At 36.1% G+C, this 72,089-nt stretch overlaps 2 protein-coding genes across 2 annotated transcripts; both read left to right on the top strand.

The window, feature by feature from the left end:
- The first annotated feature begins 27,935 nt into the window (after nucleotides 1-27,935).
- Nucleotides 27,936-34,682, top strand: LOC144452954 (small ribosomal subunit protein mS35-like). Its single transcript, XM_078144190.1, has 9 exons — nucleotides 27,936-28,066; nucleotides 28,762-28,832; nucleotides 29,244-29,411; nucleotides 29,706-29,766; nucleotides 31,122-31,261; nucleotides 31,635-31,744; nucleotides 33,145-33,214; nucleotides 33,550-33,658; nucleotides 34,203-34,682. Exons 2-9 carry the CDS (start codon nucleotides 28,770-28,772, stop codon nucleotides 34,367-34,369), a joined length of 888 nt encoding a protein of 295 aa, XP_078000316.1. The 5' UTR covers nucleotides 27,936-28,066; nucleotides 28,762-28,769; the 3' UTR covers nucleotides 34,370-34,682.
- A 5,152-nt stretch (nucleotides 34,683-39,834) lies between these two features.
- LOC144452595 (E3 ubiquitin-protein ligase MYLIP-like) lies at nucleotides 39,835-67,563 on the top strand. Its single transcript, XM_078143717.1, has 8 exons — nucleotides 39,835-40,110; nucleotides 55,089-55,279; nucleotides 61,025-61,186; nucleotides 63,287-63,505; nucleotides 64,134-64,317; nucleotides 65,177-65,365; nucleotides 66,193-66,372; nucleotides 66,721-67,563. Exons 1-8 carry the CDS (start codon nucleotides 40,024-40,026, stop codon nucleotides 66,988-66,990), a joined length of 1,482 nt encoding a protein of 493 aa, XP_077999843.1. The 5' UTR covers nucleotides 39,835-40,023; the 3' UTR covers nucleotides 66,991-67,563.
- The last annotated feature ends 4,526 nt before the right edge of the window (nucleotides 67,564-72,089 follow it).

The following is a 72,089-nucleotide window of genomic DNA, read 5'->3' as shown; positions in this document are numbered from 1 at the left end:
GGCGCCATTTTAGAGGCAGAACGCCGTCTCTTATCCGTAGCACCGAAATTATTCGAATATAGTTTTATAGCAGACTACATCTTTTGTCATCTAAAACTGGCGCCAAAAACTGAACAACTGAGGCGCCTTGCAAAGGAGAGCAGAAATTGACAATCTTAAGATGATTTTGACGAATACCAGATTTACAAGCGCACGACTGAATGGCTCAAAAAGTTGTGACGTCACTGACGCCATTACCAATCTTCAGACAGTCTGCGAACATAGTCCATTTTCCACTCAACTATTTATCAGATCATTTTTTTGTCGACAACCAGTAGTGCCTCGGAAATTGACGGCTTCCAAAATGAAAGACCATGGTCTTGTTTTGCATAATAATTTCAATGTTTACTCCGAAATGTAATAATTTTGATACAGTTTGAATAAATAGCCGTGTTAGTGTGTCAGTAACTAAATGCAGCCCTGTTCTGAAAAGATACTGCCCTTGAAAAAGGAGACTCCCCCCCCCCTCAAACAATTTTCATACTTTGAGCTCAATACTTGTACTTAGAATTGAACAATTATCTCTGAGCAGGCGCAGTTGCCAAGAAATCCAGATGATTCGTGTGTTCTCTCCCAGGGGTTCTCTCTTTGTGTATATTTAGACTAAAAATAATAGCATTTCGAGGTTTCTTTCAGAAATGATAATTTTCATTTACATTCCATTATTATGTTGTGAGAAATACCGTGAATACCGACATTGGTTACATTTGTAATTATTCCAGTTGCTATGGTAACCAATTCATGCTGGTGTGTATTTAATACCATGTATAGTATCAAAACTTTGCAACAATACTTTCATTTAATATTGATAAAGTGACTGCGCTACAAAAAGTTGTTTTTATCATCTATTTTGAGATGGTAATGTCTAATGATGTCGTCACGCCAAAGGAATCTGACCATACGACTGACATTCTAATTACACGGTTAGGGCAATAGTTCAACGAGACGGTGCCGTTCACATTTGTTTTGCAAAATTAACATCGGCCATATGGAATTCTACTTATGTTATTTTTTAGATCAAGCTAGTTGAGAGTGGTTTATCTTTCCAGCAGACATGTTTGGACATGCTTGCATCAGATTATATCCATCAAAAATATGTAGAGATATGGGAGAGTATGTAGGACTTAATTATCGACTGATCTTATCGAGGTTTAAGAGCAAACGAGTCGATATCGTCGATGGGTTGCTATGACTACGAGCGCGTCCCACTCTCTTGATCTTAAGTGTGTCAAATTTTAAGCATTTTGGCAAACAACGCTAGAAAATATACTACAAGGGGCAGCTGTCTGTTTCTCAAGCGTTTTTAATCCTTTTTATAAATCAACTATAAATACAATAATCTTTTTAGAAAAGATTACGAGGTATAGCTGGAGAACAGTTTGGTAGGTTGACTATTAAAACTTAGGAAAAAAAGTACAAAGTTGGTGGGGGGGGGGGGGTTGTTGTTACAGCGTCCATGTAATCAGAGTGTGGCGACGACCATATGATAAGCATGTGTATATTTCAAGTCGTTTTAATTTACATAACCGCATTTCGTGATTATTTGTGATTTTGACAGAACAAAGGAGGGACAAGTTATTTTTGTCCGCTCGAAATAATTCTATGGATACTGTCTAATTAGATAAGGATATGCAAATTACAAAAAGTGTCAATTTCGAGATTACATTGCGCAGAAGTATCAGTTTTGACACTGGGGTGAGTTGTTGACCTAAAACAGCCTGTAGTCTGTCAAATTGGGGACGTTAGAGATGACTAGAGTGAGAAATCGGTTATTAATATGAAAATATAGTATTCATATGAAATACCATTTGCACATGTAGTCAAGAGTTTATTTTTACTGAGACGTTTATCAACTGTCTACTCAGTATTAGAGCATTAAGATAAATGTCTCATAAAACTTACACAAGGTTAACATTTCATAGTAAACGACAACTTTCTCGTCAGAAAAATCTGAACAAAATTTTTGACTTTCTGAAAAAATTGATATATTTGGTATTTATTTTGGACAGGGATCGTATCGTTATTAATTGTGAATACATTAAAGTGACTTTTTTGTTGTTTTGACAGTAAAATCTGCTACAATGACATAAAAACAAAATCGTTGATTTCACACACACACACGCTCACAGGTCAGAGGTTAACTTGGATCAGCTTTTTATCTAACGATGGTCACGTGGACAGGGTGAAACTTAATCAGAAAGGTCTTGTATTTTCTGTGAGAAAATACGATTTTAGAAGTTTTTAAACATCTTTGACCTCTTAAATACCCAACAACAAAAATTTTCCCAAGAAAGGGCAAAATTGTTGTTTTCTCAAACTTTTGTTTTTCATCTTTGTTTTGAACCTAAAACATTTTGAAATGTGAGAAAATTTTCCACATTCTTTAATATTTCACTGAAAAATTAATTGAGATTAATATACATATCTGTGGTGATAAGGAGTTTCAAATAATATTCGGCATGGCAGAGAAATGGCAAAAAGCTTCTTTTAGCGGCCTTGACGACTACATGTTTTGTCTGACAGAACGCATTCCTAGACAACAGTGTGATCGCCAGGTCGCTAAAGCTGTCGTCAACTTTTGGAATGTTTTGTTGTGACGTTATTGTGACGTCACAAAGAAGAAAAGAAACAGTATCTATGCTAAGTAAAGACTGTCCACTTTTCTTTTAATCAAGTCAAGCTTTTATCCGAATAACGTTTCACAGTTGTGTACACTTCCATTCAATTAACTGTTTACGTGCTGTGTTTGTTCTCTGTTGCTTTGCACCCTGGCTGTACGAATGGGCGGAGCTACTAACGGCCGTCGCGTGTCCTCGTTTTCACGAAAGATTACGACCACAACCTGCGTCACCTCAAGAATGTTATGGTATGCCAACGATAGTTGGAGTCTTTGTCAAGTTCTCGTCCACTATTGTGGGAGACAAACAAAGAAAAATCAAGTGGCCTACATTTGGTATTTGAAAACTGTCAAAAAGAGCATCTAATTTAACATATCTGTTGGACATGCAAGGCTACATAAATAATGCGAGTAGACTTTTAAAATGAATTTCCCGTTCTTTCAAAGTCCGTTTCAGAGTTGTCAGATACACTTTATATGATGTCAAGAAATATCAAAAGCAAGGATGTGAGTTGAAGACTGGAAATTACAGATACCCAAAGAAATTTTACAAAAACAGCATCGTGATGATGATGATGATGATGATGATGATGATGATGATGATGATGATGATGATGATGATGATGATGATGATGATGATGATGATGATGATGATGATGATGATGATGATGATGATGATGATGATGATACAAAAGAAACGCCTTTCACTACCAAAGATTTGCACCTTCTAGCGAAAAAATTCGGAACAAATCTGAAAGCTTTCTGGGTAATTGAAACTTAGATAGGAATAACGAACAAAGAATAGCACAAACTCTAAAGTCGTATTGTAACAAAGAAAGTTTAAAACATTTATAAACTTAAGGCAAAATAAATCACAAAAACATAGGTTTTAATGGAACTACGTCACTTCTAAGATATATCGGTGGGTTTTATCGATGTACAGTGAAGGAAAATATAGACGACTGGCCATACGTTTTTTTTTAAAAATCCTCGCTACCCATTGTCCATTTACACACACACACACACACACACACACACACACACACACACACACACACACACACACACACACTCACGTCTATACACCTGTATGTGTCGAGATCAAAGTCACGAATAGCCAATAGACTATAGCTTTGTATACGTCTACCCTTTGTTGGTGACGTCATGTGACTGTCAAATTACGGTCCAGAGGAGCCAACAATATAACACGACTTTAACTGACAAGGACAACTTAAACTTTATTAAACCCTAGTTAAATGTTTTATTTGTTATAAAATGAAACCAGACCACTTGGTTGGTGATTTGGAATTGCCTTTCAAGGACGGCCAGGCTAGTATGAAGTATGAATTAGTGAACCGAACTTACAACAAATTATTAGTGTTTTTGGACATACATACATACATACATACATACATACATACATACATACATACATACATACATACATATATATATATATACACACACACACACATACATACATACATACATACATACATACATACATACATACATACATACATACATACATACATACATACATACATACATACATACATACATACATACATACATACATACATACATATATATATATATATACACACACACACACATACATACATACATACATACATACATACATACATACATACATACATACATACATACATACATACATACATACATACATACATACATACATACATACATACATACATACATACATACATACATACAGAGACAGAAATAACAAATTGGTCATAAATACCACAAAAGACACAAAACTCCATATTAAGAGTTTTATACCACTATTTACAGGCCGTCCTGCCGTCACGTTCTACATACTATTAACACTTCATTGGGATTGTTCATATATTTCAAGTCGCATTCCTTCGATGCCAGAGTAAAAAGTGCACCCCTGTGATGTTAAAAGGGCAAATAATAACCCAAGACACGTGGCATACCATTCACATTCACAAATTATTTTCATTTCAAGTAATGATCATCTCACTGTCAGACATATGTTACAAATATGGAGACTCCGAACTCAAATTCTTGAAAAAATATTGTAAATTTTGTCATTTTATGCAACTTTTTAGGATTTTTATCCTACACGACACTTTTAACGGTATTCTAGTCTAAAAGTAAAGTAAAACAAGTCGATAATTGAAGGTAGAACGAGAATTTGTTCAAATGATTTGAGCGGCAAAATGCGATTATGAGCTGGGGGTTCTCTTATTTGCATACTCCAGTCATGGTTTTGGTATGTGTTTTCTTATGCAGACATCTGTGGTACGTCTGTAAAGTTTGCACATAAATGAATCATTCAGTTGGAGCTCAATTGGCCCAAACAGTCGTGCGTGTACGTACGCCGTTTTCAGTGATTTACCATTAGAAAGACGAATTAGATTTCTTGTAGTGTATCAACGCATGCGCATTGACTTTGACATTTTAGCTTGACCACAATAACTACGATGACTCTGGGTTTGGATTTCGTAAATTTGGATCTGAGATGATTAAATAAACAACCAAACATATTTTGACTGCAAAAAAGTACTGTGTATTCATTTGTGGAGTTCTGTAGTACTGCATGGGTTATATCACCGACTCGCAATTTTTGCTTAGAATTGAACTTCTCCTACAAGTTCTAGGATAACATCATACCATGTACCTAATAACAAAAACACATTTTGAACGTATTCAACTTGGATTGCATATGATTATATAAACATGACATTGAAGACTGAAGGATCTAAAAAATTTTCGAAAATTTCATTCTTATTCTCAGTTCTGACTCGGAGCGTTCTGAAAACTAAACTTACTGCGATAGGTGCAATGAATGCACTCTAGGGGGCACTGTAACTTGAAGCCGTATCACAACTTTTTTCGCTCGATGAAAACAAATTTATTCCAAATGTTAACATTCTGACAGAAAATGGGACGTTTTTTCTCCGTCTCCTAGGTAACTATGTAATGACGTAACGTGTTCTTGAAAGCACTGTGGTATTTTCACTTTATCGTAAAGCGATTTACTCAGACTGCCTTCAAAAAGATAAATTGGGTTTTTTGTTTATTACAGACCTTGGTTTTTGTTAAAATTAATGCCACAATGGGAGGAATCTCTGCGTGGGGTTATTATCCGCCAATGCAAGATGTATGAGCCAAAGATGTAATCAGGGTGAAAGGTCATACGCATGACAGGTTCCGAGGTCTTCGTTGCTGGAGTAATTTCACCATGAATGGCGATTGTATTTTCCATCGCACTAGCTCTCCTCAGCATGTATGACAGATTATTTTCACCGCTGGGGGCACAGCGTGAGATCGGAGCACATTCAAAATACATTCCTGTGGCATACCCAAAATAGTTTGCATTCATTGCGCATGCGTAAAACTGGGATGCCAAAAAATTCATCACGGACACAGTGAAAGGCAATGTCAAACGAAAGGACTGCATTCCAAAAAACACTTCACCATGTTTAACATATTTTTTTTTCAGAAATTTCTACAAAGTGTTCGCAAAGGACGCGTGTTGAAAGGACGCATGGTATGTGGTATTTGACAGCGAAGTGCGTCTTTCGTTGCTATACTGTACTGGTGCGCCATTATACAATGACACCAGACAAAACAACCGACTTCATCACGCTCAATTCTTCGGGGTTTTTTGTATGTAGAAAACACTTAGATACCGGGAGTGAATCATTGAGATGTAAGTGACAGACAGTTTAGTCGTAGACATTGGAAGGATAACTGTCTATGGTTTATCCATCAAATGACTTACCTCCCAATCTTTTTGTATTTTTAGTCAATGAATATTTTTACCTCTAGACTTTTGGTCGCAAAATTCATCCAAAACGAACGTGACAAGTGTAAGTACTTCATACCCGTAAATGATACACCATGGACGTCAGAACTTACAATTTTATTTCCTCATTTTCATCTTTCATAAGTTACTAGTAGATGAACTGGGGGGGGGGGGGTAGGCATTTGGCGGCGCTGGTGAAATCTGAAAAAGTCATCGTCGCAAAACAAACGTTAAACTGCGGCACCGTCCAGAACGCGCCGTTGTTATTTCGCAGTAAGACGGAAGAAATAACAGCTCTGGTTTACGAGAATGGAAAAAGTGGCATACGAGTGAAATTTTCAAACGTTCTGGTTGTAATCTTATGACACTAAGTATGCAAATATTGGCAAAAAAAAACTGAATGTACACATTTACGGTTTTATCGATATCTGTCAAGTAAAACTGCAGAATGATTTACAGCAACGGTACAGCACACATCTTTTGTCCTGGTCCACCAGGAAATATTCTGGTTTGCGAGATTGCATTTCCTTGGTTTTGCTAATGCTTTTTACGACTCCGATCTTCAGTCTTAGAAGTTTTTTAACTGGAAACTTAAAGTCTAATTTCTTCTCTTTTAATTGTGTTCTTGATTTTTTGCCAACGTTTTTTTTTCAAAATGGACAATCAGTATCTATCCCTGTCAGGACGATTTTAATTAAAATATTAAAGTCGATTAAAATTTTCACTTTTTTTGAACTTTTTCATTCTTTCACGTTTTTTTAGACTGGAGTGATTGTGTTGTGTTGTGTAAACTAGTGTCAAGACAATCTGTCCTAAAAATAGTCACATGTTGAAAAAAAATGACAATGATGGATCGATCTGCGCATGCCCGTAGCGACCCCGGTCAGCAGGAGATGACTCGGATTTCCTGGACTGTTTTTTAAACAAAAGTGGACAGTTATTCTCAGCACTTACCCTTGACCTTTGATTGTCAGGTACAGTACTAATATGAAATTAAGCATTGGGGTACCAGATCACCAGTCTAACATTGGGATACCAGATAACCAGTCTAACATTGGGATACCAGATAACCAGTCTAACATTGGGTTACCAGATCACCAGTCTAGCATTGGGGTACCAGATCACCAGTCTAGCATTGGGGTACCAGATCACCAGTCTAGCATTGGGGTACCAGATCACCAGTCTAGCATTGGGGTACCAGATAACCAGTCTAGCATTGGGGTACCAGATAACCAGTTTAGCATTGGGGTACCAGATCACCAGTCTAACATTGGGGTACCAGATAACCAGTCTAACATTGGGGTACTAGATCACCAGTCTAGCATTGGGGTACCAGATCACCAGTCTAGCATTGGGGTACCAGATAACCAGTCTAGCATTGGGGTACCAGATAACCAGTCTAGCATTGGGGTACCAGATAACCAGTTTAGCATTGGGGTACCAGATCACCAGTCTAACATTGGGGTACCAGATAACCAGTCTAACATTGGGGTACTAGATCACCAGTCTAGCATTGGGGTACCAGATAACCAGTCTAGCATTGGGGTACCAGATAACCAGTCTAGCATTGGGGTACCAGATCACCAGTCTAACATTGGGGTACCAGATAACCAGTCTAACATTGGGGTACCAGATCACCAGTCTAGCATTGGGGTACCAGATAACCAGTCTAGCATTGGGGTACCAGATCACCAGTCTAGCATTGGGGTACCAGATCACCAGTCTAGCATTGGGGTACCAGATCACCAGTCTAGCATTGGGGTACCAGATCACCAGTCTAGCATTGGGGTACCAGATCACCAGTCTAACATTGGGGTACCAGATCACCAGTCTAGCATTGGGGTACCAGATAACCAGTCTAGCATTGGGGTACCAGATCACCAGTCTAGCATTGGGGTACCAGATAACCAGTCTAGCATTGGGGTACCAGATCACCAGTCTAGCATTGGGGTACCAGATCACCAGTCTAACATTGGGGTACCAGATCACCAGTCTAACATTGGGGTACCAGATCACCAGTCTAACATTGGGGTACCAGATCACCAGTCTAGCATTGGGGTACCAGATCACCAGTCTAGCATTGGGGTACCAGATCACCAGTCTAACACTGGGGTACCAGATAACCAGTCTAGCATTGGGGTACCAGATAACCAGTCTAGCATTGGGGTACCAGATAACCAGTCTAGCATTGGGGTACCAGATAACCAGTCTAACATTGGGGTACCAGATAACCAGTCTAGCATTGGGGTACCAGATAACCAGTCTAGCATTGGGGTACCAGATAACCAGTCTAGCATTGGGGTACCAGATCACCAGTCTAGCATTGGGGTACCAGATAACCAGTCTAGCATTGGGGTACCAGATAACCAGTCTAGCATTGGGGTACCAGATAACCAGTCTAATATTGGGGTACCAGATCACCAGTCTAGCATTGGGGTACCAGATAACCAGTCTAGCATTGGGGTACCAGATAACCAGTCTAATATTGGGGTACCAGATCACCAGTCTAGCATTGGGGTACCAGATAACCAGTCTAGCATTGGGGTACCAGATAACCAGTCTAGCATTGGGGTACCAGATAACCAGTCTAGCATTGGGGTACCAGATAACCAGTCTAGCATTGGGGTACCAGATAACCAGTCTAGCATTGGGGTACCAGATAACCAGTCTAGCATTGGGGTACCAGATAACCAGTCTAGCATTGGGGTACCAGATAACCAGTCTAGCATTAATGTGTGGATTGTGTTTTCAAAATTTTATTTCGTGATTTACATTTTTCGATGTGACCCCACGTGATATGACCCGACTTAACTGAAGTTCCCACTTTGTACATATGAATTTATCTACCCCATGTCTAGTCTTCATGGGGTCAGTTGTTTACATTGTATCTTCGTGGGGGGTCAGTTGTTTACATTGTAAATTGCTCAAATTTATCTCAAGCGCATAACATTTATAATATTGAAATATGAGTTAAGATCAAAATTTCTAAAAATGTTTTATTACTCCCTGATTTTTTGCGTTGGTGTGATTTAATTTCATATCATACGATTATTAAAACATTTTTGTAAATTTCATTTAAAAAATCGAAATGATATAATCTAAACAGATTGAAACACAAATTGAAACTTGTATTTGGTCTTCATAACACTAATACATAGATCATTGCTTAGTAAATTGGCAAAGTGAGTCGTCTGGACAGCTAAAATTAAAAAGAATTGATAAGAAATTCTAGATTGGTACAGTATCTCAAGACGGCACGTCTTTACATAACGTCCATGGTCATTCGACTGTCTTGAAACCTGACGTCACGAATCGAAAAAAAATGGTCTGATGAATGTAATTTAAAGTCACTACAACCTTTGACAACACATGACTAGATTACCGCGGAGCGAGCGTAAAATGTTCAGACTTCCAAACTTCGAATGAGCCGCTGAGTAGCAGAAAAAGTGACCCCGAGTCACTGTGAACGACTTTCTATTTTACAATGTAACAGAAGGTGACCCGCCGACGCCGTCAAATTGTCGTTGTATTTCAAGCGTCCTTGATGGCGACAGATGAAAAGAAACTCGTAATTATGAAAGTTTGCAAACAATACAACTTCTTTGCTAAATTGACTGCCTAAAGTATGTCGTCTCGTTCTACCAATTGTGACGAGTTGATGATGAAATGTTGGGCACGCTATGGCCTGACTTCGAATCATACGTGGCGTGGTGTGCATTGAGCCTAGATTGGGTGTTTAATACGCTGTTTCTGAGTTCTCAATAACACCTGTCAGTTGGCGCACGTGGTTGTCAATTTCAATACCACAAGGCGTATCCATTTCACTACGCGTCGTCAATTTCAACATATACTTGTCTTTTAATGTATTGTTTAAGAAAACTTTAGTCTATTAACATTGGTGTAGAGTTACCATACGACAAACGTTCTCTGGATAGGCAGTACATCGAACTATTAACTATGTTTGTTTTGCTGCAAATCTGTGATAACATAACTTGATAGATTAAATTCCGTGATTCAAATCGGATCATCAAATCATATATTTACTTATGTATCTATTTCATAGCCTAGTAGAGTCAAATCATTCGGAGATTTTGACTATCGCAGTGAGAGACGACACTCAAAATACCTACATGACTTGACTCTAGGTGAGGGGAGACGACACTCAAAATCCCACCAAGACTTGATCGGGTGACGGGAGACGACACTCAAAATCCCTACATGACTTGACTCTAGTTAAATCAATTTCCAGTCAAGTACTTTTTGTTTTGTGCTTTTGTCACATGTCACTGTGACGTCAGATATGGTCGGAACAGACAAGGTCAAGATGTGGTCGAAATCTTGTTTTTAAAATGGGAAAACCAGAGATGTGGTCAAGACCCAGTTTTTAAAAACGGGAAAGTGAGAAATGACAAAACCACAGAGATGTCAAAATTTCATATTTTAAAAGTAAAATACAGAGATGTGGTCAAAATTTGGTTTTTCAAATGAGAAAGTGTCAATGGGGATAAATCTTGTACTTAAAGCTAAGAAAGTAACAGATGTCGTCAAAATGTTCTTAAAGCTAAGAAAGTAGGAGCTGTCGTAATTTTCTTTTCAAAATAAGAAAGGGAGAGATGTGATTGGTAGACAGACGAAGGAGACGATAATGCATACATGATCTTCTACCTGGACAAAAATCTTACTAACATGACAATAATCTTACCAACATAGCTACACTTTCATTGTTTGAGATACCATTACCATAGTAACCTGTTTATGACATTCTCGCAAAGCACATTATTTCTTCCACGACACTGTGAAATAAGGAATCTCTTGACTTGGACGGTGCCGTATGAAAGTCTTGGATGGTGCCGTAAAAGAGGCTGTGGTTTACGACGAGGGTTTACGGCGCTAGCGTGTATTCCTTGAGATTAAACGGAAGATACCACTAATGCCGTAAACCGGCTATAACCATAGCAGACCATCGCCAAATCATACACATTGTAACAACATACACTTTTATATGCATTAGTATATAACAAAAATTCATGTACAATTTCTTTGTCTACCTAGTTGACGACGATTCGTTTGCTTTAACTATTGAAATGTCTCAACCACAGCGGTATGAAATCCTTCGATTCTTGTCCTGTTTTCACACACCAACTGTCTTAGTGCTAGTGGTTCTTTCAGAGGTATAAATTTGTAGAAAGAAAGAAAAGTGAAAAAAAAAACCAACAGAAAAGATGAAACTGACAAAAGAAAAAAAACCGGGTAACTAGAACAAAGCACATCTTTGACAAACACTCTGAATTTTGGTTTAACTGTTCACATTCTGCCACAAAGAAGCTAACCAGGGGTAGAATTCCGTGAAAAGAACAAAAAATAGAAAAGAACGCAAATGTGACAGGTAACTGTGTGCCTCTAATTAAGCACCATTCTAAGTTCACCACACGTTACAGAATTAGCTACATCTTGCACATAATGTACTTTACAAATTACAATATTTTAATTAACATTCAGAGTATAGAGATTTCTTACTTGATACTGACACCTGTTCCTGACAATGAAGTTGACAACACTTCTGTATTTCAATTGCTAATTAGACTAGTGCTTCATTAGAGTGGTTATTGGATCAAGACATTTACAAAATCTCCTAATTAGTCTTTCAGTGTGTACAGCTGTAACAGTTACATCAGTTTTTTTTTATGTGAGTTGTTAATTGCAAGACGGCTTGCTAAATTAGCCCCTTTTTGTGGTTACCGTTTGTGTAACAGTGTAAGCCCATAGTGTTTGTTTCAACCGTTATTGTAACTTAGTCGCCATTGTTTGCTTCTAGTGTTATTGTAACTGATTTTACTTTTGAACTTCATCATTAGAGCGTCAACAATGGAAAATACCCCAAAGCTATGCAGAAATTGATTTGTTCAGTGGATGTTGACCTCGTTGTCCTTTCAAAATTTGCTGAGATTCTCGAAAATCACAACACGAAAGTCTTAAAAAGTAGGACTTGATATAATAAGTACATTCCTATATGTATTAATAACCGTATCTTATATTTCGAGTAAAAAGTGAAAATGAAATGATAACTTGATAGTCACGGTGTCAATAAAGCATATCTCTGAAATGTACTATGACTAACAGCTTAACTGTTTACGTGGCATCATCGTGATCTAGGACAGTAAACTGACGAAGAAACATCACTAGGATAGTTTGGTCAAGTTTGAGTATGCACTTGTATTGGAAATGAATAGAAGAGGTGAGTGTAATGATTGTATTACAAATACTCGTTATGCAATTAAAATATATGAAAGAAAAAAAAGAAAGAAAGAAAGACAAAAAAAGAAAGAAAGAAAGAAAGAAAGAAAGAAAGAAAGAAAGAAAGAAAGAAAGAAAGACAGACAGACAGACAGACAGACAGACAGACAGACAGACAGACAGACAGACAGACAGACAGACAGACAGACAGACAGACAGAAAGAAAGAGGCAGGCAGGCTGAAAACAAAGTGACAAACAAACAAACAAACAAACAAAACACTTACGATTTCTGTCCACAATTCAACCAACAACCTGAACAATGCAGGTATGTATGCGATGTAACAAAGACGGTTATTTTTTTTAGGAATTTAGACACTTCATATCATTTCACCAACACATAAGAATGTATTCTTATGACGGGTAAAATGTTCCCTTATGTATTGCCATCACCAAAGTATGTTACCATGGTTACATGTCACGTGGACTTCAGGCCTGAATGCACATTGCTCATGTCAGGAGTTTTAAGATAGCTGTCAACCTGTTTTGAACTGTTGTGATCTGTGAAAATTGTTATTTTAATGTCATTTTTCTAAAATCTTTGATTTATCACTAACATTCCCTAGACATTAATATGTTGGTAAATCGGATCCCAGAATTATTCAATATACCAAGTACGGTACTCGTACTGATTCCCCCTCAGTGCCAATAAAATCTTCGCGTGGTGACTTGATTCAATACTTTCATTGTTTATTCGTCTGTTTACAGTTTTATCCATGACTAAATAAAGACAAAAACAAACAAACCAAGGTAGCTATTTGAAAAGATTATCACCCAATGAGAGTAGGAAAATAGAATAAGAAGGATATAAATAAAATGTTTATATTCCGTTGAGCTCTGTAAGATGCATGGTAGCAATGAGTTTTAGTGGCCGTAGTGTTTGGATTTCAACATTTATAGAGTTGATACACGGCCACAAGGCCTAATAAAAAAAATGTGTGGTTCCGATTATGCTCAATTTTAGAATAGGTGGGCTAGGTAGATTTTTTTTATTACTAGTTCAAGTTTTCCATTGTTTTCCAAATGGTCTCTGTGTTATTTATTTCTTCCTATCAGATGTACAGCCATTACAGATTGGAAGAAAAGTTTTAGAGTGTTTTTTTAAGTTGATGTCAGTTTCCGTATCCACTATTTCCTCCACACCTTTTGCGATTTTTTTTTCTCGAGTACCTAAAAAAAATTAGGGTCGGCAGTGAAAAACTGGGTGGGGTCGGATAACCGGAACCATACAATTTGTTTTATTAGGCCTAAATGAGATACTAGTAAACAAATTGAATAAGTGGACGAATTCGTTAAGACTGGTGAATAGTATACTGTTGTAGTTTACTTGTCGTCTGAGAATGAATGAACAGACAAATATCATTTGACATATAACAAGTACAAGTTGTATTTGATTTGTAATTGAGTGATCGATGTTCGGTCACTCCCTCAGACGGAGTGCTCACAATGTATTGTCGTGTCTAGAATGTAGTTTCCGATTTCATTGTTTTCGTCGCTAGCTCGGTCGGTCAACCAGTCAATCAATCTGTCTGTCTGTCTGTCTGTCTGTCTGTCTGTCTGTCTGTCTGTCTCTGTCTCTGTCTCTGTCTCTGTCCGTCTCTGTCTCTGTCTCTGTCTGTTTGCCTGTCTATCTCTGCCTGCCTGTCTGATCGTTTGTCTGTTCATCTCTATCTATCTATCTATCTATCTATCTATCTATCTATCTATCTATCTATCTATCTATCTATCTGTCTGTCTGTCTGTCTGTCTGTCTGTCTGTCTGTCTGTCTGTCTGTCTGTCTGGCTGGCTGGCTGGCTTGCTGGCTCTGTCTGGAATATCACTATATAGGACAAATAAACAGAGAAATCAACAAACCATACAATTATATCTTCCAATCAAACCACAACACAACACAACACAACACAACACAACACAACACAACACACAACACAACACAACACAATACAACACAACACAACACAACACAACACAACACAACACAATACGAAAAATTTGACTCGGCAAAGTTTAAGTCAAGTAGATAGTATGCATCCTTGAGCAAGGTTGACTATTGGCGTTGCTTTTCCAGCTGTTGAACCCGACACAAGCAATTACCCCTTTTTAAAAGAGCAACGCCAAGTAAATGAAAGTCAGTCAGTCTTACACGAGGGCCTTCCTATGCAATTGCTACATGCAGACATCATTTTTCGCTTGAATGCAGTTTATCAATAGACCTCATCAACCCAAGATAAGCTTTCATGATCCGGATAGGAGAAACCACAATAAAAACATCTTTTGAGTCAGTAACCCAAGTTAAGCATGATCAAGAAACTGAAAAGAAACCGTGTGTAACTTCATAAAATCGTTAACAACTATTAAAGACGTTTGAATGTGTATAACCTATACTGTAAGAAGGGGAGGGGTTTTGTTTATCGACTAGTTTTGTCTACTTTTTGTTCCATCAATGTTTTGTCAATTTGCAGCTCAGGACTTAATCGCCATTCGTTCACAGTCGCCATCTTTTGTAGAGAAAGAGAACGATATGATCACTATGGACTTGAAGGGGTTCTAAGATTATAGTTAAAATAGAGGCACGTCATTGTAATATTGATAAATTGATCACTTTGTTGTTGTTATTGGTGGTGGTGGTGGTGGTGGTGGTGGTGGTGGTGGTGGTGGTGGTGGTGGTGGTGGTGGTGGTGGTGATGATGATGATGGTGGTGGTAGTGGTGGTTGTGGTACTACTGGTAGTAGTGCTGGTGTTGGTTGATGTGTTGGTTGATGATGTGGTGGTTGATGTGGACATTGGTGTGGTGCTGGTGGTGATGCTGCCTCAGTGCTGTCGGCGACTGTGGTGGTGGTGGTTGATGTGGAGATTGATGTGATGGTTATGGTGGTGGTGATGTATTAAAATGTTCTGCAATTGTAATATTGTCGCAATTCAGCTGCTATGTACAATATAGATAAACCATAAATAATAATAAATTTATCTTGAAACCGCTTTTCGTGGAAATTTCCTTATCGTGTATACGTATATCAACTTGTGCGCCTACAACAAGTTAGAATATTGGCCATGGTTATCAGACAAGAAGCACGAGTTTGTTGGTTATTTGTTGATGACCAGCCAATTCAAAAAGTTGAACAACTGTTGAGCGTTAGAAAAAAAACCAGTCTGAACATATCAGATTTTATCTGACAACCCAATTATTTTGATAATTGTGAAATGTCATCTGAGCTCCTCTAGTCTTCCATCAATAACAACAGGTGTAGACAGCATGACAGATCCATGTAATACTGGTTTTCACTTCATGTATATTATTGTCACATTGGAAACCTTCAATTTACAGATTTGAAAGGCTTTAATTTAGCGCAGACTTCATCAACTGGGGTTTAATAGCGCCGAAGAGATACAAAGTTACTACTCTCATGTTAATAATTAACTTACAGTATTGTCATCAGCTTATGAGTTCACCAACGACACGCTTGGATGGCAAGACTTAGTGAAATTGACATCCACATGGTGTGTTCATTTCAATTGTTGTCTTGATGAGGGACGCAATGATGACCTCCTTCTTTATGGAAGATTTGTCTAGAGACTGAGGTTAGAGTAGGAGGAATAGTAAGGCTGTCCTTTACTAGTATAATGACAAGGGCCACCTACTAAAATGAATACGTCTGTAAATCTGTCTCTGTCACTCTGTATCTCAGTCTGTACTGTCTCTCTGTGGTCCTGTCGCTCTATCCACCTATCTATATATTTATCTATCTATCTATCTATCTATCTATCTATCTATCTATCTATCTATCTATCTATCTATCTATCTATCTATCTATCTATCTATCTATCTATCTATCTATCTATCTATCTATCTATCTATCTATCTATCTATCTATCTATCTATCTATCCATCCATCCATCCATCCATCCATCCATCCATCCATCTATCTATCTATCTATCTATCTATCTATCTATCTATCTATCTATCTATCTATCTATCTATCCATCCATCCATCCATCCATCCATCCATCCATCCATCCATCCATCCATCCATCCATCCATCCATCCATCCATCCATCCATCCATCCATCCATCCATCCATCCATCCATCCATCCATCCATCCATCCATCCATCCATCCATCCATCCATCCATCCATCCATCTATCTATCTATCTATCTATCTATCTATCTATCTACATATCTATCTACCCACCCACCCACCCCCCACATATACATACATACATACATACATACATACATACATACATACATACATACATACACACACACACACACACACACATACATACATACATACATACATACATACATACATACATACATACATACATACATACATACATACATACATACATACATACATACATACATACATTTAGTGTTCAACCCCCCCCCCTCAAATTCATTTTCTTCGTTTTTGTGTGTTTCTCTTTTCCCTATGTGTCGTTTTCTCGTTCCATATGTTTTCCTAAATAAATGTTTGTTATCTTAAGTTTCCCGTGGTCCACCACCAAATGTATGTAGTTACTTCTTCACCACAATCTACACAGATCTACACACACAACTGTATGTAAATCAGCTCTTAGCTATTCTTAGCTGTGATAAATCTTATAACTTAACTTTTCAATATCACGTGTTAAATGCGTGTCCGAAAGCATAGATCTGACCTCTGACACTGAATTTATCAACTGATCACGTGGGCCTTTTATCAAAATTGATCAACTTGGATTGAGTGGACAACAAGAAGTCAAGCGATAAATAGAGACTGGATCTACAGTTGATATGGTCTCTAATGTAACGTAATTACAACATTCGGTGACTGCTTTGATGTGAAATTAACTGGCCTTGATTTCAAGGATAAAGCCATGTTTTTTGTTTAGTGTTCGGATACTGGGACTAATTTCGCTTGATGCAGCTGTGAAATAAATACTTAAATAGAAAGGTTGCTTTGTTTCTACGTTTTTACGATTTTTCTTTATTTTATAACGACCAGAAAGTTGTTTTATGTATTATGTGTTTATCAAACCTTCACGTTGCGTGATTGCGATTCACGACTGGTTCTGGTTAATATTTTAACGAAATTAAACAAAAGCGTTTGCTCCAAACCCCTGATTTCAGAGATAAAATTTTATAAAATGGCATAATAATGGATGACGAGAAATTAAGTGAAAACTTCTCCCAATCCTGACTTTTTGGGGGGTAATTTTCGATTATTTTTTTACTCTTTTATAAACCTTTCAGTCCTATCTGAGTTTATATCGATAACAAAGACATAAATTTTTCTCTGTGGCACCGTTTTGTCATATTCTTGCAAACTTTCATTTTATATTTGATTGCATATAATTCCATTAATGTATTCTAAACTATCCTTAGGTTATAATAATCTACAAACAAAGATAGGTTAGAATAACATATTTTACCGTAAAACGGTACGTCATTTTCTTAGAGGATACGAAATTAGTGTGGATACCGCGGGCGTGGTCACTATTCGCCGTTTGAGTGACGTAGTGGAGATATATCGTTTGCCAAATAGCCTGGAGATTGTATAAAACCGATCAACCGAAGATATGCGAAAATAAGTCACGTGACTGTTGGACAAACTGTGTACTTTCATTAGTTTTTAATGCCTTAGAAGAAATTCACAAACTTATCAGCAGCCCCCTGAAGAAGAATAAACGGGTAGTAAAAACCAAACACAAACATTCGATCTAGGTTGTCAAGAAAGACGAAAACAAGTTAATGAGTCGCTATGGGTTATGTACGCTTTTTTAATCACTCCGGAGTACTATTTTCTTTGTTGTGATTAATTGGATGAAAACATTAGTCGTAATTAAGATCGACACATTAGTAATTTGGCGTCCCGTGGTTCTTTAGACCGCAAGAATAAACGAACTTGATCTTGAATAGGGTCAAGTATATGTCACCATAATCGGATGATGTCACGGGGTGTTATTGCAAGATAAAACCCTGCTGGATGCCAACATCTGGAAAACGTCTTCCATGTGAAAAACAGAGAATTGCCTGGAATAACAATATCGACATGTACACCAAAACATATTAAAATAACTACATAGGCAGCGGAAGTAGAGAAAATAATATGGCCCAAGAGGGAACAAGACATTTCGGAGCCGTATCTGACTTGTCGTGTAGGTCGTGTCTCTCAGTAGGACAAGGTATCATATATGGTTTTACGATTATAACCTGTGATAGTGACATAGTCATGAGTCAAGACTCGACATTGTCCCTTTTCCTTGATTTTTTGAGGTGTAGAATAGAATGCTTGATTTGATTCGATTTGATTTGGTTTGGTTTGATTTGATTTGATTTGGTTTGATTTGATTTGATTTGGTTTGATTTGATTTGATTTGGTTTGATTTGATTTGGTTTGGTTTGATTTGGTTTGATTTGATTTGATTTGGTTTGATTTGATTTGGTTTGGTTTGGTTTGATTTGGTTTGGTTTGATTTGATTTGGTTTGGTTTAATTTGATTTGATTTGATTTGATTTGGTTTGGTTTGATTTGATTTGATTTGGTTTGATTTGGTTTGATTTGATTTGATTTGGTTTGGTTTGATTTGATTTGGTTTGATTTGGTTTGATTTGGTTTGGTTTGGTTTGGTTTGGTTTGATTCGATTTGATTTGGTTTGAGTTCATTTGATTTGATTTGGTTTGATTTGATTTGATACGATACGATACGATATGATATGATACGATACGATACGATACGATACGATACGATACGATACGATACGATACGATACGATACGATACGATACGATATGATATGATATGATATGGTTTGATTTGATATGATATGGTTTGATATGATATGATATGATATGATATGATATGGTTTGATTCGATATGATATGATATGATATGATATGGTTTGATTTGGTTTGATTTGATTTGGCAAATAAACATATATAATATCTTTGCAGGTGGATAACACATAAAAAAGGTGTTTACAAATTATAGTTCCATTGTGGTCATCTAAAATGTTCTTAAAGATAGAGTGGCATAAAAAATATTGAAAAACACAAAAAACAGCCATGACTACAAATTGAAAAAAAGAGAAATTAAGAAAACGTGTTGTGTATATATGTCAAAGTATGTTGTAATAGCAACTGAGACGTGCAATATCTACTTTTAATCAGTTTCAGTTTTCTCAGTTCAGTTTGGAGACAACACAAGAATAACAACAGCAACAACAACAACAACAACTTGCCAAGCATAAAATCAATTGACAAACACTTCTAAGATCTCCGACTTGTGGATAATGAAAAATTTCGACCGTCGCCACGTGCCATTCGAATAGAAAAGTATGGACAGCTTAACGAGTAACACACGTTAAAATCGATCGGAGAATTTCCCGCGAAATGGAAGCAATGGTCCACGCCTGTCCATACTACCACAACACCTTTTGTTTTGAGTTTACCGTTTAGAAGTATTTAACAAAGAGATGGTCAAAACGAAGACAGTTTTATTATATTTACGTGTTTTATGGTTCACAATTATCGATCAGAATATCGCACATAATATGGAGAATATAAATGGGTTGTTTTTTGTTTTTTTTGTTTTTTTAACTATTATATACAGTCGCGTCCCACTCAGATACAAACGTAACCATTTATACCACAGAGACAAGACAACTCCCAAACGTAAATAAAATTCTATTGTTTTTTGCTCACGACGCCTCACTATCATTTCAAAAGTTATGAGATTAACTATACGACGTGGCATACATTTATCGTCAGCACTCCCTAGATATGAATTATAGCGATGCTGTAAAGTCTTGCCAATTTACTGTGATGTTAATAAAGAGGGGAGGAGAACCAAACAATGGGATGTCGGCGTCTGTCCCGATTCGGGTTTCACGACTAAAGTGATGCTATGAGTCATTTACGAGATGAATTGTAACTTGACTCGCTGCTTTAGATAGTATTGCACGCTCAATAAATAACAAAGTTAATAAAAGTGTTGTCCACACCAAAAAATTAAACCTGGGTGAGCTGGTAAAGGGATTATGGAATCCTGGCAATCAAACCTTCTCGGCGTGATAGAACACACAGAGATATTGTTACAGTTTATATGGAGGACAGAGGACTGGGCCGCTATCTTGGATACCTGGTGTGGCAGTCACAAAATTACGAAAATGAAGATTGTGAGAAGTCACGCTGATATGGATAATAAACCTTGTTGGAGTTAACGATCTCTTAGTCTTCTTTTGTCCATTTTATTTGTCGTGTGAGACTGCTGGTTTATGTAGCTACGGCCATATGGCACTCTAACAGCAGGAATCGATTGCATTTATTGTTGGTTCATGGTGAAACAGTTTCGACAGTCGCTCAGACACGTGCCATAACCGTGAAAAAAGTACGAACAGATTGCGACGAGTGACGCGCGAAAAAAAAATCGATCGGACAATTAATTTTTCCCGCGAAATTGAAACGTGGTCTCTGCATGTCCCGCATGATATCATATTGTGTATTGTCAGTGATTAACTATTATTGTAAAGATGGCGAACCATGGAGAATTAGAAGCCAAGGTCTGGGGGTTACTTTTCAGTTCAGACGGACTAGGGAAAAGAAAGGGAAAACAACTTTTCTTTTTCGACAAATTGTCTTCACCTTGACATTCATTGTGTCTGTGTTGTAGTCATTTACAATATCTTAACACCAAAAGAATATTTTCGCTCGGTGATTTTAATTTATCACTCATTAAAATTCGTACCAGTATTACATTATTTATGAATTGCAACAGGCTGCGTCAAGTGGACGGTTCTATTTGAGGCCTGTATGCCCTATAGAATATATATTATAATGGCAGCAGTACGACCTGCACGAGCCACCTCATTAAGACTGATTTGTCGAACAAAGAATATCTGGCGGAAATCGTTTGTGGCGTAAGAACAATGTCAGCGATACTTCGATCTGAGACACGTGGCGACGAAAAATGGCCTTAAAATTGATTATCTTATTTTTTGTGTACGTTTCAGATCTTTTGAACAGCTTGAATCGACTCCAGATAACACATCTCTCAAATATATTCTCACATAGTATATACTGTTGGTTTGTTTGAACCAAGTCAAAGGATCGCGGTTAGCTAACAAATTCGCGTGGATCGGTTTTGATAGTTTCCCATCAATTAAAGCCGTTGGTAAACAATTTCTTGTCCCATCTAAATTAAACGACGGATTGAAACGTGAAGTGTGTACTCAGACTGTCATCTACTTAACATGGTGTAAACAGTTCGTAGCAACGATCAAGGTAGTTTGTCCACAGCCATACCATCTGTTACATGATGTGTTACAGCATGTCGTTCTTCGTTAAAATTGACAGGTGTGATGGCATGGCTTACAAAACGGAAACTTGATTGAGAATCTGTACTTTTCTCTCATATAACTCAGCGATGAAAGAATAAGGCCTTGAAGATTTACGTAAAATGGTTTACTTTCCTTTTTCGTTTACATTTCGAAGTGAAAAGTCAATATAACAGTTAACAGGGCAGATCTAATCCGAGAGGAAAACTCAGGCTAGCTGTGGACAAAGAAAACGATCATTTCTTTGTTATCTTTCTGTTTAAAACCACATCAGAAGTTGTGTTTCTTTCCATTTCAAATCATTCATTTCTTTCGTAAAATAGACCAAACAAAACATATCTACAGTCCTGGATCTGTGACTGAGCTAGTCCGACGAGTCGTCAACTACGGAAAAACTATTTAGCAAGCGTCGAAGATGGCGCCGAAGACATGTTAGAAATAAACACGATTTTGCACGATCACCACAATCCAAGAAAGTGTTGTATATTTCTCGGTGAAATAGAAATTATTTTATACGATAACCAAGTGTTGTATGTATCTCGGTGAAATCGACATGATTTTACACGATCCTAGAAACTACTGTCTGTTTCCTAGCAGCGTGCTCTCGTCATCGCATCACAAAGACAACAACAAAGGAATGACTGGGACAAAGAAAGACGCTGTGTCGCCTTTTCAGGACGCCCGCTACTCCATACAAAAATGTACAACCACTAGCAAAGGAAACAGTCGGCTTTGCCTTTGTAGTATTTTACCTCATAATGTGATCATTAGGTAAAAACAAATCCATGAAAACACTGTAGATTCACTTGACCAAATGTCCTTAACAATACATATATAAGAGGGTCCCGTACGACGCGTGCCCCTATTCAGTACCACCACAGTAATGGCAATTATCTCGTTCCTTCCAACGTACGTACCATACCATACATAAGAATCCTTGCAAATCAAACAATGCCATGGGTTATTTTTACCTCTATTTTTAATATCATTATGTTAATTAAGTATCCTAATTAGCTCCCCAACATCCACTTACATATATTTCACATTTTCATTGACGTCCAGTTGCCTGTATACACCCTCATAGTATTCTAATTGTTTCATACGATTCGTCTATATTTTACCGACAAAACACTGATTTCAACAATTCTGCGTCCCCTTTCTGATTTCACCGCAGCTGTTCTGAAATATAACATCTGTACAAAGATATGATACCTGCATTACAAATATTGAATTTTGAGAGAGAGAAAGAAATCCTACAAACAGTTTTATCTGAAAGATGTCAGTTTGTAACCATAGATCACGACCAGACACTTGAAATAACGATACACGCGTGGCAAAGGAGATAATACCGTACTATCAGTTCTATCGCCATGATTTGATTATTCAGATTAAGGTGTTTAGTCTATAAGCTTATAACATGAGATTGAATATTATTTATATCAACAATAATTCAAGGCCGATGCGAGTTGGACCAACTGTTTAGCCGGCATGTGTTTTTACCTCCATCAACTAAAAAACGTGTCGTCAGATAAGCTTACCCACCTAACATATACTTCACACCTACCCGTGAGGTTTTTATGTACTGTATACACCCCTATGTTCGACCGTACCCGTTGCTCATATTTTGTTTATAGATATGAACCTACAATTTTGCCAAATACAAAAAGGCGTCCAACTTGTCAGAAAAATACAGACCTAACCCATGATAGTTCACGACGATTCTTGAGGTCTATAGGTTCTACACATCATAATTCGACCGTGTCCTTTTCATATATTTGTTTTCATAGATTTCAACGAACAATTTTGCTAAGAACAAAAAAGGTCTCCGACTCGTCAGAAAAATACTGACCGTACGAATGGTTAAAGATGACTCTGCAGTTTTTAGTTACTCCATATAGACAGATTTTACTGTATTAGTATCTCCCAACTCAACCGTACCGGATTTTCATATTTTTTTCATAGATTTGTAAGTACAATTTTGCCAGATAGATAAATGAGTTGTCAGAAAACCATTGACCCAATCTATAGTTCACGACGACCTTTGTGATTTTTACGTACTCTGTACACACCCCTATAACTCGACCGTACTCTGTACACCCTATAACTCGACCGTACTTTTTTTTTTTTTTAAATCATTGTTCATAGATTTGTTACGATTTTTTTGTCAAAAGTTGTTCATGCAGATATGACTGGAAATTTCAGAGGAAATCAGAACCCCATCCCCACCTCCACCCCACCCCACCCCCACCGATCACAGATACACAGTGAGCTCGTGATCATCTATGTATTTCGATTCGAGACCAACAGTCGTGTGACGTCACAGACGGGAACGAATTCTTTAATTTACAGTGCGGACGTTTGAAGTGTTGCCAGATAGAACAGCGACGATTTGTAAGGAACTACTACTAGTATACTGTATGTAGAGGCCGGGAAGTGGGTGTCATTTACTGAAAAACTAAAATATCACTTAAAAATTAAAACGTGGTTGTACAGAAATAACACAGTTGTGAAAATATTGCATATCGTAGAACACATCTCACTATTTTCTCTCTTTTTATTTGTTTGTAGTTGTAATCACCCAAACTTGACCCCGACATTTAAAATATCATTATTTATTGACTTCACTCCAGAGTCATACCGGTGGATTTATTTGTATACACGGTTCAAGGAGTGAATGGTGAAATGTACACGCCGGGCAACAGTAACATCGCTATAAGTGGAACTTAAAACCCTGTCAATATCAACGGTACAAGCGTCGACATGAAATTAACACGAGCCAAAACTAGAATCGGTTTCTTGGCGAATGAACAGCCTCCCGTCTGTTCCTGTTAAAATGTATCAGGTGGTTGACTTAATTAAACATGTAACATGCTGTCATGTTTTGTACTTCCTAAGCGGAACCAGTAACTATGACAGCACACGTGTGCCCGAAAACGCCGTCCACAAGAACTGGTTTCTTTTGTCCCCGACTGTTGTTGTCCGCACCGTCGACACGCCGTTCTACAAAATCGACATAAAACATATCGACCTGTTTTCTTCTCAAAATCCCGCCATATTATGCAAACCTAACTTTTCTTCTTAAAATGTCGATAATCCGAATTAAGGGTACTGTTACTGGATGCCATGGTCTGAATATAAAAGACCGTAATGGTTCGAAATCTTGAAGACTTCGGTGTCTATGCCGAGTAAATCAATCCACAAGCTCAGGGTGATGGAATAATGTTGAATTGCCGAATACAATAACCATACACGTCGACACAAAGATTTTTTGCAGGTAGTATTTGAACCACCCCATCCCATCCATAGGGGCGTGTAGTATTTCTTATAGTGGTGTTGTTGTTTACCTTCTCTACAGGCTAATTATAACAACATTTTGACTATATTTCCTATCTACTACTTATAGAGATTGCTACATTTGTAGCAGCAGGATTCGTATGATATTTCCTAAGGATAACAACAATCTAAGCAACAATACGTGCCCCTAGGCCCTGTGATCCCATCCCTCCTCACACACATATACACACGCGTGCGCGTGATCCAAGGAGAGAGAGAGAGAGAGAGAGAGAGAGAGAGAGAGAGAGAGAGAGAGAGAGAGAGAGAGAGAGAGAGAGAGAGAGAGAGAGAGAGAGAGAGAGAGAGAGAGAGAGAGAGAGAGAGAGAGAGAGAGAGAGAGAGAGAGAGAGAGAGAGAGAGAGAGAAGTAAACCCAGAAAATTGAGAGATTTTCAAGAACAAAAAGCATCGGCTAGTTTCACTTTCTGGTACATGTATTTCATAAGGGAAGAAAGCCGCCATGCACGCGCCAAAAGTACTCGATCGATCACTAAAATGAACACTCCGCAACATCTGTTACTGAAGCTGACCGTTATCTATTTTGCGACTGTATTAATATGCTGGTATGGATTATCAGTACCATCAAAACGAACACGACTATTCCAAACACGGCACGGCACGTGTTCATTTCCCTGAGAACTAACCAAGTGTTACTCTAGAACAAAGGTCATTTTTGACTAATAGTAATAATCAAATATGTATAGTTGCTATGGGTGCATGCATGTATAAACACGCGAGTATTTTTACATGTCTCTTTGTTCTCTAAAATCCACGTCCGTGAGCGATATTCGCCGGCACGCGAGCGCGTCATTGTCATGGTAACGACCCCACGTGGCTTACACTTTGGAGACAAAGAGTTCGCAGTTTTGCCAATGAATAATAATAGATAACTCCGCCTTAATTATTGAATTCTTTCCAACGATGAAGAAACCACGCCTCCAATGAAACCACACCCAGAAATTATCTCATCAAATTTCGATATTTCGCAGCTGTTACATCGACATACAAATAGATATTGGAACAATTTAACAATATCACATTCAAAGGTGACGGTACATCAAAAGGTAATAACATTGATCAAAAACGTTTGGTGGATTTTTAAAAAATGAGTCAATGAATTGACACCAGACAGTTCAGCTTGTCTACACTTTTGAGTACCACTATATAGAGGCAGTAGACTTTATCTTTTTTTAAGGGGTCTTTCCTTTTCAATCGATATCAAGAAATTTTAGACGCTGGATCGAGTGACGTTAACAAAGTTCGTTTTGTCAGCAGTCCGGTCGTGGATTGAAACTTTCCGGTGACACACAATGCAGGGAACAAGTTGTCAAACGTCTTATTTTCTGTATGGAGAAAGGATGAAATAAATAGTCTCGGGTCTTTCAGTGTGTTTATTCCTGGGTACTATAAATTACGCTGTCGCTGTTACTTTCTTTGTCTAGAAGACAATACTAGATCATTTGCTGTTCGAAATTTGATTCTCTCTCTCCTTTTCTTTCTCTCTCCCCTTTCCCTCTCTCTCTCCCTCCCCCCCTCTCTCTCTCTCTCTCTCTCTCTCTCTCTCTCTCTCTCTCTCTCTCTCTCTCTCTCTCTCTCTCTCTCTCTCTCTCTCTCTCTCTCTCTCTCTCTCTCTCTCTCTCTCTCTCTCTCTCTCTCTCTCTCTCTCTCTCTCTCGTTTTCTACTGTTCTGTTACTTTCAGCATAATGGTGCGGGCATGTAACGTGTTCTGTTTTTATTTGTAAATTAACTTGTACGGCGTTTAATTTCAACATTGGAATATAAATACCAATCAACAGTTTTCTTTGTATGTACACGGTTGACGTAATGTTTGTGAACTGTCTACTGCCCTCAACGATTGATAACAATATTTCATTGTCTTTTTTCGCCCCCCCCCCCCCCCCCCACAAACAGACACAAACACGCAAAATGTATACAGGTTTGCTCTATCAAGTCAGAATCGCAGCGATTTGACAAAAAATTCAACATTTCAATTTTATGAAAAATGCTTCTAATACAAACAATAGCGAACTATCACGATCATTTTGCGTCGAAACAAAGCACTCTAACTCAGGCCCGGGCAGTGGCTCATTTCAAGTTTAGTACGATAGAGAAACACGCCCCCATGCGGTCAGATAATTTGAGCTGGATACAGCAGCATCACCCCTTAACGCTCTAATACATACAAAAATAGAGACTCTGAGATTAATTTTTTTAAATTATTATTATCTATATATCTGTTTATTACCACAAATGTAGATAGTTTAACGAACGACGGACAACTGACAAAGTTGCTGGTATAAATTTATTGCCGGTAAAATACTAAATTTTGATTTTCCTTTATCATATTTTATGATTATTTTTTGTTTCTATATCAAATTGTTTCTCTCTCTTTAAATATATGGCAACTCCGACAGTTCAGAGTGTGTGCTGTGTGATCTGACCCATCTATATCTGGCCATCCACTGTTGTGAATATCGCCCTCTACGTTCACCTTTGACTAGTTTTACAAAATGGCGGCGTACAGAGTTGTTCACGCTGCAGCAAAAAATCTTAAATCTCCATCACTGTTTGTGAGTTTCGAAACCAATAGTAATATACAAAGAATAGCATGTTATTCAGCACTGTCTTCAAGTCTCCCAGGAGTTGAGGTGCCGGGTAAGTACTCCAAACTTTCACAAATGACCAGTTGTAATTATTTTCAGCCGGAGTCACCGGAGTGCCAGATTTGAAACTTCAATGAAAGAATCTTGGTGAACGTACACACAGGATGTACATTTGTACGAGTATTTGTCTGGTCAAATTGAGAGTAATGTGAAATATAGAATGTACTAATATGACATGTGGGGTCGAGAGATCTTGCTAAACCTCACTCAATCAATAATGAATTGTGGACATCCGAATTGTGATAAGGAGAAAGGGTGACTGTGTTTCACCAGGGATGTTTCACTATATAGTCACATCCATGGTTGAAATATAATGCCTTACCTTGCCTCACCTTACCTTACCTTACCTTACCTTACCTTACCATACCTTGCCTTGCCTTACCTTACCTTACCTTGCCTTCCCTTGTCTTGCCTTCCCTTACCTTGCCTTACATTGCCTTACCTTACCTTACATTGACTTACCTTACCTTACATTGTCTTGCCTTGCCTTGCCTTCCCTTGTCTTGCCTTGCCTAGCCTTGCCTTACCTTGCCTTACCTTAATAGTGCTGTATATATAATGGTAAATTCTAATGGAATCTTTGTACAATTCAATAGGATTTCCACCCTTATTGATACCATTACCAAGTTTTGATATCATGTAATATCAGTAGTCACGTAGTGTGATGTTTCATTGTTTTTTATCTAGATTTATCCATGACAACAAACAGAAGAAAAAACAAGATAATGGCAGACATGAAAAGACTTCAGAAGAGACAAGTAAGTGAAAACAAACAACCACAAAAAAACCCCAGTCTTACTGAAAATGCAATGTAGTTTGAAAGTTCAACGAAAACAGACTTTAATAGTGCCTCATTCTCGCAGAGGGCATATTTCTGGCTGGTATGTTTTGGACGGTTTAGTACAGAGGCATATGGTTTACCACATTGTACTGCCTCAACAATGTAGTATGCAACTAGGTATGGATATGTAATCTGATAACTCTGGCACATCTCCATCAATTCTAATGTGGTTCCTCCCTATCACCCCACCCCCCGGAGACTGTGCACTGTTTTCCTGCAAACAGTTTTTTACTTTAAAAAAGCCACCGACAACAGAAATGAATTTGAAGACTAAACTGTTCTGTCTATGTGGTATTTTATTTGTGTTTTTTTTTCATCTTTCTGCAAGTTGCCACCACCCAGACATCTTAAGATGGAAGCAAACCAAGACTGGGCATCAGTGTGGCCAACAGCCATGACCTTCAAACCCTCAGCTGTACCTCTACCTGTCAGAATGGGTTACCCAGTCAGGAAGGGAGTACATCCATCAAAAACTGGTAACACAGAACTCATGAAGGTATGTATGTATGCCCATAGTATATTAGGAGCATTGACCAAGACACAGACTGAAAGCTCAATGCTAAAAATTTTTAGCGAGAGGTTGGTTGAAGTTGATTTTAAGGACCCCTAACTTCATGTAATTTGTCTCTAACATGACTTAGTAGACTCCTTAATTTGCTTAATATCTTTACACAATCTACAATGGCTGAGCTGTCAGTCTAGATTGCATAGAGTCATTAATTTGCTTAATATCTTTACGCAATCGTACCTTTTATTACATTCAAATGTTTCAAGAAATTTGTTTTTTCAGATTCCAAATTTTTTACACTTAACACCACCAGCTGTAAAGAAACACTGTGCAGTGTTAAAAGGTAAGTGAATAAAGATGAATTATTAGGACTTTTGCAACATATATAGCAACCCACAGGTAGACTGTATCACTCAGCCATGTCTCACTAACAAACCCAGGGTGAGTGTTCTAGACTTGATGGGTAGACTGTATCACTCAGCCATGTCTCACTCACAAACCCATGGTGAGTGTTCTAGACTTGATGGGTAGGCTGTATCACTCAGCCATGTCTCACTCACAAACCCAGGGTGAGTGTTCTAGACTTGATGGGTAGACTGTACCACTCAGCCATGTCTCACTCACAAACCCAGGGTGAGTGTTCTAGACTTGATGGGTAGACTGTATCACTCAGCCATGTCTCACTCACAAACCCAGGGTGAGTGTTCTAGACTTGATGGGTAGACTGTACCACTCAGCCATGTCTCACTCACAAACCCAGGGTGAGTGTTCTAGACTTGATGGGTAGACTGTATCACTAAGCCATGTCTCACTCACAAACCCAGGGTGAGTGTTCTAGACTTGATGGGTAGACTGTATCACTCAGCCATGTCTCACTCACAAATCCAGGGTGAGTGTTCTAGACTTGATGGGTAGACTGTATCACTCAGCCATGTCTCACTCACAATCCCAGGGTGAGTGTTCTAGACTTGATGGGTAGACTGTATCACCCAGCCATGTCTCACTCACAAACACAGGGTGAGTGTTCTAGACTTGATGGGTAGGCTGTACTACTCAGCCATGTCTCACTCACAAACCCAGGGTGAGTGTTCTACAGACTCATTGGGTAGACTGTATCACTCAGCCATGTCTCACACACAAACCCAGGGTGAGTGTTCTAGACTTGATGGGTAGACTGTATCACTCAGCCATGTCTCACTCACAAACCCAGGGTGAGTGTTCTAGACTTGATGGGTAGACTGTATCACTCAGCCATGTCTCACTCACAAACCCAGGGTGAGTGTTCTAGACTTGATGGGTAGACTGTACCACTCAGCCATGTCTCACATGAACTAGATTACCAGATGCTGTGTTTGCCGGACCTGGGTGACTCCAGGATAGCATGTACATGTGGCCTGACTGGGGAAACCTCAACAGTTCTACAGTGACATGATAGTAAATAAATGTGCAGTGTTGACCTGCCACACCATGTCAAACCTGAATGAAAATCTGTAGAATTGTGTATTTTTATTTTGTATTTATATTTTCAAGAAAATATGCTGAGAGCAATTCCAACCCAAAAAACCAACAAAACTTGGATATATATAATGATATAAAGACCTTTGCTAATAAAAGCATTTTTCAAAGTCGGTATTCCTGCCATAATAGACATATTTTTACACAAGCATAAAACAACATTCTGTTTTTTTCTCTTTACAGCTTTTTGTACAAAGTGGCCAGCAGCCCTGGACTCAGATGAGAAAATAGAAAAGAACTTTCCTTTGGAATTTGAAATGTCAGATTATTTGTTTTCAAGTTCATCACTAAGACATCCAAAGGCAAGAATTGTCAAACTTAGGGTAAGTTTATGTTTTATTATACAAAGTTTTAAGTGTTAATCTTGGTTTGTTTAATTTTGTACGAAAAAAAAACTATTGAAATATTCTGCTTACTGAAATAGTTCATGATACTGTTGTAATCTCCCCAGCTGACTACAAATTTTATCTATTGTACAGTTGCTCACTGGTCCACATAAATCATGTTTATGCTAAGGAGTCTAATATGACTCCCTAGCTGACTACAATTTTTTTCTATTGTACAGTTGGTCCACTGGTCCACATAAATCATGTTTATGCTAAGGAGTCTAACATGACTCCCTAGCTGACTAAGAATGCACACCATTCTACACTCACTATTAACTTTGATCTGATTGTACACACACATTTGTTGTAGATAAAACTGTCTAGTTTGGAATTAGATCTCCATGCCAGAAGGAAACTAATAAAACTTGTTGGAGATCGATATGATCCTGAAACTGATGTACTAACTATTATCACTGATAGGTAAGTATAACGCATAGTTCTAGTTATAATACGACTCCAGTACTTGTCACCTTTATTGAATTCGTAGTTTGTAGTTTGTAGTATAACATCTCTGTAGAAATGTTATGGATTACACGACATATTTGGAGCAAACGTCTGTTATTTTGTTACAGACAAAACATCTTATTTTGTTACAGACAAAATGTCTTGTTTTGTTACAGACAAAACGTCTTATTTTGTTACAGACAAAACGTCTTATTTTGTTACAGACAAAACGTCTGTTATTTTGTTACAGACAAAATGTCTTATTTTGCTACAGACAAAATGTCTTTTGTTACAGACAAAATGTCTTATTTTGCTACAGACAAACATCTTATTTTGTTACAGACAAAACATCTTATTTTGTTACAGACAAAACATCTTATTTTGTTACAGACAAAACGTCTGTTGTTTTGTTACAGACAAAACATCTTATTTTGTTACAGACAAAACGTCTGTTGTTTTGTTACAGACAAAACATCTTATTTTGCTACAGACAAAACGTCTTATTTTGTTACAGACAAAACGTCTGTTATTTTGTTACAGACAAAACATCTTATTTTGTTACAAACAAAACGTCTGTTATTTTGTTACAGACAAAACATCTTATTTTGCTACAGACAAAACGTCTTATTTTGTTACAGACAAAACGTCTGTTATTTTGTTACAGACAAAACATCTTATTTTGTTACAAACAAAACGTCTGTTATTTTGTTACAGACAAAACATCTTATTTTGTTACAAACAAAACGTCTTATTTTGTTACAAACAAAACGTCTGTTATTTTGTTACAGACAAAACATCTTATTTTGCTACAGACAAAACGTCTTATTTTGTTACAGACAAAACGTCTGTTATTTTGTTACAGACAAAACATCTTATTTTGTTACAAACAAAACGTCTGTTATTTTGTTACAGACAAAACATCTTATTTTGTTACAGACAAAACGTCTGTTGTTTTGTTACAGACAAAACATCTTATTTTGCTACAGACAAAACGTCTTATTTTGTTACAGACAAAACGTCTGTTATTTTGTTACAGACAAAACATCTTATTTTGTTACAGACAAAACGTCTTATTTTGTTACAGACAAAACGTCTGTTATTTTGTTACAGACAAAACATCTTATTTTGTTACAAACAAAACGTCTGTTATTTTGTTACAGACAAAACGTCTTATTTTGTTACAGACAATGCCAAGGTCATCCTGATTGATACTTATCCTATAATTTTGTTTGTGTTAAATCCATTAAACAAGAACTCTTGATTTAAAGAAGTTATACTGCAAATTTTGACAAGTTTTTGAGGCTCCACTGCTATACTTTGAATATGGATCATAGAGGCTCCCACAATATTCTTTTTTTTTTCTTTTTTTCTTTCAGATGCCCTGTCAAGAAGCAGAATTATGACTATGCAGTGTATTTATTAACAGTAATATACCATGAGTCGTGGGTGAGTTGTGATGAATTCTTGTGTTGATCAAAATGCTTATCAACTTGCTAGATGTTTGTAGATTTACTAAGTTGAATTACTTGTATGTTATGTTGTAACTCAATTTCTTGGGTTCAATACTTATCAGAGAGGAAACATCTCAAATCATGTCAAAACCAAAACGAAATAATCTAGAATATGTGACTGAAGTATGTTTACCAAGGTCATGTGATGGTCACATGACACATGATAAAGATATGTAAAGTTGATATTAACATATCAAAATCATTCTGATTTTATACCTTGAATAACATAGAAAAGGATAATTTGTAGGATTTCTAATGATTTAATGACAGAAAACGGAACCCTGGGAAGCTGACAAATCAGATGAAGACATGGAGGAGTACATCTGGGATGGCAGCCAATCACAGAAGAGTTTGTTAGAATTGATACAAAATATGAAACATAAGGTAAGTGACAGGAATTTACTGAATTGTACAACATTATAGGAATGGTTCTGTAGATAGAACAATCACAACTCAATCATGTACATACAAATGGAAAATCACACACACACACACACACACACACACACACACACACACACACACATGCACTGCACATATGTATATAGACACATGCATATGCACACACATACATACATACATACATACATACATACATACATACATACATACATACATACATACATACATACATACAGACATACACACACACACACACACACACACACATACATACATACATACATACATACATACATACATACATACATACATACATACATACATACATACATACATACATACATACATACATATTGACATACATACTGACACACACATTGTTTTAAATATTACAAACATTTACCATGATATCAAGTGTTTCACATTTCCTTCAGAAATAGTTAGCTGCACAAATATCAATTGTAGTTTTAGTAAACTTTGTTGTAGTTTTTTGCTAAGACTTTTTTTCATCATATTTCCACAGCCTGAAAATCTGGAAAATGTGCAAATTGAAGAAGATATAGTAAAGTGTGATGAAGTGAAGGTATACAAAGATGCAGTAACAAACCTACATAATGAAGACGAGTCGCAAGAATCACTAGAACAATACAAATTAGCCGTCAAGAAACTTGTACACGGCAAATCGTGATTTATTCCTTGATTAGAGCATAGACCGTGGAGGGGCTATGAATAGAGCATTTATGGTGTGTGGTTTTGTTTGATTTGAAGATAATAAACTCTTTTGTAACTCATTATTTTCATACAGCTTTCAGTGATTGGCTTAGATCATGTCACATGGTATGGACCTATAGTGACCTCAATTTGCATAGAGTGTGCACTAGTTGTATTCTATTTTCCCTAGGGAAGTCTTTTCAATGATTTGCTTTCACTATGGAAATAATATGTGCCAGACAATGTGATGTGTTATAAAACACTTATTGCCTGATTTCATTTGTACACTAGTAGACATCATATTACCCTTTGAGCTGTTATGTAGAGATTATTTCTAGTCAGGTTGCATGACAGCCCTTGGGGGGGGGGGGGGGGGGGGGGTAATAGATGTCTTCTTTTGCCCTCACATTTTCAAACCTAACCTTTGAGAATGTGCCCATTGAATGGTACAGTCCATGGGTGACACACCTTGACAGAAGCTCTCATTGGTCAGAATCAAATCACATGACTTTTAAATTGAATCATGTGACCTTTTGATAGATTATTACCTGCAAGGTGATATTGCCCACTATTGACAATATGTATGTATTCATTCACTATTGCCTTCAACTGTCATATGAACTTCTCTGTATCTATCTGTACTGTGCATCATAATAGGTGTTATTCTTGTGTGTCATGTAGATAAATGCCACTACAGTTTAAGACAGGCAAGTTTATATCAAGCAGAATTTGACTAAGTAGTAATAACAAAGGAAAGTACAATGAATGGTGCTAAGAACCCATTCAAAAGTTATGAAATTTAGGAATTCACCAAGGTATGGAAATTTTTTGGTGAAGTTATACTGGACACACGCACAGTTCACTGAATTTGCTTTATAAATGTCAGGAGTGGTTTTGGTATTGTAAACAAGTTTGGTAAAAGTGCAGCACCCCTTCCGAAGGCACTAAATTGTGATATTCCCTGAGTGGGCATGTTTCATTCTTTAAATAGAGCACAGTCTTTCATAGAGGGCGATGTAACTGTCTAGGTACCTTTAACAACAAGTGTCGAAAGTTGCAGGGAAAGTTGGTAAACTCTGTAATAGCGCCCTCAGTCAGTGTGGTCAGGGATTCTTTCGATTTTGTCGACTGCCATAAGTGCACCATGTATATGACCTGTCTGTGACTCCACTACGTTGTATACCCTACATTCATTGGGGTGAAGAACGTAGTGTGGCGTGGTTACAATTCCAGCCAGTAGACAGGCTACCAACTACATTTATCTTATTATTTGTTCATGTATTTTAGTCTGAAAATAAACGTGGTAACTGGCAGTTTTTAGTTACGTTATATTGTCTTCTGTTTGGCTTTGCTGTTTTCATTTTTTTCAGCAGAGAGGTTTCCTAGTAGATCTTAGTGATAGTGTTTTTTTTCGAAAATTAATCATAACTTTGATATGTTTTTAAACTTTGCTCTCGAAATCTAAATTACAGTAATGTATAGATTTCCTCAAAGTTTGACTTCAAGTTCAAAAAATGATTTTTTCTATTTGTATTTAAATGAACAATTTTTGGAAATCATAAAAACAAAAGATGTTGCGTCTAGAGTGTTCAAGTTATGTTTATATTGTACATATGAAGAAAGTCGAGGTCAGAGGTCATATCGGAAAATGTACACAGATTCCTAGCATGCCCTGCATAGCTTCATATTATTCTTGGTTATTTTGAAAATATACACCCATATTATGCAAGACCTATATAAAGCGATGGGTTAACAGCTTCTCTTGTTTTGTACGGCAACGGTCGTGATTATTTTAGCAATCAATCATCCGTGATGTAAAGTTAGTCGAGGTTTGCATGGTTTTTAGAATCACGTCAGATTTATTCAGTTTGATTTATCATTCTGTTCGACTTGAAATTGAATGACAGTGAGGCAGAAGAACAGTTAAATATATGGTTTGGGGTGTCTGGAAACAAGGTTTGGGGTGCCCAGAAACGGTCCCCTTTCTTAGTTTATGCAGCCCTGGAAATCAGTATTTGTATTTGTGTTTGTCACTGTCAATAATTTTGCATTCCTTTTCTTTTTTCTTCTCGGGGGAAACCTTTTTTGTATGATTTTTCATTTCAGTTCAACTTTATTTTAAACTGGAATACCAGAAATGTGCCTTATTTAAGAATGTGTATGCAATTTTAGTTTCAAGGTGGTCACGTTTATTAGCATTTTAAAATCCAAAGTCTCATGACGTCATGACCATATTTGGCAACTTTGAAGGTACGGACATAGCGTGTCCGAATCTGACCTGTGGACAATTAACGGTAACCTTGGTAATTTCACGAAGGTTAATATTACTTACGGTAATTTCACACGAACAATAACATTCTTTCAAAACACAAAACACAGCTTTTTGATCCAATTTACTGACATGACATGACTAGGGAGCACATAATTGTAAGTATAAAATTAGTCGTTGTGTTGGCTGTGAGTATTTCTATATATCTCATTCTCGCAAACCAGAGCTGTTATTTCCGCTACACTTCGAAATAGTAGGGACCGACTCGTTAAGAACGGTACCGTAAAATGGTCGTGGTTTGCGACGATGATATATCTGATCTCAGTGTTGGTGCAATATGGACACCCAATCAGTAAAAAAAAAACCGTAAAGTGTCGAAATATGTATTGATCCAGTCAAGTATATTGGGTGTCGCACGACATGTCACAGTACTTCGCACTTTCGCATCCAAAAATTTTCAACACATTTTTCAGTTTTGTGCAATTTTTTTAAACGTCAGAATTTTATTTTAGTCTAAAAATCATGAAGATAATGTAAATAAATGGTCCTGTGCCGAAAATGGTATTCAAAACGAAAAAAAAATCAGAAATTCAGAAAATGTACTCTTAACATTTTTTCATGTTCTTACACGATGTTCTTGGAGGTAAGAGGTCGATAGTACCCTGCAGGGTATAACGGCATAACACAGCTGATAAAATAATTTCTTAAAATGGGGGTCAAGAGTGCACTTAAAAACAGAGTTCTTTCACGCATTAACCAGTGTAAATCTAAATAATTATTTCTGAGATAGATGCCAGGCGTCTTCTTCAAATAAATCAAAAATCGAATATGTGTTTTTTCTTGTTTATGCACACAAATGAATTAGTCAATTTATTTTGTTAGCTTTTTAGTGTCTCTCAAGATTGTAATATTTTATCAAGTTGTAGTTGGAATTTCTGTAAACAATTTGATATAGACAGCTGGGCTTTTAAAAATAACACTATCTTATATCGTATCATGTACTGTAATTAAATGGCAATTGAAGACATACAGAGGTAAGTTCAGAGGGTAAGTTAGAAATGTTAGCTACGCCCAAAACTCGGCCACTCACTCCGCGTGTTCGCGTGTCGCACCAATAAATATATAACATTAGATGCTCACATGTCACTTATCCGAGTCCTCTAAAAACACACCTATATAAATGTATGCAAGTTTATTTTAGAGGGAAATCACACACAATAACCCCTCTCACGCCGCCTCCTCTTCGCCCCCCCCCCCCCCCATTGTATAAGCGGTCCCGACTTACGATTCCTAATGTCAGGGCTGTTTTCGTTTGGTGGTTTGTTGCTAAGATACCTCTAGTAAGTTATCCATATGTCATACATGATTAAGACAAACACCATAATCGCGGTGAGAATACCACTATTATAAAAAGTCAAATTTTCTCACACATAAATGAAAACAGGAACTATGAAAGACTTTTGTTTGTTTTTACTGATCTTGAACGAGAGGCGGTAAATGAATTTGTATCATCAAAACTCATCCCACGTTCTACGTTATATTGTTGATCAATCAGCCAAAACGGAAGTATCATTATTGCTAAGAGATGATAGATTGATACCGGGGGTAGTTTGAGTGATGGAGGTAAGAATGGACTCATGTTTTGGTGCAGTTCCAAGCTACATGTATGGTGGCGAAGTTCGGAGATCATTGTATCGCCGGGAGTTCTCGGAGCACACGTTTCCCAAAATATTTATACCACTTTTAAAAAAGATCTGTGAACTTCGAAATTGTTTGACATTGTTTGTTATTAGGTCACTTCTTCTCTTCATTCCAAAATTAACACGGGACATATTTATTTCAAGAATATTTACGTCTACTTTTCTGGGACACGGATACCTGACTATGTGGAAATGTAAACGAGGGTACTTTAATAGGAACTGTTATCTGAATCCGCGTGGTAGAAAGGAAAGGAAGAAAATGTATGTGGGGGGGGGGGGTAGCTTTGGGATCGTCATTGGGTTGTGTCCGTCCGTACGTCCACCTGTAGCTGTCTGTCTGCCTGTCTGTGTGTGTATCTGTGTCTGTGTGTCTACGTCCGTGCCTGTTTGTTTGTTTATTTCTTTCTTACAACCCCCCCCCCCCCTACCTCCTTACCATTATGTTGGGTGTTAAATATAAGATTTTCATATCCATGCTTAGGTTTAATCGTAGACCTTCCACCCACGTGTGTGGAGGGTCTATGGCTTAATCTATCTTATTTCCCATCTAACACATTCTTTAATCCTTAACCCTGAGATCGCCTGAGTTGGGAGGGGGAGGGGGGAGGGGTAGACGAAAGTATGGGGTATTGATTTATAGTAGAATTGAATAACTTTCATTGACTCGAATAAGATCATAGACATGTATATGTAGTCGATAAAGCAATAAATTGATCGATCGTGAAAGTCAGGGAAGGGGAGGTGGAGCGGGGTGGGGGTGTTATTTCCTAGTGTACTTTGGAAGCGTTATGGTTAAAATGAAATGCGTTATACATATATTTGTTTTAACTCATGGCCGGTCACGACTTGCAACAACGAAAACCATAACACGTGTACGTTGCTATGTTACATTTCATCATGGAGGTACGAAAATATTTCAAGTATAATCATCTCATATGTTATTACTCAGGATTGGTCTAAAAATATAAATTTGAATCATACAATGAATATAATTACTCTAGAAAAGTCGAGAACGAATCATATCCCATTAAGGAAATATAAATGTTGCAATTACATGAGTAATTTTTCATCGGGTAAGGAAATACACCAACGTGTGAAATTTGGCGCTACATTGATAGTTCCCACAGCAGTCGATTACCACGAACTTGGACAGTGCGTCATTACAACGAACGTCAATATGGAATAAACCATTATTCTGTAGGGTGTCACGTATCTCTTTGTTTAATCTCTGATGGGTATTGTGTCATTTCTGCGCGGAATTTAGTTTGTTTTACATTTTTATACGTAGTAATATACAAGAATAAATAAATTGATGCTAGTGACTAATCTAAAATGTTATTTTTAGTTATACGTGTAACGCCATCACACCTAAAATAAGTTGACACTGTTCTTGTGGTCCTAGATCCGGTCAAAGGTGACTCACTTATAAACCACCAATCAGAAGTGCGTTTATTTGACAAGTGAGTGCGATACATATCTAAACGCTACTTTGATTGGTTACTTGTGTCATTAAACTTCACCTCTGAACACTGCTACGAGAAACATTCGATTCGCAAGATAGCCACCAAAACAGCAGTCATTCTCATGTCAGATACCGCGAAGACCGCTCATAGTTTGGACTTCTCCGTTCGTAGGAGGATAGTCAGATAACCAAAGAAGAAAATGTGGTGTTTTGTAAGTGAGCCGAATGGTGTCTTGCATGAGTTTAATGTGGCGAAATCGGCAACGGGTCTACAACTGTTGGAGAAGGTAAGTTGTCACACAATAACTTGTGTACCATCTAGGGTTTCTCTCTTGTGATTGATCGATCGAAGTCCTTTATACTTTTCAGGGTTTTAAAGCTCTCGGAATTTAAAACAACGAAGCTTTGACGCGAGAGGCTCAAATGTCATCAAGATCACATTTCATTTGTTGCATAACACCAATTTATGCGGCGGGATGAAGTCCCGTTGTGCCAAATAATGTTCGCAAATAACCGCGTCGTGTGTTGTTTACACCGGAAGTGTATATTTTACTGCAAAAAGAACTCCAAGACAGGGACCCTCGAAGCCATAAAACAATACCACATTTCAATAGCAGAAGCGAATAAAGGGCCCACGCTGTCCTGTAATGCGCTATTAAAAATTGCATTATTGTTATGTTGGGAACATTTCACCAATAAAATACATGGTGAACTATACATAAATGTGCACGTAACCACGCTCATATAATTTACTGTCAGAGAACTGTTGGGTCGCCAGCATACGTATTGATAAGTAAGGATATCTTTTCTTGTTTCTTTGCCAAATTTCATTTCAGTACAGTCGAATTCACCAAAATAACTCGTTACCAATAAACACGCTTCATACATCGGGATTTCCTGTTGACATTTCCTCACGAGTCACTAACTTTTAATAACCGGTCAATTTTGACCAATACTTGACCCCTTTATTTGTAGAAGCTTACGTTATCACGTGAATTATACTTCTACATTGAGAAGAAGGACGTGATACATTTTGAAACAAGGTACGACCAATGGAGACCTTGATGAGATTACACATCAACTTAAAAGTAAAAATAGTTAGCATCCACACAAGTTGATTGACAATACCTAGTCCACGGAACAAAAGCAGAGTTCCAAGGTTTATATATTGAAAGGTGCAGTGTTTAGTTCTAACAAAATAAAGACCCTGTATGTACAAGGTGGACAATGGAGTTATTTGGTTAGTCATTTCCAAAATAGTTGTTTGCGAAGTTATACAAAAAGTTGGTCCAGAACACAAGAATGACCCCCATGTAATCCTTCTTAAGATAACACTAATGGGATGACCCAGGACTGAAACATACCCCTTTACAGATTAAAAAACTGCTTCATCTCATAACTTCAAATGTACAGGGTTTTTTATTTTTTTAATAATCTTTTAGTATTAGTAACTTAAACATTTGAACATATGGGGCCAGTGGTCAAATTACTGAATTGATGGGTACAAAGTTGATCCAGGAATAATTCTAATACTCTCTTTAAAAGGATGCTAAAGTGAATCTCTTTACTCAATCCCAGTCCAGATCTGAGTTGATGCAAAATCTTTTTTGTCTAGACCGTGTAGATGTCAAAGTTTTTCATCAAATTTACCGGACAGTGGTGGTACACAATTCAAGATTGTGATTACATAACAGAACATGATTCAGATGCCGATGTTAATTACTTTGTTATTGTAATAGTATTATAGATGTCACCTTTGTCAATAGATCTAACCACAGAACATTGTGGTTTGTTACGCAATGTTTGCAATTTTGAAACATTTTTTTTACAAATATACAGTTTGTAATTTAGTGAGTGTATTTTATTATCAAGGTAGAGGGTATGTTTTGTGGTATTGTCAGATTCCGTTAACCTTATTCACAAAAAAAGCAAGTTAGGGTGCACTCCATCTTATCTCAAGGAAACAGTAGCCCCGTCTACACGGCACTAAAAATCGTACATGAGGTAGGATTCAGGATAGCTTGAAGCCTGTGTAGACGCAAACGCGTCCTGAACCTGTCCTGAAACCGTCCTGACTTAGGACACCTTTGAGAGGTTTCCTGAAACCCTCCTGACTTCGTCATATGTACTGTCAGGATGGAAGGCGCGACATCTACTCCATAACCTTCCTACGTGTAGACACAAATCTATCCTACCTCAGGTAGGACGACCTACGTGTAGATGGGGCTAGTGTCAAACATTCAGCCCCACTCATTGTTTGTATTCACTTTTGAGGATAGCCCAGACATTTGGCTATCTAACTCGACTTTTAACGACAGATTTTCAGACAAAAAGCATTTTCAAGCCAGATAAAAAAGTTGAAAATAATGCCCTCTTACCCTGTATTTTATTGGAGGGAAACACTGACCAACCATTCACTACATAACCTTTGACCTTGTAAATATCTGTAAGTGAGCACTTCCTGAGGAACTCCTCTGGTCATAGCTGTAATCATTTGTACTCCACCCTGTATAGATTTCCTGTTTCTATAAACAGAAACTAACAAAGGAAACTCTGATCTTTGTTTATATAGATAAGTGACAAGTGGATAGCAAAGACCAATAATCTAATTCATATTCATATTTAATATTCATTCATTTTCAAATCCTGATTTTACCACCTGTGATATTTAGACCAAAATACATTTCTGGTAGTTAAGAAATAGAGGATTGTTGAATGTGGTTATAGTTTTTCCTCGGGAGGTAACACTGTGCTATTACGTAATGGCACAGTTATGATTTATGAAAAGGACAATGGACCATAGCTTATTTTTTTCTATACCCGTCAAAATTGAAAATAAAATAGAGTGGACCCCATTTTAGACTCTTCAGCTTGAGAAAACAGACACCATTTTAGACCAAAAGACTAGAAAACGCACCCCAAACACTGGTGCTAAATTAAAAAAATATTGATGAATCGCTAGATTAGTGTGAGTGTAACAAAAACTTATTATGGTCTTTAAGAGAGATAGTAAAACTACAACAATTGTTACAGAGTCACAAATTGAGTCAGTAAATTGTCTAGAGATTTGTTGTAGGTTTTCAAATCATTCCAACACCTAGAGTATAGTAATGCCTTATTGCAGCACAACACTCTGTGCTTAATCTGAAATTACCATAAATTACCATAAATTACCATAAATATCCGATTGGATTACTAGATTTGAAAGCCAACAACCTGTCTATGGGTTGTAGTCAGTAAACAGCATGAGTTTAGATTGCCTGTTTGATTGAAGTGCTATATCATTAACCTGTCGCTGACATCATTATAAAAAGCAGTATCTACATTTCAATACAACTCATGGCCTCCTTAACATTGACAAACCTTTGTGAAGTCCAAGTAAATAACACAACAGCTGAATGGACACATATCTAATTAAAGGGTACATAAAACACTTGTGTGTGTTTGTCAGAGAATTAGACTCATTCATGGCATGGTTTGAGGAACTGTACAGCAATGTCTACTATAAACCTAGATATTAATTTCCACTACGAGAAAAGTTTGCGATTTTACACTTTTTAACAAGTTCTTAAAAACTAATTACCAGACTGGTACATTGTGTTCAAGAAGACATTTTAGTCACTACTTATTTTTGCGTTTTTGTTTTCTAGCAAAATAAGTGGAAATGTTATTCCAGCAATCCAGAGAGATATATCAATGCTGAATAATTAAATTATTGAGTAATCAAGGTCCGTAGTAGATAGATCAAAATTTCTGTTTCCAAATTATCGTTCCAAAATAACTATATTTACTGTCCAAGTGAAAATAAGTCTTATAATAATGAAAATGTCCAGATTTACAATATATAGTTACTGAACTCATGAACTAGAAATAATTTCTACAGTCAATCAGATTGTAATTTATTAATTACCAACTTCATGATTTACTTGGTTGATATAATGTTTTACTACTGAGTAAATACTATCACCATGAAGAAAAAAAGTCCATGATTCAATCTAAGGTTCTGAGTGCTGTTAGTAGAACCTGAGATAGTCTAGTTCACATATGACACAGTAAGATTACTATCATTTCCATTCATGTACAGGTAAAGTTGTTATTCTGGCACAGAAATCTGTGCTACCCCTGCTGGGCAAAGGATAAACGATGCATGTCAGTAGTAATCTATCACAAAGTTACAGGCAGTTGTAATTGGTTAGTTCCTTTAGACAATTACTCATTAACCGAACTCCACCTCTCCAGTCTGAAACTAAAATAATGTGGAGACGCGATAACGTCATCTTGTTTATATGAACGCAGTCGAGGGGAGCATAGATTTTTGTGCTAGAATAACGATCAACTTTCCATATACATAAGTGGAGATGATCGTAGTAATTGTAACGTGTCGTATAGGAACTAAATTAAACCTGAGAAGGATTAGGTCAGATTATTCTTGTGTTCTGGACAAACCTTTTCTGTACCTGATTTTCTTTCCCTAATTTAAATGTTAATCCAACATGGACCTTCATGTTACACCACAGATTAGGTATTACCATGGTTACCCAGACCCTTCCAATCATGGCAGATTAGGTATTACCACAACTACAAATAATCTAGTCTTAGTTACCCACACCCTTCGAAGAGGTCTACCCCAGTTTATTGCACTACGAATAATCCCACATAAGTTCTTCCATCTGAGCATGCTCAGATCGGATTTTGAATTGGTCAAAATGTAACAATATTTTGTCTTGTCTCTCTACCCTAACATTCACGCAGACCTTTTTCTTCTAGAATCTGATAAATTGATATCGATCAAAGGTGACTAAAAAGACATCTAGATTCATCCGGTGTAGATTTCAAGTTAGTCATCATGCCATCTGGTATAACTTGTGGTGGAACTAACACAGAGGGGTTTCCATGTTTTCTGCTGTAATTGGCCAGACAAGCCACATGAAATATTGGAAGTGTTTATATGAATCAATTAATTCAAACTGCTAGCAGCTTCCTGGTTCGGACCTTTGCCAGCTGGTCCAATTCTTTATTTTCATATTTTAATTGCGTCATTAAATCTGTTCATGTATAGAAGTTCTGAGGGTAGGCTTACATTTATATATATCCCATGCGAGCATTTGTGTTTTAAAACGCCAAAAAAAAAAAAAAAAAAAAATACAACACAACACAAACAAATTCAGGAAACAGGAAAACAATGACCTAGAAAAAATGATAATAATACAAAGTGAGAAATAAGTTATTATTCCAGGATTATGGAGGGGGAGGGGGGGGGGGCATGCCTAAAAGAACATACCAGTATATTGCCATATGCATGTACATGTTATAAAGTTAATGAATGGAGTATACTAAAATAGAGTATGATAAATATACATTGTCTGATTAAAAATATTTTAATTATTACAGTACATCATAAAGTCACTATTTATAGCTATATAAATATATTTAGGAATAAATGTCTGTAATATACATGTAGATACGAAAATATAATAGTTTCTCTGTTTCTCTGTATGTACCATAATTTGTGTAAAAGCACTACATTTATATATTGCTAACAATATACCGGTAGATATAAAATTTTAATTAAAAACAAATATGGACATTTTTCTTTCTGTATGTATATACCATAAAAACACTATTTACATTGAATATTTATTTCTCAATAAATGTCACAGTAGATATTAAATGATAATTTCTCTATTTCTCGCCAAGTATACTGTAAAGACACTCTACATATTTCTCAAGAAATGTTCACAATATACCAATAGATAAATTTGATTAATGTAGCTATTTCTCTCTGTTTATACTGTACAGACACTGTTTTTAAATCCGATATGTATTTTGTATAAATGCATGAATTATATCAAATGCATCTTTAATATACCGAGAGATAAAAAATTATATATAATTTATGTTTTTCTCTATGTATTCCATAATAACAATATTGACATTTTATACATATTTTTCAATAAATGCATCTAAAATATATCGATAGACATCAAAATATTAATTTCTCTACTTCTCTCTGTATATACACTATAAAGGTACTCATTTACATATTTCTGAAGAAATGCTGACAATTTACCTGTAGATATAAAATGACAATTTCCAACTTTGTACACATCATCTAGTGAACATCTGTTACGGGGTATTAAATATTTTTTACTGAAAATATAGGTCGCAGTGATCAGCAGTGTGACCTAGATAATAATAGTTACATTTTTGATGGCAGTCTAAAAGATGAAAACTCCATGTTTTCTTGTGGGTCACCACCTAAGGGAACAGAATGCTGTGCTAGAGGAAAGCCATTTGACTATATGGAGGAGAAAGAGATCATAGAAAACAGGATCACATGTATAGTTACTAGACTAAAGCTCGGAGACAGAATGAAACTAGTAACAAAATCATAGATAAGATAAGCCCTGTCCCCAACTGAATCGATGTGGAACTGATTCAAACTGAAGCTATTCAGTCAAATCAGTTTGAAACCAGTTTCTGTCTCCATGGTAACACTGAGCAGTAGATTTATTTGAATTGATTCAGTTTTGCCTTTGTGGTGGTTTAATTAATATCCTTGAAATCATTTGAAACTATCACCCTGAAGTGCTTTCAAACCAATTCAAATAAATCGGTTCAAACCGATTTTAGTGCAATCCAGATTGGAACAGGACTGCAGTATATATAGTCAGTGAAAGTGAATCAAGTAATTTGGATAAAGGTCAAAGGTCAAAGGTCAAATACACTATAACTGGTTAATGGTTGTGAATGGCTAGACCACACATATGCTATGTTAAACAGATAGGTCTTAAAACAAGCCAGGATAGACCATTGCAGACAAAACATCTGTGACTTTGATAAACCTTGTCCAATCATAACACTTCAGTACACAGTGCTAAGCTACTTGTCTCTACATCATATCACATATGGTACTAACAGTTTTCAAGGCCAATAAAATATTCAAATTCACCAAATTTGCTGGGTTATCCTAGAAGCCAAATTGTATTCAGGGAATGTACCACTACCTTCATTATTTTGTGAACAAAAATCCCAGTGAAATCATGTACCCTCAGTAATGACTGTACACTCTTTCCTGAAACTAGAGAAAATTTTGTTGGTGTAACACCGTAATGGTCAATTTCTCTTTTCAAAAAATATGATGCAAGTGTAGTCAGTAGATACAAGACTTTAGAACCAAAGCTTGGTGATGTTTACAATGTCTTATATATGCAGAGACAGTGTTTTTGCTAATGTTGGTAACCATAGTAACAGAAAGGGGAATGGGGTAAAAGTGACATAGTTTGCCATAGAATAAACCATCTTAGCTCTGTTTAGGAACCCTGGTATGACTGGGGATAGCAGGTATTTTACCTACTGACCATGTACCCCTAACAAAAACACTGGTAGGGAACCCTGGTAAAATGACTGGGGAACTCAGGTAGATTTTACCTACTTACTACCCTTAACAAAAACAGTGGTAGGGAACCCTGGTAAAATGACAGGGGAACTCAGGTAGATTTTACCTACTTACTACCCTTAACAAAAACACTGGTAGGGAACCCTGGTAAAATGACTGGGGAACTCAGGTAGATTTTACCTACTTACCACCCTTAACAAAAACGCTGGTATGGAACCCTGGTAAAATGACTGTGGAACTCAGGTAGATTTTACCTACTTACCACCCTTAACAAAAACACTGGTAGGGAACCCTGGTAAAATGACTGGGGAACTCAGGTAGATTTTACCTACCTACCACCCTTAACAAAAACACTGGTAGGGAACCCTTGTAAAATGACAGGGTAACTCAGGTAGATTTCATCTACTTTAATACCACTCATAACAAAAAACACTGAGTGGACAAGGTCAAGGTCAACTCAACAAACTTTTAAGCCTCAGATGCAATAACAAGTCAGATAAATAAAGAGAGATTAAAAGCGGTTTAACTGCTGTAAAACAATAAAAGCGGTTTAACTGGCATAAAACAATTAAGATTTTCAAAGAAAGACAAAGAAACACCAATAATGAAAGTTGTTGTAACAAGTGAAGATTAGAAACAGTTTCTACTTTTGTTGACCTTTTCTAAAAAAGCAGCCTGCAGGGAACGCCAATTAAGAAAGGTGAAAGGGTAATTAGTGGACATGTTCCAATGATTCATGGTGTGATCATATGGAGTATAGTTATACACCCCAGGATATAGACATATGGTTGGACAAACAAAATCTATCCACTTTTCTAACTTATGGCGTCATTAGTTCTTTTCACAGCTGTGTACTTGAAAAAATCCCCTCATTATCCAGCAGGATTAAAATTAAAGCTGTTTGTAGTCTGACAAAGGTATGAAAGAAGTTGGTCCTAAACAACAGAATAATCTTATCTTCCCTAATCCTTATGGCTCTACAATTAAGATTATATAAATATATAAACCTGGGATGGAATCATGGGCCTTTAATATAAGTAAATTGAATTTTGTCGGAGATTTTTGATTGGCTGATAAAATTAAAGGAGAAGGTTCGATTGGTTAAAAAAGTAAAGTTTGGGTTTTGATTGGTTAAGGATAGCATGAAAGGGTTCTGAGTTCTCTGGTATTTTATTAGTAGAATGGAAAATCAGCTTGACATAATTTTAAGTTGGTTGTCTTAGGATTGCTAACATTTTAATAGCAAATACTTATTTCTCACAAGTCAGTCAGAATAGGTTTTTCACTGACTCAACATGCGTAGGGAATACATATATTTTATTTTATTTATTTATTTATTGCATCCCTTTTGTATCAGGGGCTCACTAAGATTGTTAGGAGCAGCACTAGTAGAAAATTAAAATACATACACTACTAAAAAGATGAGTAAAAACATATACAGGATGGAACAAACATAACAAAATTAACCAAAGCGACGTAAGAAGATCGATAAAACGAAAATAAAAATATGTATGATATTATTACCATAGACTATAGACTTGCCTCGCTGAGTCTGATATTAGATTTTAGATGCTAAGAGTGAGGCACCCGATATTATCTGATAACACATATATGTTCAGTGTCATGGTGTATGCTAATTTTTAGTAGCTATATTATACATTAAAGAAGAGCTACTTGTATTGATTCTGTAATAGCATTATGAAAATAAACAGAAAACGATTTCTATAGATTTCATTCTTTCTGACTTATTAGCATTGATTGCATGAAATGTAACTAAGTTAGGAATGCTAATTGTAATTCCAGAAGTATGTCCAAATATTCTGTATTGCATGTAATTAGTTCACAGTAATCCAGTATGAATAGAACAAAAGATACCATTGATGTCATGTTATGCAAATTAGTTTAATATATGCAAATAAAGTTTAAATTATGTAAATGAAAGTTAATTTATGCAAATCTGTTGATATGGCTGACTGGAATGTCAAGTGAACAACAGTGGCCTTGATTTGGAAGAACAATGCCGAACAGTTTTCTTTCAGTCTTTGGACAATAATTCTTTCAACCTGAGACAGTTGTTGGTAGATTTTTAATCTTGAGAATAATTAAATTCACACAGACAAAAACAGTAGGAAGATTTCCCTTATATAAGGGGTTCTTTCATAATTGTTCTATGTTTAGACTGGGGAAGAACATAGGAAATGACTGTGAAAGGGCAGATAGAGGTTGATTTCGTACAGACATGTGTCTGACACATTTTCCCGCCTGAAATCACTGGAGAAAATTCTTGCTTATCATAAATTTTTTGTAGATTTTAAGTTTATTTTAGATAATTATGAAAGATTATTCATATTAAGTGTTATTGGTACAAGATTTAAGAGTGCTAGAGTGACAAAATATTCATATTTTCAAAAACAATAGTTATGGTCTATATTTGGAGATCAATGTGATTTGGAATTTGAATAAATAATAATGAAAGGAATTTGAAAATGTCATGAAAGGATATTTATTACTTGTGTTGAGAGGAAGGTATTATTGAAATATTAAATATTTTTCTGAAGAATGAAAATATTTTGATGTATAACATACAGATGACATAAAGACTAAAGATTGCAGATATTTTGTGGAATTTGATTTGGAAATTGTCGAAAGTTGAAAGGAAAATTGAATTTTTTACGAAAGTTGTTTGTTATTGGAGGTTTTAAATATTTTCGTACCTAATTATTCTTAATGTGTAATATAGAAACTAAAGATAGCAGATATGTTTTGGAAATTTGTAAGTTTGGGAAATTGAAATAAAACTGGGGAAATTTCCATATTAAAATAGAGATTTGTATCGTGTATCTATGAAGGTTTCCAACATTAACTCAGTGAATTTTTATGTATGAAATTTATAGAGAACAAACATGACAGAATTATGATAAATGGAATTTGAAGTGGAAATTGTGGAGAAGTTCAAAGAAAAGTGTTCAAAATTTCATAAAATGGAGATTTGTATGATGTTATTCAGGTTTTAGATATTTCCCTGAAAAATTAAAAATTAAAAAAAATTGTGATGTATTACATAAAGATTAAAGATGGCAGATAGAATTTGATTTGTAAACTGAGGAAAATTGAAATGAAATGAAAATTTTCATGAAAAAGGAATTTGTAAAGGAAGTTTTATATTTACCAACATCAGGTGAAGTCCATGTAAAAAAACACAGCTGTAGTGTTTAGTACAAGAATTCAACTATTCAAATAAAATACAGCAATGTTTATATCGTACATGGTGTTGTCACTAGGTACTACTACAATGACTCTACTGTGTTTAAATGTCTAATTAATGATAATGATAAGTTTTAAATAATATGGGGACCCAATTTATATGAATATTTTCATAATTACAATAATATTACTTTATTAGGAACTAACATTTCTTTAATTCCAGTCTAAAATGAAGTTGATATATGCCAAAAATTTACATAAAACAAGAATTTTGTCCACACAATTTTGGCGGGAATGTTTTCAGTATTGAAGGGGTTAAATGATAAAATCAAGGGGAAGGCCTCTGACCTTGTTTTTAAAGCTGATATAGAAACAAAATGTGGTACACTACATAGATATAAATACATCCATTATGCTACAGCCGGGAATCCATGTGAATCAGGGTTTTTAATTCGTTATTTCCTGAGATGGGGAAATCAAAATTTAAAATCCCTATTCGCTTAGATTCTAGGCTAACATTATACTAAAGTTTTGACCGATCAAGAAATTTGAATATTCATTTTAGTGAATTTGGCCAATCTCGGAAATTTTTGTAAAATAGTTTATTGGAAGGGATATACTTTACAAGGAATCCGGAAGTGCACATCTGGGGATAATGAAATGATAATGTTGAATATTTCCAATGAATGAAAATAAAGGACATATACAGTGTATAGATGAAACCTTTCATCATAGCAGTACCTAGGTATTTTACCAGGGTTCCCATGGCAACCAAATTCCTGTACTTTTACCAGATCTTTCTAAAATTATATATGAAGACCAAGTATGGTTGGAATCTTAGTAACATTCTGTGACTCAGAGAACATGCAGATTATGGCTGATTTTTCTCCCCCCCCCCCCTCCCATACAGGCAGGCATATGCATCAGCACTCATCGTAATGGAAGCCTGATAGGGCTGAACAACACAACCTATCTTACGGTCTACACCCTCTGTTTACAAAGTTTGGGGAACTAGTTTTAAATGGTACTCATGTCATAATTTTATGTCAACATAAAAGTCATTTGTTTTGGTCTCAAATTTCAAGATTGATTTTGTCAAGTTTAGAATTTCTAGTTTCATACACCCATTTCTCTTTCCCTTTTAAAAAAAAAAGCAATAAAATCTGTTATAAATGACATGAGATATGTTCTCAAAATATAACATTAGTTCTAAAACTGCCTAAAAATATTGTAACAATAGAATAGAATCATAACTTTTTGACTTTTCTAACCAAAGTTCCAAATTTTGTGCAAAATACACTTTACACAATGAAAGCTATTCATGTACAAATCTATATACATACAAAGTGGACTGTTTTTAGTGTCACTTTTCATGACTGTATCAAGTTTTATGTTCCCTACACTATAAATTCTACTGAGGTGCCAGCCATAAAAGTCAGACTATACCATGTTAAAGAAGAAGGGTTCTTGACCTCAATAAATAATTTGCTAAAAATCTTGAGTTTGTTCCAAATTTTTGGTAAATTTCCACTGCATTTTAGATAAATAACACACAACTAAGATACTTTATTTCAAAATTTTGAATTTAAATGATCATATTCTCTAATTTCTTTCAGAATTTTTATTCATACTAACATTGTGATATGTTGATGAAAATGCCATAATGTCTGCAAATATATGTAAGAGATCCACGTTAGACAGCATTTATTAATTCATAATAGTTATGAAATAGTCCATGGTTGGGAGAAAAATGGTCAGACACTAATGGAAAACAAGAAATTACTATCGTTTAATATCTCATAACAGGTTATTTGTCTAATAATTTGTGGTTGGAAAAAAAATGTGGAGTTACTATTTACAGACTTTACTAGACAAAGAATTATTTAGAATGAGCTGTTTATGACTATTAGTTCTCATTTTGTGGCTAATTTAGTATCTGGTATGTTACATTTTCAAAATGATTATGTTAGATTTTGGCCGTTGTGTGAACTTTAAATTCTTGGTCTTCCTGAAAGAGCATACCGTAGTAAAGTTGGGCTGATATTTCAGTCCTAACCGCTATAAAGTTGGGCTGATATTTCAGTCCTAACTGCTAGTAAAGTTGGGCTGATATTTGAGTCCACAAACCAACTTAATGTTAGATTATCCGAGGTGTACATGGTATACTGTAACCTTGCCAGCTATTTACCTATACCCTACACCTCCTGTACTCAATATTTACATGTTGTATTGTTCAAAGTTTTCAAACACAGTACTGTCTTGACAAAGTGGACATGTTTACAGTGTCTGTTACTATACAGTACACAATAGTCTAACATAGACAATACCCTGCTGCTGCTCTGTACATCATGTGTTATTGTTGTTCATAGACACCTACAATCAACAACAAGGCCATTTTGTGGTCGGGATATGGTGGAACAACGTGACACGAACACAATACACTGCAACATTCACAGGATGTACCACAAACTATATGTAGTAATGCTAGGATATGGGACAACATGGCATAAAAAGTGTTGACAGGATTAGACTCTATATTATAATTATCAAAGTACTGAAGCTCAAGATGGCACGGATGGTCTGAAATCTAAAATTTAAAAATAGTTCTCTGTATTTTTTACTGCCCGTACATTTTTAAGTACCCCTATAAAGTAGCCTATTGGACCAATTGATTATTGAAGAATGAAGCAGAGAGATGTTAGAGTGCATGTCCAGGTTGATGAAGCTATTGTTCCTTGCTTATTAACTACATGTAATTGATTTCTATCGGACCAACCACTACTTTTGTCCTAGTACATAGAGACATATCCACACATGTCAATAACACATCCATACACGTGTCAAATACAATAGTTAAAGTGTTCCAACATGTGAACTCAATAGTTTAGATACCAATACAGTCAGGAATCCGGGTTAATTGATGGCTTTGCATTTGCTAAAGTGGAGCATGACAACCTGGATTTACACATGGCTAATACACTGTTACACTGATAAGTAAAAAGACCACCAAGTTGTTATGAAGTCAGACCACCAAATTGTACCCATAGAAGTAGTAGTAGTCAACTTGGACCACCAGTCTGTTACTATGTCAGACCACTTGATTGTAGTAGTAGTAGTAGTAGTAGTAGTAGTAGTAGTAGTAGTAGTAGTCGTAGTCGTCGTCATGATCGTCGTCGTCAACTTGGACCACCAAGTTTTTACTATGTCAGACCACTAGATTGTACCAGTAGTAGTAGTAGTAGTAGTAGTTGTAGTCGTCGTCGCCGTCGCCGTCGTCGTCGTCAACTTGGACCACCGAGCTGTTAATATGTCAGACCACTAGATTGTACTAGTGATAGTAATTATCAACTTGGACCACTAGATGAAAGTGTGCATGTCATAACATTTAAATGGACCATCAAGTTTGACTGGACAACCGATAATAAATATGTAGTGGTACCACAAAATTATCTTAAAATAGATTATATCTGTAAACATGTGTTTATCTAAATATAAAAACAATTTTATGCTTTGATCATAGTAGGGAACTTGTAAACCCGCCATCTTGAATATCCTGAATGTTGCATCATGGGAAATATCTGCATGCACTGATGGTAAACATGAATAAATCAGTATCGTAAACAATATTGTTACATTGTAGCCATAAATAATGTAGTCATGGTTACCCTGACCTTGTAGGATTTTTCCATAAGTCCTGATTAGGTATTATGATAACTACAGATAATCCCATAGTCCATTCCCAGTGTGGAATACAAGTTCTCTATTGTTATTGATGGACATTTTGTCATTATATTCAACTTTATTTGTTTATTTTACACGAGTTAGGGGGACTGCAGTGTTTGAATGAATTGTAAGCTTTATCAGTCTCCATCAAGGGTGGGTATCAGTCTCCATCAAGGGTGGGTATCAGTTTCCATCAAGGGTGGGTGGAGGGGGGGGGGGGGGGTATATGTTCACCCAACTCCTTCAATGTAGTAGTACTTTTAAATTATGTAAACATTGTTGCAAGTTCCTGGTATGTCCAGAGCAAGTAATCTTTTCGGCACGAATAATATGTTTCGGGTCTATTATAAGTGTGTGACTTTCAGTGAGTTTGTGAATATACAGTCCAGAGACATTCAATGGTTGTCAGGTTTGAAAATGTCATTCAACAGACAGGTTAGTTAGTTACACAGACAAGTGTCTGGGCAAATGGGAATGAATACTCATGAGCTATCGTTAAAAATAAGCCGAGGGATTTTTACACAAATCTAAATAAGAACCAATCGTTGTATGGTACCCAGATACTTAGCTATGTTGTGTTCATTATATATCATTGTAAAGAGAATGGCAACAGAGGATGGCCACAGTGAAGAGAACGGCCACAGAGAACGGCCACAGTTAAGAGAACGGCCACAGAGAATGGCCACAGAGAATGGCCACAGTGAAGAGAACGGCCATAGAGAATGGCAACAGAGAATGGCCACAGTTAAGAGAACGGCCACAGAGAATGGCCACAGAGAATGGTCACAGTGAAGAAAACGGCAACAGAGAATGGCTGGCCACAGAGAACAGCCACAGAAAATGGCAACATAGAATGACCACAGTGTCTATGCACCATCAATTGTTTTGTAGTTAGCTTTATACTAATCCTTACAATCCCTATTTACTTTGTTGATTCAGGTGTGTGAAGACATTGGACTCTTTGAATGGGATTATTTTGGTCTTAGGTACCTAGGAAGAAAAGGTGAACAACTATGGTTGAATTTACGCAATCCGCTCTATTTACAGTTATATGGAAGACAACCCTTCAGGCTGAGTGTACAAGTCAAGTATTTTGTACATCCACAAGAACTACAACAACCCAGTACAAGGTAAGTTAACACTGATATTACAAGTACTGTAACTATTAGCAATGATACTTATTTTGGAAACACACTTTGTTTTTAATTCAGCCTTATTGTCACCTAGAGCCATTTTTCCGTTACACCGTATTTCCCTGATACAGATTCTCTGTGTAGGATCGAAATGTCAGAAGTTTTTAATTAATAAAATCTGTTTTGGAACACCGTACTTGCTTCATCATCTGACTTGTTTTCGCTTATTTTGCTGGAAAACAAAATCATGAAAATAAGTAATGACTAAAATGCTGATCTTTGTAACTAAACACAGAGTACCAGGTAAACATTACAACTACCGGTACTGACATCAGACCATGGATAATGGAACTTGTTATAGAAACAGGGAGAGTAAACGAAACAACTGCATTGGACTAATAACACTTGTACAGCATGTTGGAAATACAGAGACTTGTATTACATGCCATCATTTGATGAGAACAGTTGTACGACCTCTGTACATAATAGTTCATGTTCACAAACAAATTTGAAGTTCACCTGGCATTTCATGTACACATAAAGAGGCCATAAAACTGTTCTTATCAAACCATGGTATGTAATACAAGTCTCTGCTGTTCCAACATGCTGAGCCAAGTGTTATTAATCCAATTCATTTGTTTACTTTCCCTGTTTGTATTACAAGTTCAATTGTCCATGGTCTAATGTCGACGTCTTGGAGAACTAGTTGGCGACTGTAAAATTACGAAATTTTGTAGTGGTGACAATATTATGAAAATCAGGAATTTGTCAACATTTCCCTTTGTTTTATGGAAGTTCCAAGTTTGTAAACCACAGATTACGCCAAAGATTTGGAGAACCATAATTGAGGTCAAGAGCTGGATGTTTACTTAGAACAGGATTTAAATAAGAAAAGTGTTTTCAAAAGTGTAAACTAAGAACTTCAACAACAGATTACAAAAGTTCAGAGGACATTCACCTGTAACATTATATAGTAGTGTGTTGTTAGTTACAGTTCATTTCTAGCCAAAGTAAATAGATCAAAAATTTGTTATTGTTCAATTTTTAGTCACATTACCGTCATTAGAACTTTATTTTGGATCGAATTCATTCCTTATTTACAAATTCTGTGAAATTTTGATTTAAAAATGATAACCAAAATTAGCCAAAATTTTTATGCTATAAATTGTTGTCGCATCATAAATTTATTTGAGACCAATATTACTCACACTTGCATTGTGTTAAAATTTTGATTTGAAACTGATCACAATCTCAACCTGAAATCAATGGCTTCCTTAGAGAACAACTGTTGTACGATAGGATGGAAAACATGGAGTGTCGTGAAATGGGCCTTGTTCCAGTCTAACTAAAGGCGAGAAAGTTACATACAAAGTTACATGACATGGAGCCATTAGTGTTGTCGTAACCCAGAGAGTTCTTAGCTATCAGATCTAGTGGTCCTCCATTAACCAACTAGTCTCTCGGGTCGTTTCTTCACAACTGGTAGTGAAATAAGTGAATGGGTCTTACAAAGACAGAACATTGAAAACAACAAGAAGAGTGATGGCAGAGATCAGTACAACAATCCGAGATATCATGATTTATGAGGGTCATACTCACTCTCTCTGTACATAGTAGCCTTGTCCTATATCATGTATGTAGTGTTTATAGTTTACTATTATGCTTCCTTGCAAACAGTTCATTGTTGTACTTGTCAGAATGTCCACAGTTTAGTGCCAAAATTTTGCATGTGGAAGCGAGATTTGTAATTTCCCACCATAGGTAAATAAAAAGACAAGAAATTCCTGTTTTGTTGTCTGGGCAGTGACTTGCTAAGGGTTTGTTGTCTGTCAAACTATAGGGCAGTGACTTGCTAAGGGTTTGTTTTACACAATTGTGTTTTCCTCTATTAGGGGTCATCTTTTATATCGTCGTTTTACCGTCATAAAGGTGATGTTTCTATAAAAATACACTTTAGTTGAAATGTTTATGAACCAAAATAAACTGAAGCCAAAGAGTGAAAAAATTGTCTTTCTGAGGAATAAATATAGTTACTTTGGAATAATAAATTAGAAACAAATGGACGTTTCAATCCACCTACTATGGATTTGTTGATAAAAAACCATTATATCACGCACAATGCAGGTTGAATTCATTTGGACAAAAGGGTTTTAAGACCCTGGTTGTAGTACGCCATGATCACTGGTTATGTGGTTCTCAAATTAAAAGCATTCTCGCAAACCAGAGCTGTTATTTCTTCCACTACATCTACGGCCTGTTCTTACAGCATGTTCCGACGATGCCATAAAAGAGGCTGTGGTTTGCGACGATGACTAAAAGTCAAAATGTTTGTTGTTAATTTTCCCCAACTTTTCATAAACTATGTTTGTGTAGGTATAAGTTTGTCATTCCCAATATTTTTCTTCATTCTGCCAGAAAATTCTTATGAACGTAAAGTGTTTGTCACTATTCGTGTAATGCCTCATAGTGACAAGGCCCTTTAGGTCACTCTTTTTTCTTTGGCTGTACAAACAAAACTACAGGGGAATAACATCTAAATACCAGATACTAGTTTATACAGACAGATGTTTGTTATCACAAGGTTAGAGTATTATTTTAGTTAAAAGTTGATCAGTTTATTTACACTCCATGCTTTGATCTTGACCTTCACATGTGTACAATAACTATACTGTCCTCTGCTGATAAATCTATTCATGTTGCTATAAGTGATAGTTACCAGGGGCAACCCCTCCATCATAGTCTTATCAGAGGAAATAGCAACTTGAATGTGTTATGATCGTGTGATAATTCTTATCAGTTTCATAATATGTCCAAACAAAATATTTAAAAATAAACTTTGTTATGTTTTTGCTGAACATGTACCGATAGATATAGTCTAGATACAATCCATTTGTATTTGGCCAAAATTTTGGTAGGAAACCCCAGTAAATATCTTAAAGCAACAAATACCCTGCAACAAAAACAGTACAACTATTTTTAATAATGGAAGGAGTCCAGTTCAGTCGACATACTATACTACACATGGTATGTATCATCTTGTGTAAAGAGAGATGTTAAAATTCAGTGCCATGGGTAACACTAAATGTCTATATGCTGTTAAAATAAGTTGTCTTTGACCAGTGTCACATCTTAGTCTACACACTACCCATAGTATCAAATCATTTTGTTAGGAGAGATCTTTAGATTCAGTGCCATGGATTATTAGATAAGTTCAGAAACGGCTTGAATCTTTGACTAGGTTCACATCTCAGTCTAGATGCTGCAGCTGTCTGTGATATCAAATAATTTTGGTAAGACTAAGAAAGATTGTGACATTCAGTGCCACAGGTAGCACTAGAGTCCAGTCTAATAGAGAAAAGGCAATCTGAAAAATATCAACAATAATGATGAGGTGTGTGTGTGTGTGAGAGAGAGAGAGAGAGAGAGAGAGAGAGAGAGAGAGAGAGAGAGAGAGAGAGAGACAGAGAGAGAGAGAGAGAGAGAGAGAGAGAGAGACAGAGAGAGACAGAGACAGAGAGACAGAGACAGAGAGACAGAGACAGAGACAGAGAGTGAGAGAGACAGAGACAGAGAGACAGATACAGAGAGACAGAGACAGAGACAGAGAGTGAGAGAGACAGAGACAGAGACAGAGAGAGAGAGCAGAAAATCTAGTAAACTGTTAACTCTAGTAATAGTGAAGCAGGGGACCAGGATAATAAAAATGAGGAAATTGGGTAAAATTTCAGACTTCTCTGTATGTCTATTTCAGTATGTATTGTATAACCTTGGGTAGAAATCCTTGGCAATTCAAATATACAGTATTACATACTTACAACACTTAAACATAGCAATATTGGTTGTAACTAAAATAATAAATACATGTACTTCATCTCAAAGAGATTTTTATGGAGGTGGTTTATTTGTACACCTACATTGTTAATGAGCCATTCTGAAATGCTATCATTGTTACCATGGTGATTAAAGAGATGTGATATTGTGTGAAGTATCCATTATAAAGATCTCATTATAATGTGATAAAAACAAGATTAAATCAATATTGGATAAAAATTCAAGATAAACTGTCAAGTGTTTGTCCTTGGCAATGTGTCAATATATTTCAGTGTTTGTCAAAGACAAAGAAACTTGTTAAAGTCCTTGGAGTTTCTTTGTTTTCCCACATAATAGGCTAGTCCTATATTAGACTCTCTCACAGTCCTCGAAGCATAAATAGCTAAAACTTGGATTGTTTTGTATGTATCTACTGCATAATTGTACTCGTATACTAGTATCCCAGTATCCCTAGCCCTATGTGATCGATGGCTTCACCTCACACATCAACAAAATGTTAGCCCTATGTGATCGATGAGGGCGCATAGTTCAGGGCTAGGATACTGGATACAAAACAACCCAAGTTTTAGCTATTTATGCGAAGCTAAGAGGACTGTGAGAGACTCTAGTCCTATATGTGCAGTTACAATAATCTCCACCATATAGTCAAATGGATATAGGCTTTACTATCATCTCCTGGTAAATAAGACAACTCTGGGATTTCAACTCAACCTGACCATCTTTCCAAAACATTGTCAGAAGTATAAGGACCGTAGTTTCTGACCGTAGTTCACCCCAAAACTTGATATTGCATCGTATTCAGATGAAGGGCCTTGATACTGCATTGTATTCAGATGAAGGGCCTTGATACTTCAGTTTATCACACCTTGATATTTCACTTTAACCAGGAAATCCTTAAATTTTACAAGATACATTCTGTCAAGTTGTCAACTAAGACGTTGTTTGTAACATTTTATTCCTGTTTTCACCATTCAAGTAGCTTACTCCGGTATTGAGAGATAATACAACAAACATCAACATTTTGCAGCCAAAACTTTTTGATAGAATATCTTACACAATGCCAGGATTTCGAGGCAATGACCTAAAACTTGTAAATAATACCAGATGTTCATTTCAATGCAATATAATATTACAATCATATTTAATCTTTTCAAGGTATGACACAACTCTGCAATATCATATCATAATAATATTTCATCTTTCACATTGACTACTCAATGATCTGTTATATTTTCAAGATGATGCAACTATGCAATGTTATCTTTTCAAGATATACCACAACTATACAATATATACATATATATATATATATATATATATATATATATATTTTTTTTTTTACATGACAAAAAATATAATTTAATATTGCATAGTCACCCTCCCTGGTGAGGGCCATGGAAATAGTTCAGTGGAACTAGTCTTAATCCAATGGCCCAGACACACAACATATAAACTACAAAACAGAAAATAAAAATAAAACAAAAACATCTGAAAACAAGTTTTCTGTAAGAAATATATACACTAAGTTACATACAAAACAAACAAGCCCTTATAGGTCTTAGATACGATGTGATTTCTTAGTTCCTCTTTGAATGATTTTCTTAAATACACGGTAATACCAGTGATATTTCATTATTTCAAGATATGGCACAGCTATACAATATCATATTACGATATTTCACCTTTTTCACGGTGACTACTCTGCAATTTAAACCAATCATATTTCATCTTTTTCATGTGAATCATCAAATTCAAATTGCTTGTATGCTACCACTTATTAATTATATTCACAGCATACGTATACATTTCATATTCAGGGTGTATATCTACCGATGTATTGACATGTTGGTCTTCTGGAATACCTGATTATTTTCTTCTTCCAAATAAAAGTGACTTTTTTCTTACCAACAGACACCAATTCTACCTGACAGCAAAGACTTTATTATCCAATCGTCACTTTGATGTGTCGGAAGAAGAAAAGATTAAATTATGGAGTTTGATATCTCAGGCTGAACTAGGTGACAAAGTAGAAGATCAACATACGAATTATGAACGAATACTGCCACACGTCAAGTAAGTAGTTTGAAAAGAATACTGCCACACGTCAAGTAAGTAGTTTGAAATTACACTTATATGGACTTTCAAATACTTATATGGACTTTCAAATTAACGAGAGTCCAGAATATAGTTCTTCTATCCAAAACACTTATATATATGAAGTATCCTTTTGTCAACAAACTTCTCAAGATAACATTAGAAAAGAAAAAGTAAACTGTCTGAACCACCACTGGGGGCGCTGTAATCAACCGATGATAAAATCGAGCAGAGTACCGCATTTTGAAGTCAACAAAGTGTTATCTACAGCACCAACCCTGGACTGAAAAGATTGCTTATTTTGACTAACTAATAGAACACATAGACTTAAAAATAGTATTTTCAGTTAGTCAATATGAATTCTGACAAAAATGTTTGTGTATGCTGCGGTTGTATTTTGATCAAAATGCAATAAATGAACTCAGCTATGGTACTTGATTTCTAAATTTGGAATGTATAATATATTGAATCAATATGTGTATGACAGTGACAAAATGTGGAATTAATTTACAATGTAGTGAATGAGCTTATCTTTAATATTTCTACATTTGTAATATGATTATGAATTTAATATCCTGTATTTCCCAACTTGTAGTTTTTTGTGTACGAACAGATACCCCCACCCCCCACCCTCCCACTCTCCCAACCCCCGAGAAAGAGGATTAAAATGCAATAAACAAGTTAAAGTGTGAAATTTCTTCTATCTAATTTGCAATGCAATGGTTAAAGTCCCATATAACACATTCTAAATTTAGATTTACAATGCAATGAACAAGCCCATTTGCAAGTTCTAAATTTACAAAGTACAACGAATAATAACATGTTCTAAATTTAGATTTGCATTGCAATGAACAAGCTAGCTTGTACACACTTTCTAAATTTAGAATTACAATGCAATGAACAAACAAACATACAACATTTCTAAATTTGGCAACAAATTAACAGTTGCAATGTACAAGTTTTATGTCTGGTTATAATTGGACACTGTGATAACATGTGGTACTCTCAGATGTGATGGTTTTGACTTCGTGTATAAACCATCTATTTTTAGCATTGTATTTGATGACACTGACCTGATATAGGTCACGTGTGTTTTGATAACATACACCCAACCATGTAGGTCACATACTGGACATTTCTGACATTTTTTAGAAAGGTGGCGAAACCAACAACATGAGTACTCAGTTCCCATGACAACCACTGAAGTATAAAATCTGCAATATCATTGGTACAGAAACTCAATGCCAGTTTTTAATCTGTAATAATAATATGGTATTATTGATAGGAATTCCAAAGTTTCAAGTTACTTTCTCTTGTATTATTCTCCCACAGTAGGTTTTAGGAAACACACCCAGGATGTATTAAAATGTATTCAAGTATATACGCTAAACTTAAAACAACAAAAACTGCAGGTTTTAGAAATGATCATATCACCATTTAAAGTAGTTACAGATGTTACACTCTTTGGATCAGCTGATGAGTGGTTCACTAACTATACACTTGATAGAAATTTGTTTCCGCTAAGAACAAAGAATTCTTACAAGTTAGAAGTGTGAATATTTTGGAGATCTCAACTTAATACCAATTATTCACCATATCGCACTCTTATGTTGAAGGGAATACTTAATTTAAAGCCATATCAACATTTCGATATATGTATAAAATTACGTGACATCAGACAAGAGTATTATGGTTGCCTTGAAAACCATATGGTGGATGTTTAATAATATGGCTGACATTTATCAATATGGCTGACATTTAACATTTATCAATATGGCCGACATTTGACATTTAACAATATGGCCGACATTTAACATTTATCAATATGGCCGACATTTGACATTTAACAATATGGCCGACATTTGACATTTATGAATATGGCCAACATTTGACATTTAACAATATGGCCGACATGTGACATTTATTAATATAAATGACATTTATCAATATGGCCGACATTTGACATTTAACAATATGGCCAACATTTGACATTTAACAATATGGCCGACATTTGACATTTATCAATATGGCTGACTTTTAACAATATGGCTGACTTTAGACTTCATTATGTATTTGCAGTAGTGATGTGTATCCAACCATCGCTGAAGCTCATCGATCTTTAAATGGAATGCAACAAAGCTATGCAAAAATTCAATTTCTCAAAATTCTCTGTGCGTTACCGACCTATGGAGTGGAGTTCTTTATTGTCAGGAATGATGACAGACAAAGTGTAACCATTGGTGTCAACAGCAACGGTTTACAAGTACTCCCAATCAACAAATCTGATGACATGCAAAAGTAAGTAGTAACAAAATTATCCAAAACACTATAGGGGGGGCAAGTAATTGCAGGGTGTCTCTAGAGTATGAAATTTCACTGAGAAATAGTCATTTTGGCATCTGAATTCTTCATTCTATGTAGGTGGAACTATATGATGCCTTTGGTTGAAAGATGAGATGAAAAGGTACAACACATCAAAAAATCAGTGCTAGCACTACTTATTTTTGCGTCTTTGTTTACCAGGAAATTGAAGCGAAAATATGTCATTTTAGCAAAAATTTCCAAGCTTGCAGTATAATTAGATGTTATTCCACAATATATTTCTTCAGCCAAGCAAAATACGAGTGACCTAAGGGGCCTTTGTCATGTGACAACCCTTAGGTCATGAGTATTTCCAGCTGAATGAAGAAAAATATTGGAGAATAACATAATTATACTATAGCCAGTAATATCAAAGAAACATCAGGGAAAGTAATGAAAATTTTGAATATTTTGACACTGCAGAACCAGTGACATAAACTCACGTTGTCATGACGTAGAACGAGCAGAGTATATATATATTCCATTTATTTTTTCAACTTGGCTCATGCATGGTATAAGAAATAATATATTAATGTTAATCAATAATCTCTTTTTACTATTCCAGAATTCCATTTGAAGACATCAGTCGTGTCTCCTACCATCATAATAGGTTTGTGGTCCATTACTATAAAAGGAAAAGTGAATCTGAGAGAGAAACGACAACAACCTGTTTGAAGTATAGTCTTCCATCCAGAAGGGCTGCCCAGGGTTTATTTAGGGCATTTACAGAAACTCATACATTTTTCAGGGTAAGTTCACCATTTTTGGTTTTTTTAGCTTCCAGTGGGCACCACCTTGAGGAGGCTATATGAATAATTAAAATCTCAAAACAAAACCTGAAACAAAATGCCATCTGGCTCAACAAAAATCTTACTAACAGTGTTTTTTTTTTTTTTTTTTTTTTTTCTTTTAATTATTTTTTATTCAAATTTTGAAGAAAAAAAACAGAACAAGAACAAAACAAAACAAAAGACAATGAAAGAAAGAAAGTACACTGCCCGAGAGTTAAATATCTTATGAAAATACATTATACAAAGTTCAAAGTGTTACATTTTATCATCAAGCTAAACAAAAATCTTACTAACAGTGCTACATTTTATCATCTGGCTCAACAAAATTTAACCAACACTGCTACATTTTATTACCTGTCTGATATTTCAGTCTACTCTGCTATCAACTACAAGTACATAACTTCATATGAGAAGACCTATCAGGTTGAACAACACAATTTATACTACAGCTAGACCGATTTTGCCAATCGGAGGCCTTGATTTTGTTTGGTTATATGGAGCCATAACCCTCTCTTTCTTAGGGGTGTGACCTATATTATGCTCAGCACTCAATTTGCATGCAAACAAATTACACAAAATTTTGAAAAAGATTCGTTTGAGCCAATCACGCCATAGTATAAGTAAGATAGACAACTCGTTCGGTAGGGTTATGTGCCAAAAACTTGGGAGGGGGGCTATGCCCCCTCGTTTATTGGCACATAACCCTCCCGAACTCGTTGACTATCTATAACGTATCATCTTTAACAGTCTATTGTATAAACTTACAATACAAAACCAATAACAAAATCATGAATTTTTCACTTTTTTCTACCTACAGTGTGAGAGAGTAGAATCAGTGGTCCGACAGCAACATTCACATACTGGTGTGGGTTCATTAATAGCACTCCTCAAACCTAACACAGGTAAAGGCAAAATATTCCAATTTGATATACAGAGAACAAGAAGACAGGCCTACGACTTCACATGGAATAAACTACATCCGGATAGCTGTAACATCTTTCCTTCTGTAAGTAATCCCTTATTCCCGAATATAAGTGACCTAAGGGGCCTAGTCACTATGAGTCAAAAGATGTGTTGTGACAAAACCCATCACCCTAAGGGGCCTAGTCACTATAAGTCAAAAGATTCATCATGACAAACCCATCGTCCCTAAGGGGCCTAGTCACTGTGAGTCAAAAGATGTGTTGTGACAAAACCCATCACCCTAAGGGGCCTAGTCACTACAAGTTAAAAGATGTGTTGTGACAAAACCCATCACCCTAAGGGGCCTAGTCACTACAAGTTAAAAGATGTGTTGTGACAAAACCCATCACCCTAAGGGGCCTAGTCACTATGAGTCAAAAGATTCGTCATGACAAAACCCTAAGTCTTGAGTATTTCTTGGTGAATGTAGACAAGTATTGGGGATTAGTATAATTATACCTCCACAAGAATAATTCATGAAAAATCAAATCGTTTTCCCAACTTTTAGTTTTTAGCGTACTAACAGATACCTGTCTTGTAGGAAAAGGATTAAACCTTGGAGAGAGTAAAACAATTGATACGTAGCGAAAGTAACAAGAGAAGCTTTTGTTCCACACTTACATAGATGTACTTGCATCAATATATGATGGAAAATCAGGAAAAATAATTTTGATTTTAAAAGTTTTGAATATTTTACAGAACCAATGACATAGACATGCGACGTCATGATGTAGAATAGCCAGGGGTATAAATTACATGTTTTTAATTGCACACCAGTGTGTGTGTCCAATGGGTACAATCTATAATCCAGTGTTGAAATACCACAATATTATATGTATATTGAATAACGAGTTGTTATTCGATTGACAGACTTCAGATATGGGATCGTCAGAGTCTTTCCAAGGGGCTTCCAGTAATACAGCCGGATCATGGGATCTAAGATCCGGAACATTGGAAAGATATGGATCCCAAAACGGAGCTTTTACTAAAACTGTGAATGATTGCGTGGAAGAGGAAACCAGCAGTACAGTGTCAGCGGAACATTCCAAGGTAAGAAAAGAAATAGAAGTCAGGTTGGCGTTTTGATCTCACCTTTCACCTACAACACCTGGTATTTCACTAGCGACCGTTTATTCAAACTTAAAGTGGCCATATGGAATTTTAATTTCTAAAACAATGTTATGATGACTTCCTACTTGAAAAATCAATGTGAAACAACATAGACCAAATCTGTGTTAGTAACTCCATACTTTGCAAAAAGCTAAAAGATGTGTAAAAAGTTTGGTATTGTACGTACAATGTTTGATCCTTTGATACATAAAACACCTGTTAGACAATTATTGCGATTTTAAATATTTTGTCACAGAATATGACTATTTGATCATTTTTGTTTGACAGGAATCCTGTGAGACAGATAAAATCGATTCGACAAACAGAACATCAAGGATTCTGACACATTCTGAACTTATTGTATCGTTACGAAATGAAGTAGCACAGATGAAAGAAGCCAGACTTTGCCAAGTGTGCCTTGACACGCAAATCTCAACAGCATTCTGCCCGTGTGGTCACATGATGTGCTGTGAAACTTGTGCTCAGGAGTGTAAAAAGTGTCCACTGTGTCGATCTGAAATCACATATATTCAGAGAGTTTTCTTCCCTTGTGACTGAACTACACTGGACCAGAAGAAAAGGATAAAAAAAAATGACAATTCAAGATGTAAAACTTGTCAGAGTACATGTTATCATTTAATTAAGTGCTGCAAACTTGACACCGAGGGCGTCCTTCTCGACCACGATTCTATGGTTGTATACGTGACACTGAGGGCTCACTTCTTGTCTGAGATAGTATATTTTAAAAACTTGAGATAGAGGGCACACTTCTTTGGCAAAATATATTTTTACAGCTTGAGTCTGGTGGTGTATGTCTTTTTGCCAAAATATCATAATCTGGCAGCTAAACACTAATGACACTTTTCATTTCCAATTTTTCATGAATACACTTTTTGGAAATTTATGAACAGTTTGACACTAAGGGCATTCTTCTCTTACAATACGGTCTTGACACTGAGGGCGCTATTCATAAATACAGTATTGACACTGAGGGCGCTCTTCATAGATACAGTATTGACACAGGGTGCTCTTCATAGATACAGTATTGACACTGAGGGCGCTCTTCATAGATACAGTATTGACACTGGGGGCACTCTTCATTAATAATCGACGGGTAATATTTATTTAGTCTGTCAAATTTAAGCACTGAAGATGCCTTTTTTTATTGCTTCATAAAGTTGTCGGCATTAAGTGTACAGTACCACAATAATTATTCAGAAACATTTTCTTTCAAGATGGTTTTACTATCTACATATGTCACACTTCAAGATGATAGACAATTTGACTTCTTTTCATGTCACTGGCCATGGAAGTCTAGAAACACAGATTCTATGATAGTTATTTCATGTGACCAAGTGATGATCATCAAAGAGAAAATGATGATGATGATGATGATGATGATGATGACGATGACGACGATGATGATGATGACGATGACGATGATGATGATGATGATGACGATGATGATGATGATGATGATGATGATGATGATGATGATGATGATGACAATGACAATGACGACAATATGATGATGATGATGATGATGATGCTGATAATGATTGACGATGATGGCAAATATGACATCAAAATATGAAAAATGATATTGAAGATGACAATGTAAATGATGATGAGAAAGCTATTTCCAATAATAGCATTTGTTTTATCACACCATGCCAGTATACCCAGCCATACATTACCTCATTACTAGTACTTTATAATGACACACAACCTACCCCGACTACAACAGGAGACATACAAGCAGTAACAAGCAGGACTTGTGACAAAAACAGGGAAAGTAAACAAATGAATTGGATTAATATCATTAGGCACAACATGTTGGAAGCTCAAAGATGGTCAGCGTTCGGTAAGAACAGTTTTATGGCCTCTTTCAACAATAACTTAATTCACGCACGGATTTTAAATTCATTTGTGAGTATAAAGAGGCTTATCAAATGATGGAATGTCTCTGCTGTTCCAACATGTGTCAAGTGTTATTAATCCAATTCATTTGTTTACTTTCTTGGTAAATGTTGTTACAGGTTGTACTTGTTACTGCTTACATGTCTCTGGTTGTATATGCAGCTAACTTATCAAATATACTCGATTTATGTCCGCAGGGAACTTGCAAACCCGCCATGTTGAATGTTGCATCATGGGAAATATGATAATAAATACTAATCAATTAGTATTGTAAACAATGTTGATACATTGTTTGTAACCACAAATAATCAATTCATAGTTACCCTGATCTTTGTGGGAGGTTTATTTCATCGGTAGCTCCAGATAAAATATTACGATAACCACAGATAATCCCATAGTCCTTTGCATCTGAGCATGCTCAGTCTGGCTTGCAAGTTCCCTATTGAAACACCAAAGTTAAGAAGTGACTGCCAAGTTGGCCAAACATCCTCATTTTGATACCTCTGTTTCCTTGGCAACAAACTCGTACAGTAATTACACTAGTCCAATCTCATTCATTATAGAAATGTGTTTCTCAAATAAAATTAACCAAAATTAAAATTAAAATCCATATTTGGGTGAAAAATATAAAAGATTCAATGATAGAAAAATGGAATTATAGTATTTTAAATTATAACCAAAGTATAAAAATAATGAAAAGATATGTTTTGAAGTTACTTGTATACTCAGTGAAAAAAAAAACTGCCGCCATTTTTAGAGTACTGATTCATACTGCTTTAAAAAATTGTTCCAAATTGTACTTATATCAGGATGTACAGGTTATTTAGAGAAAACTTGTCTAAGACTTGTCTTTATTTGTATTTTCACCAGAATTGTAAAAACCAAATAAATTTTACAGAAGTGACAGTGATTGGACAATTAATCTCCACCCTCAGGTTTGTCATTGGTGGATAGTGATATCACGAGGTAACCAATGATGTGCACCCTTTCATAGCACTATCATGCAAAGTAACCAATCACACGCTTCCTTTCTTTTGTAGTGTTGAGGTGAAAAGTAGCCAATCACATCAACTAATTTATAGTGATATCAGGAAAATAACCAATCACACTGTCCCTTCCTTTTGTGATGTTGAAGGGAATCACACCCAGTTTTTCATGGTGATGTCAGAAAATAGTAACCAATCACACTATCCCTTTCTTTGTGATGTTAAGGGAAAATGTAGCCAATCACACCCACTCTGTCATAGAGATGTAAGGAATGTAACCAATCACACCCTTTCTTTTGAAATGATGGTTGAAAAATGTAACCAATCAAATCCACTCTTGTTATTGTATTGACAGCAAAGATAGCCAATCAAATTGTGTTAAATTAAATAGAGGGTGACACAAAGCAAAGGTTGAAAGGTGTTTCAATTCATACCATGAGATAACATAACCTGTACAAAATAATCCTTTTTTTTTTTGCATCAGTTTATTACCCCAGACTAAACATTAAATTTTTGTATAAGAAAGAAAACGAAGTTCAAATTTTATGAAATGAACTTGCACATTATTCCTTGGGAATGTTTTTTTGTCTCCATCCCGCCAGTACTTACTTCTATATGTGACCAAACTGTTGTATATTTGTGTCACAACTCGCTTTCGTATTGCTAAATAATCAATCAAGAAATCTTGTCAAAAATACTTTCATGCCAAAATTATTTGCAATCACATGATTATCATCGTTACTATGGAAACAATCCATGCAGGTTGTTGTCATGGCAGTACTGATAAATATTGTGGCAACATATAATACAAACTGTCATGTGATAGTTTCAAACTTTTTGAGCAGCTTATCAAAGTATGATTATTGATGTTGCTATGGAAACAGTATGCAGGCTGTTGCTATGGTAACACAGCAAGCAGTCCTTTGATAATTTCTTGCTTTTCATCAGCTTCTAATCAACTTATCCTAGGTTACAAATATTGCCAAAAAATTCCCAGAATTGTATCAAAGATTTTCTGGTTTCCCAAATCCCTACACTTGTGAAATCATAGTTGGGGTTTGATTTTCTTTCTTTTTCTAAGTTTTTTTATATTATATTCATTTTGTGGGTTATATATATGTTCACAAATATTCTATTATAATTAGTAGAGCAAAATGAATAAAAGCTTGAAAGGAAATTTTTGAAATCATGACTGGTTGTGATTTTGACATGTGTACTGAGATACCCTGAGAAATGTGTGTGTGCGTGTGTGTGTGTGTGTGTGTGCATGTGTGTGTGTGTGTGTGCATGTGTGTGTGTGGGGGGGGGAGGGAGGGATTTGTCCAAAGTTTTGAGCCTCACCCCTTAAGTGTTCTTAAAAATTTATTGCACACCCCTCCCCCCTCCCTTCACCATGAAATGCTACACAGAAATATCGATATGTTCAATTGTGTTGTATTTCCCCCATCCCCAATGAGCATGCTGAAGATCCCAATATACAATTGTAGTGTACACCCATATCAATACAGGCTGATTACGTGTAGTCCATCGATTGCATTGGGCTGTTCAAAACTTATTCACACAAAAAAATCATAATTAATTATGAACACTCAACAGGGACGAACAAACCTATAACCTAAACTGAAATGAAATCACAAATTGTGTAATGTCACTTTATTGTCGTATTGTTTCATATTAGAATAATGGTACAAACGTCAACCATGATAGATAAAGCAACCCAGTGAGGGATGGCCCTCACTGGACTTCTTGGGAGACAACTGTTTATATACTTAGAACTATCCAGTATAAGTAATTATCATTACACAAATTGGCTCCCATGCATTATGCCAATAACAATTTTGATCTAAGCTTCATATGAACTTTTATTAAAATTTTCTTCAGTTGACAACCACAAAATATCTCCCAAAAGTAACCACTAAATATATCTGGGGATGTTACAGAAATGATACAGAATCAAGCTCCACAGAACACCTGGTCTTGAAGAGATTGAAAGTTTCGTCGTTGGTGGCGCTTCCCTACTCCTGGGTATACTGATGATGCACATACATATGGACAATTATATATATTATAATCTAATTATAATTTTAATCAACACGTCGCTGTTTACAGGTAGTAGTTTACGGATGGATTAGTTTTAAAGGCCACATGGGTTTATAGGTTATGATCCTGGGGCAAGGATCCGGAGTGACGCTCCTAAACATTATTTATTTAGTAGGCCTCTTCTGAAATCTAAGCCACGTTTGTACAAATGACTAATGTATATTCCCTTAGCATAAATGAATGTAGCTAAGATGAAACCTTTGTTCTGTTAACAATGGATCTGTTAATAGTAGAGGTCAGGGGATGTCATTAGCTTTGTGTCAGTCAGACTTTGAACCACGTTCGATCATTGCCTCGGTTAGAACTGACTAACCGCTGGTTGATTATGTGAAGCTGTATAGCCTGTAACCTGTATTACTCACATTATTGGTAAGTTATGCTATAAACTTTACATAAATATGCATTATAACGTCGACTTTCAACCAACATATGCTGAATTTTCACGGGCATGGATGTTGTCCAGTAATATGGTGTACCTCAGACCACTACTTCCATGCTCAGACCATTCTTTTAGTGGTCCGAGATTGTACGTACATGTTTACATATAACAGTAGCGTATTGCTTTACCACATATTGTATGCGTCCAGAACTGTACCGAATCTGTGAGGTTAGATAACGCAAAACGTATGTCCAACCCTAAACGTTCCGCGC

This window comes from Glandiceps talaboti, chromosome 23, assembly GCF_964340395.1.
Source record: "Glandiceps talaboti chromosome 23, keGlaTala1.1, whole genome shotgun sequence".
Taxonomy (NCBI): Eukaryota; Metazoa; Hemichordata; class Enteropneusta; family Spengelidae; genus Glandiceps; species Glandiceps talaboti.
This window is presented reverse-complemented; position numbering and strand designations above follow the sequence as displayed.

Excerpts from the sequence above, each read along its gene's own strand:
- LOC144452595 (XM_078143717.1), top strand. The coding sequence starts at position 40,024 with ATGTGGTGTTTTGTAAGTGAGCCGAATGGTGTCTTGCATGAGTTTAAT. Across the intron at positions 61,187-63,286 it reads CGAATACTGCCACACGTCAA|TAGTGATGTGTATCCAACCA; the intron begins GTAAGTAGTTTG and ends ATGTATTTGCAG. Across the intron at positions 64,318-65,176 it reads AAACTCATACATTTTTCAGG|TGTGAGAGAGTAGAATCAGT; the intron begins GTAAGTTCACCA and ends TTCTACCTACAG.
- LOC144452954 (XM_078144190.1), top strand. The coding sequence starts at position 28,770 with ATGACAACAAACAGAAGAAAAAACAAGATAATGGCAGACATGAAAAGA. Across the intron at positions 31,262-31,634 it reads CAAGAATTGTCAAACTTAGG|ATAAAACTGTCTAGTTTGGA; the intron begins GTAAGTTTATGT and ends CATTTGTTGTAG. Across the intron at positions 33,659-34,202 it reads ATTGATACAAAATATGAAAC|AGCCTGAAAATCTGGAAAAT; the intron begins ATAAGGTAAGTG and ends TCATATTTCCAC.